General features: G+C 37.5%; 3 protein-coding genes across 3 annotated transcripts; all 3 read left to right on the plus strand.

Annotated features, from left to right (window-relative positions):
- The first annotated feature begins 4083 nt into the window (after window positions 1–4083).
- LOC142628929 (uncharacterized) lies at window positions 4084–5429 on the plus strand. The gene is made up of 3 exons (XM_075802954.1): window positions 4084–4609; window positions 4706–4833; window positions 4908–5429. The coding sequence occupies exons 1-3, from the start codon at window positions 4084–4086 to the stop codon at window positions 5427–5429; spliced, it is 1176 nt and encodes a 391-aa protein (XP_075659069.1).
- An 11314-nt stretch (window positions 5430–16743) lies between these two features.
- Window positions 16744–51578, plus strand: LOC142627130 (MADS-box protein FLOWERING LOCUS C-like). Its single transcript, XM_075800930.1, has 7 exons — window positions 16744–17326; window positions 46783–46861; window positions 48090–48166; window positions 48253–48352; window positions 49399–49440; window positions 51007–51048; window positions 51170–51578. Exons 1-7 carry the CDS (start codon window positions 17142–17144, stop codon window positions 51284–51286), a joined length of 642 nt encoding a protein of 213 aa, XP_075657045.1. The 5' UTR covers window positions 16744–17141; the 3' UTR covers window positions 51287–51578.
- A 10371-nt stretch (window positions 51579–61949) lies between these two features.
- LOC142628930 (uncharacterized) lies at window positions 61950–62915 on the plus strand. The gene is made up of 2 exons (XM_075802955.1): window positions 61950–62230; window positions 62282–62915. Exons 1-2 carry the CDS (start codon window positions 61950–61952, stop codon window positions 62913–62915), a joined length of 915 nt encoding a protein of 304 aa, XP_075659070.1.
- Window positions 62916–72089: the final 9174 nt, after the last annotated feature.

The raw sequence follows: 72089 nt of genomic DNA on the forward strand, positions 1-72089 counted from the left end.
CTAGCGTGGGAGGTTGCCATAGAGCAGACTCCTACCAATCCGGTTCCCATCGACAGCGAGAGTGTTCGCGGGAGTATGTAGACTGGGACTCAATTTCCCCAAAAGGTCAATGGCCCCAGAATGCCGCTATGGACGCTATGAGCCGAGCATTACACAGAGCTGCTCGTTCGCCGTTCTTAGGGGACATTGAACGGGCACCCATGCCGGGTACATTTGCGCGGCCTCTATTCAATTCTTATGACGGGAAAACAGACCCAGTAAAACATGTAAGTCATTATATCCAGATGATGTCTTTGCATACTCATAACAATGCATTAATGTGCAAGGTATTTCCTTTGAGTCCTGGACCCACCGCCTTGAGATGGTTCAACGGATTAAGGAAAGGCTCAATTCACAGTTTTGCCGAGCTGATTCAAGAGTTTGGTGTCCGGTTCATGACATGCAACCAAGTTCTGCAACCCGTGGATGCATTACTATTGATGAAAATGAGGGCAGGGGAAACCCTCCACAGCTATGCTAACCAATATTGGGAGCTGTATAACAAAATTGGAGGGGGCAATGAAAAAATTGCAGCGAGTACCTTTCGGTTGGGATTTCCCAAGAATTCTGAACTACGAGACTCATTGACAAGGAGGCCACCCAAGGATATGAGGCAGTTGATAAGGCGCATTGAAGAATACAAGAGGTTAAAGGATGACCACCAGCAGAACAAGGGCAAAGCTTCGATCGTAAGTCAGCCTCGGCAGAGGGGCTTTCAATCAAGGCTCCGAAGGGATTTGAGGATTCGGGAGTCGGGCACACAGGTTAGGGAGGTAAACGTGACGTTCAAAGAGCCGGTGCACAAAATTGTAGATTGAATAAAAAGTGAGTCATACTTTTGATGGCCGAATAAGATGGGAGGTGACCCATCGAGGAGAAACTGAAACCTATACTGTACTTACCATAAAGACAGGGGGCATACCACCGAACAATGCAGAGCGCTGAAAGACCATCTTGAGCAGCTAGTGATAGGGTACTTGATAGAGTTTGTGGTAGACCCAAGGAATCAAGACGTTGAATAGGGGGCTCGGCCTCAAGGAAACCCTTTCCCACCCTCATTGGGAGTGATAGAGGTCATCCATGCCGCTTCAAGGGGTATCGTGGTGTCCAGAAGGAAAGGGGTATTAACTGTGGTGTTAGCAAAAGGTTGCCCGGAAAAAAACCCTCTGAGAAGAAGTTAAAGCTCACTCGGGAGCCTATTGCCTTCAATGATGATGATCTCAAAGGAACGATCCAGCCACACGACAATGCTTTAGTGGTCACCACCCGGATAAATGGCTTCATAGTGATGAGGGTATTAATAGACCAAGGGAGTGGTGCTGAAGTGATGTATCTCGACCTATTCAGGGGGCTTGGGTTGAAAAACAAGGATCTCACTAAATACGACACACCCTTAGTGGGGTTCGATGGCTAGATGGTGATCCTAGAGGGGCAGATTTCACTTCCTGTGAATATGGAGGGCAAGTAGGTAACGGTGACATTCATAATGGTCGCCTCATTTTCGCCATATATGGCAATTCTTTAAAGGCCATGGATTCATGCAATGGGGGCAATTCCATCCACCCTGCATGTGAAAGTCAAATTCTGCACCAAGCAGGGTATTACCATAATAAAGGGAAGTTAGCAAATGGCCAAGCAGTGCTTGGTGGCCGCTGTTAACCGAGAAATCAAATAGAAGGAGCTAGCCGAAGAAGTTCCATAATAGCAATTACAGGGGCCCGAGGAGGACATGGGAGCTTGTGGTGCCAAGGAACTAATAAAGGTAAGGATACTGCCAGACAATGATAAAAGATTCCAAAAAGGAGCAAGTATGAAGGATGAGGATAGGGCGGGGATGCTACTATTCTTTGTACAGAATGTAGATGTGTTTGCTTAGAGCCCGTACGAAGTACTCGGGGTAGACTTTGAATTCATAATTTACAAGCTCAATTTGGACCAATTATTCCCCCCAAAGAAGCAGAAGCCGAGGAGATCGGCTAGGGAGCACGTCGAAGCCGTTAAGCAAGAGGTTAAGAGGTTAAAGGAGGCAGGGGCAATAAAGGAGGTTTTCTTTCGGAGTGGCTAGCGAATACTGTAGTGGTGAAGAAGAAGAACGCCAAATGGAGGGTTTGTGTCGATTTTACTGACTTAAACCGAGCATGCTCTAAAGACCCATTCCCCATGTCGAAGATCAATCAGTTAGTGGATTCCATATACGGCCACTCGAGAATGAGCTTTTTGGATGCTTTTCAGGGTTACCATCAAATTGTCCTAGCAGCTGAGGACCAGGAGAAGGCGACATTCATTTCCCCTTATGCTAATTACCATTATACCATAATGCCATTTGGGCTAAAGAATGCTGGAGCCACTTATCAACGGATGATGACGAGAATGTTCAGAGATAAGATTGGGCATACAGTTGAGGTGTACATTGACGATATGGTGGTAAAAAGCAAACGGAAGACACAGCATATTGATGATCTCAAAGAGGTGTTCGAAGTACTCCGAAAACACAAGTTGCGCCTCAATGCTGACAAGTGTGCTTTCGAAGTGGGGGCTGGCAAGTTCCTTGGGTATTTGATCAGTAACCGAGGGATAGAAGTCAACCCTGATCTGATTAAAGCCGTGAAGCACCTCAAGTCATCAAGCAACCCAAAGAAAGTCCAGGTATTGACCAGCATGTTAGCTGCACTTAACCAATTCTTTTCCAAGTTTGCCGATCAGTGTCGTCCATTTTACCAACTTTTGAAGAAGTAGAAGGGATTCTAGTGGAACGAGGATTGTGAAAAAGCTTTCTAGGACCTGAAGGAATATCTAGTATGAGCTCCCATGCTAACAACACCGAAACATGGCGAAGAATTATTCATGTACCTCTCGGTATACGAACACATCGTGAGTGCTGTGCTTTTAAAGGATCGGGGAGTACAACAGCCAATACATTATGTCAGCAAGACCTTGGTGGATATCGAGACGAGGTACTTTCCTCTGGAGAAGTTAGTCTTAATACTAGTGCATGCCACGAGGAAGTTACCCCATTACTTTTAGGCCCACACCATCTATGTACTAATCGAATATCCACTTCAGTCGTTGCTGAAGAGATCAAATTTTACGAGCAGAGTAGCTAAGTAGGGGACCCTGCTAGGCTCCTTTGGTATTAGATATAGACTAAGAAGTTTGATGAAAGGTCAGGTTCTAGCCGATTTTGTGGCGGAGTTATCCTCGAGGAAGGAAGCGGAAGTGGTTTGTCATGTGGAGGTTCACCCGTGGAAGGTCTTTGTGGACGGTTCATGATGCGAACCTCAATCGACACGCTTTGAGACCCAACAAAAATATTGGAATATTTAACCCAGGAAAGCTAAAAACCAGATTTATGATAGAAACCCTGACCCAACATTTATAATCGAAACGTGAACCAAAGGTATAAGTTGACCTTGACCCAATGATTATAAAGAATCACGAACCAAAGGTATAAAGTTTGAATGCCACAAGGAAGAATCCTTGATAAGTTCACAATTCTTGAAGAACCAAAAGAGAGCAAAGCCTCACCTTTTCTGATTTCTATTCAATAATATTCTATGAAAAACGTTTACAGACTTAAGGGCCTATTTAAGGGCTCCATAAAACTTGACAGACAAGAAAATATATTCTAAAATAACTCCAAATTGATACCTTACCATATCTAGAATCAAATTTGACCTAAAAAACATTAAATGCACCTAAAAACAGGGAAATAAATCACCTAAACCTAAAATAACGTTTTTTACATAAAAATACCAAAATTAATAAATTACAATAATTAAACAATAAATTGTGTCCTACATCAGTGCATCTAACGCCATGGGAGCTGGAGCTAGAATTGTCATCATTACCCCAGAAGGCATAAGACTGGAGCATTCTTTCAAGTTGGGCTTTAGGGCTTCTAACAACAAGGTCGAGTATGAAGCTCTGCTTGCCGGGTTAAGAGCCGTATTAGATTTGGGTGCTCAGGAGGTGAAGATCTACTCGGATTCCCGATTAGTAGTTAATTAGGTACAAGGTAGTTTTGAGACCAAGGATCCTCAGATGATGGAGTACTTGCAGCTGGTGAAACAGATTATGAATCAGTTTCTGAAAGTAAAGGTGTTTCAAGTGGCTAGGGGGGAGAATCAGCATGCTGACTCTTTAGCCACTTTGGCATCATCATTAACCGAAGAGGTACCTCGATTAATCAAAGTGGAGCTAGTAGTTGAACTGAGTATTAATGTAAGGGTAGGCATCTCGTTGATAACGGGGACCGAACCGTGTTGGATGGATCCGATCATCGACTTCCTAGCTGAGGATCGAGTGCCGGCTAATGAAAAGGAAGCAGAAAGAATACGCCAGCCAGCTGCTTGGTACTGGTTATCAGCCAATCATAAGTTGTACCGAAGGTCTTTTGAGGGGCTTTACCTACAATGTTTGCACCCTAGCAAGATTGAAGAACTCCTGACCGAGCTACATGAGGGAGTGTGCGGCAATCACGTGGGGGGACGTTCGTTAGCCCATCGAGCAATGACTCAGGGATTTTGGTGGTCGGGAATGCAAAAGGATGCTGCCGAATATGCACGAAAGTGTGAGTAGTGTTAGAAGCACGCCCCGATGATCCACTAGCCAGCGGGGAGCCTAAATCCTGTCAGTAGTCCGTGGTCATTTGCACAGTGGGGGCTAGGTATTGTCGGTCCATTCTCTCGAGCTACGGGAAACCGAAGGTTTGTTTTAGTGACCGTGGATTATTTCACCAAGTGGGTAGAGGCAGAGGCGTTGGCTAACATCTGGGATGTGGATGTTAAGAAATCTGTATGGAGAAACATAGTAACAAGGTTCGGGGTGCCAGAATCTCTCATATCAAATAATGGGCTACATTTTGACAGCAAGGCTTTCTGCGAGTTTGTAGCAACCTCGGCATCAGGAACAGGTACTCTACTCTGGCATACCCGCAGAGTAATGGCCAAGCGGAGGCCACCATCAAAGCCATTGTGAACGGATCAAAGAAGAGATTAGATAGTGTTAAGGGCAAGTGGATCGAAGAACTGCCCAATGTTCTGTGGGCATACCGAATAACACCGAGAAGGTCCATGGGAGAGACTCCATTTTCTCTAACATATGGAGCAGAGGTAGTCATACTGGCCGAGGTAAATTTGTACAGTGCCCAGGTTTCGAGGTTCTCTCCAGCCGAGAATGTGGAATTGATGGTAAGACAGTTGAACATGTTGGAAGAGCACCGGGAGTCGGCAACCATACGGTTGGCAGAATACCAGCAAAAGCTTGCTCGAAGATACAATAGAAACGTTAGGAGAAGGGAGTTTAGCGTTGGGGATACTTCAGAAGGCAGTAGAGAACACCCGAGATGTCAGTGCAGGAAAGCTAGCACCGACCTGGGAGGGACTATATAGAGTAAATACCATAGTTGGCGCGGGGGCATACTATTTGGAAGACTTGGACGAAAGACCACTCCCTCGGCCATGGAAGGCTCACAATTTGAAGAAGTTTTACCACTAACTATCAGTGTGTAGAAATATGGGTCAAGTATAAAATTTTATATGTAAAATATTAATTAATACTAGGATGATGCTTACACATGTAGGTATTTGTACCCATAACTCCATTGTTATTAACTTATTAGCCCCGGTCAACAAACCTTAAGAGAACTAAAGACTAATTATTCTAAGGACAAAAACTTGCTTCTCGGTTCGATCCTAATCACCAAGTAGGTGGAAACCTTATATCACACCATCCTAAGGACAGAAACCTGCTTCTCGGTTCGATCCTAATCACCGAGCAGGTGGAAACCTTATATCAAGTTGTTCTAAGGACGGAAACCTGCTTCTCGATTCGATCCTAATCACCGAGCAGGTGGAAACCTTAAATCAAAATGTTTAAGGACAGAAAGTAAACTTTAATTTGAATAACCAGTCATTAAAAAATGAGAAAGTAAGGTATGGTGAGTAAGTTGACAACCACAATCATTTATAAATTCAGCAATTATTTATAAACATGGATGAAAAAGGATTCCAGACACCATTTTGGAATGACTAAGTAAACTAAAAATTAAACCATTGTTATGTCACCACAACCTGGTAACCATAGGTAAACCATTTAGAAACAAAAATAAAAATAACATGTAAATGATTAAAAAGCTTTCACGATTGCACGATAGGGTTAGTGACTGATGAGCCCTGTGCGATGACGGATGGCTGAGCGACAAAGGCAGGCAGAGTTGCAGTGTCCCCGGCAGTCTGAACTCCAGGAGTACTGGTAACTTCCAGGTCGATGGCCTCTACGTGGGAATCAATTTCCTGCACCAACTCCCTCATGCTAGGGGTGTCCTCGTCACTAGCATCAGTAAGGTTATAAACGGGCGAAGGCTCGAGGATTGGTATCTGCTCAGCGTTCCTTAATGGAGGATCGTCCAACACCCCCAAGGCTTGGAGAGTAGCCATCCAGCCCTCTTGGAAGCCGAGCTTCTGCACATCGTGGACAACCGGCTCGGCAGAATTCTCAACGTCCGTGAAGCCGTCATTGTACCATTTATCTTCTTATGATCCCAAGGCCGCCTTCAGGTCTGCTATCTCGTCCACCTGTGAAAGGTTGAGACTCACCGATTCCACCAGCCTGAGCTCTGTGCTACCCAGCTTTATGTCTAGCGCAGCTAGCCTCTGCTCTGCCAAGTCCCGGGACTTCTCGGAATCGGCAGCCCTCTTCTTTGTGGCCGCAGTAGCCTCACCCTTATCCTTCGTTGTAGCCACAACAACATCTTTCAACGCCTTTTCCTGGTCAACATCCTTCGCCACCTCCTTTAGCCGTTCATCCATTATATGGGTCAATTGCACAACCTGAGATCACAGAAGCACCCCGGGAACTTAAGCTAAGTAAAAATGTAAGTTAGCTCAAAAAAAGACGGATGAGGAATGTTACCACTATAACGTGCCATTGCAACCAAGTAGTCAAAGACTCGTTAGCGGCCTCCGCATAGAAACGTACGTCTTTGAGCAAAATGAGACTATGGGTCAGACTCTGGGCAACCCGGCCTCCCTTTCCTTGGGCCCAAGTCCTGATGCTGGCTGTGGTGGGAAAAGGCTCACTCCCCAGCTTGAAGACGGGCTGATAGCTTACTGCCAGGCAGGAGGAAGATGCCACATTTGACCCTAACTGAGTGACTGGCAGGGTGGCACCACTAGGCTCCCGTATATTCCACCCGTTGGCCTAGTTGGAGGAGTTTTAGGCGGAGCATCTCCTAAGCCCCTAGATGGTTGGTCGGTTGTTCGCTGCCTTTTTCGGGAGCGGGCAAGAGCGCGGGCAAGAGTCTGACTTCTTACTAGAGATGGTCGTTGTTGCCCCAGCGGATAGGCGTCAGGCACAAACTGAGGCAGGCCCATCTTCTGCTTGACCACCATTTCGTTATCCTCTTGATCGGCTTCTGCTTTCGAGGAATTCACAAACTCAGCTGCTGCTGGTTCGACTACTCTTCAACGGGAACATGAACTCTACGGTTTTGAGACACAAGTTTAGTCGAGGCGTCCCTCACCGTTGCTAGATCTTCTGCTGTGGTATACTTGGGGCCGAGGTCCCAAGCTTCACCAACTGTCAAGGAGGGCGGAAGAAAATTGGCATGCCAAACGTCGATATATGACAACAATGGGCTATCCACCAACAAAGCTAGCTCGAAGGGCTGCCAGGTAGTATAAACAAGATTGCAGCCGAGAATAAGGTGCGATACCCAGAGCTGCCCGTTGAAGTGCACAAATATTTCAGACCTGAGTATGAAATTCAGGTCTCTCACATGCATTACTCTAGGGTCAGGCTTAAACCTTTTGCTTTCTGCATCAAAATAATGCAAAAGCTGGTTAGTGCCTATTTGAGCAAAACAATCACGGGTAAAACATGATTAACAAGTTAAAGATACTCGGTACCGACCAACATCACGCGGCGAAAGTGGGCAGGGGAGCTCATTGGCAAGCCAATTATTGCTCACCCAGACGAATTCTCCCGCCGAGTTTCTATTGGAGTCAGGAAGGCATGATATAAGTCGTACATGCATGTCCCTAGTCTTTAAATAATAATCGGACCCAATATTACCGCATAAACTATACATAAAGTTGATGTCGTGATGGTTCAGTTGCAACCCATATATTTGGTTTAGTCTAATGACACAACTCACAACTCGGTAAAAATTGGGGGGGAGTTGGTCGGGGCTTAGGCCATAGAATCTAAGGGTACCTATAATGAGAGGGTCCACGAGAAACCTAACCCCACCCTCTAGTATAGCCATTAAGGGAAAAAATACTACGTTTGTGCCAGAGCCCCTCTCGAGAGCAATATTGCCCTCGTGACAATAGGCAATATCGACATCCCCAAGGACACCATAGGCTTCTCTAAAGTTGGCCAAGGCAGCCCCAGGTGCAAGAAGATGAGGGTATCCCATTCCTAAACTCTAGAGTGAAGAAAAATTGAAAGGAAGAAAGAGTATAGAAAACTTACTTTGGGCACTAGAAAACGATGGTCTGAAGTGGAGTGTTTACGCACAGGAGGAGGATGCTCGGCAGGGAAGAAGATGAAGGAAAAAGGATGTAAAGAGTGATGTGGAAAATCAGAGGGAACTATTTATAGGGTCCAAATGGAGTTAAAAGCATTTAATGAAAAAGGGAAGGGGGGAAGAAACTTTCCGAATTCTTTTTGTAACGGCCATGCGTGCCGCCTCGATTCACAAACCATTAGACTATGATGACGGTTACACCTGACAGTCTGGCGTGACGCACCTTTCAAGAGCACATAAATGAACATCCTATCCGTTTAGTCACTAACGCATGAGCTTCCCAAAGAGCCTATGGCGCATGTCTTCCTTGATTCATGCCCGGGATCCGGGGGGGGGGGGGGGGCTATCATACAAGGCTAGACCCCATGCCCCGCGAGCCTTGGGCCCAAGCCTCACAATACATTATATGACCCTGTCCTCATTCTGAATATTTAGCCTCGGTCCAGACGCCTCAGGGCCCAACCTAGGCCCAAGAGCTAAAATGAGACTACGCCGTCCTAGATACCCAAAACAGGCCCCTCCCAATCATCTCTAACCTGGTCAAAGGGGCTCGGCCGCCCGGTAGTGCCTTCGAGATTATCGCTGTCGAGCGGGCTTTTGGAGGTGGGAATTAGTTCCAATGCCATTACCACCTCTCCTGACGGAACATCCACTTAGAGATGATAGAATTAGACCCCCATTCGCACTAGTAAGGGGGAGTAATCATAACATCTCCACTTATCCTAGCCTAAAAATAGGAGAAAAGAAGGAGGAAGAAGGGTTGGCAATTCTAGGGAGAACACATAGAGAAAAGAGTGACTATTTCAAGAAAAGTAGGAGTGACTTTGTGCAAGAGAGAAAGGCTTGCAAAATCTAAAGTGAGTGGCTAGGTCCCCAAGCGAAGGACCACCCATAGTAGGAAACCCAAAGCCCACAATACAAATAAATTGTGAACCTAAAAATAGGTCGAGCTCGTTAACTGTATTTTTGGCACGCACAGAAATCTACATGAAAAACTGGGTAACGAGTACCTGAGCTACAAAAAGTCAACTCTGGAAAAAGTCAACAATCAACCGTCAAAGTCAATGGTCAATGGTCAAAGTCAACGTTGACTAATGCTGACATAAGTAGCTGAATGGGATGCTGGCGTGGCAGTGATGACGTTAGCTAGGGTTGACGTGGCGTAGATGACGTAATCAATGACGTTAGGAGATCAATTTTGGCGCATGTAGGCTCGTGGAAGTGCCTAAAGGAGAGGGGTGGCGCGTGCAGGCGCGAGATATTGCCTCCGAGACTTCTAGTGGTGCGTGATTGGTCCAATGAAGACGATTCTCACAAGTGAGCAGATCGAAAAGAGCCCTTTTTTTATGGTGCAACCTATGGTCTAATCAGAGAAGCAAAAGCAGTGGTGGTAGCAAAGCAGTGGTCTTTGATGTACTGTAGTTGTGGTGGAGGCAGTTGTGATGCTAACAACGACAGCTGCAGTGGATGACACCCAAGAAGACAAGACTACTTAAGAGCGGTATACCAAAGGATTAGAGCGTGGCTCTAATACCATGTTAGAAATACTAAATGAATATTATTGTATTTCTCAAATAATAAAATATACATGAGTGTATTTATATAGGAGACAGAGTGTGTAGTATAAGTATGTGTGTTATACAAGTAAATAAGGTGGGCCTAAAGCCCACAACCTATTACACATTAACATAGATGATTTCCAAGATTTCATCTTAACAATAATAATTAGTATGTTTATTGTATTATGAAACTATATGTCAAATGAACTAATAGTTTATATTTTACTTTCTTACTAATACAATGGACAAATTTGTAATAAAGAAACATTGTAGACCACAAGATTCATTTCCTATATAAGATTTATCTTTTTATTGACCCACTAGAAAAAAAAAATCTTGGAGCCGACACTGGTTGTTAGTCGGCTGTGGCAGTGGATGTGGCTAATCTGAGGTTAGAAAGAGGGAGACATAAAGGAATGAGTGAAGAGAGAAAAGAGAAGAGAGAAGAGAGAATAGGAATGTGAGAGGAGAGAGTCACATAGAAAAGATGGTCAAACTAATTAATGACAAGTTAAATGGTGTTTAGGGACCAAGTTGTTTTTAGGGACCAAATTGGTCAATTTTAAAATATCTTGAATCTAGCTAGCATTAATCCAAACCTCAAGTTATATTAATGGAATTTACTCTTCTTCTTCTTCTTCTTCTTCTTCTTTTTTATTATTATTATTATTATTATTATTTGATAATAGAAACAATGAAATTAGGAAAGGGATTTGAACTTAGATGGCAAAATGTTTACATTTAACACATTATATAGTTGTTGTGTACTAACCAGCAATAGACAGTGCCCTTTCATTTCACAATTATCTTATTCCAAAAAGCAACGAAAGAATTTCTAACTCATAAAAATCCTACATTTATAGTGGGTCAAACTCCAGACTTTGGGCCTATTTAATTAGAGATTTTTAGCATCATTGTTTAAGTGTTATGGAAATATGTGTGAGTTAAAAAGTGTTGTAAAAATACATGTTTCAATTAGGGGTGTCCACGGGTCGGGTTTGTGCCCGACCTGGGCTCAACTCGAATTGTTTGGGTGGGTGAAAATCAAAACCAAAACCGACCCGTATTAATGGTCGGGTTGTCCGGTTTGGGTCTATCAGTTTTTAGGTTTGTGTTGGTTGGTTTCAGGTTTCGCTGCCGGTGCCGAAATTTCACCAAATCTGGCGAGATCTGGTCAATATTTGGCCGGATCCGTCGAATCTGGACTAGATCTCGACGAAATCTTCTCGGACCTCGTCGGATCTGATGGATTTCAAGTTGATTTTCGTCGGAAAAGGAAAAATATCGCTGGTATTTATAAATTTTTGTCAGAAAACCTTTGAATATCGCCGGATTTTGTTGATTTGATGGTTGGGTCAGGTGGCTCGGGTTTTTGGGGAGGAAACCTACCAACTGACCCAAAGGTATCAGGTTCTGTAGGTGGCGACCCGCCGCCGATCGTTGGATTGGTCGGTTCGGGTTTTTTTCAGTCGGCTTCGGGAGGGTCCAGCGGGTTGGTTGGGTGATGAGAACCAGTGGACACCCCTAGTTTCAATATCTAAATACTAAAAATTGTTGAATTAAGTTTACTACGTACGAAGGCCACATCGCATGGATACATTATAATCCAATTTTTTACAACTTTTATAGATAATATATTCCTCCTAAGAAACTATATGTACCAGATGTTAGTGCCTATATGTGCCGTACGTACATGCATGCTTACACATTTGAGCAAAGGTACCACAGGGTTGTATGTTATTCGCGATCGTGGTACCACGAGGTTGTATTTATTCGTGATTGTGATTTAAGACAAAATATACTTCTCATAAAAGAAAAGGTAAGGACCCAATAGACTTACAAATAGCCTGGATCAGACTTCTTATCCATGACAAGGCTTCTTCCAGACCTAGCAGCTAATTTTCTGAGCTGAATTCTGAATATATACTAAAAAAAAAAGCACCAAAATGAGTTTTTTAATATCAAAAGGAGAATGTCAAGCTGATACTACTCCTTTAATGGTATGGATGATGTCAATGATTTTCTCTACATGGGAAAGGAGGGCTATCTCTGGTATAGCTATGTCAAAAGCATGATTTTGGAATCTGGCTTCAAGGGTCAAGGTCTTTATTTAGTCTTTTATTTCTGGAGGAAGGGTTTCTATCATATTAAGGATATCATTAGGGGCTGCAGTAGAAGGGCCAGATGATGAGGATGGATCTATTATTGGATATACACATAAAGGTGGAGGAATTATTGTGGTATGAAGAACTGGAGGCTTTCTAGAAAAGTAATCAATGATAAGATTATCTTTACCTTTGATGTGTTTGACTTGAAAAGACCATTGTGAGTATTATTTGTATAAAAGCAAGAGTCTATTTGAGAATAGTTTTTTTAGTCCAAATTAAAAAGATTTTGTTAAAAATGTTGTAGATAAAGTTAAAAAGTAGCTGAAATATTATAGCAAAACTCATAAATAGTACTAAAAAGTGCAATGTGACCTATAAATACTAAAAATAAGCTAAATAATAAAAAAGCTAGTTTTTTAAGCTAACACCAAACTCAACTTAAGAGTATATACAACAAGCTTATTAGAGCACTTACATCAGTGCTTATATAACAGAACAAATGGTATGATTAGGTTTTTAATCTTTGATGTGTAATCCATTCAACCCTGTTGTCATGAAAATTGTTGATTGTTTTGATTTGTATGATCTTGTATTGAATGATGATAATAATATTCACGATGCCTATTGTAAGTTTTATAAATTTTGTAAGAAATCTCTTAAAAATTCTACAAAATTAAAAGCTAAATTTGAGAAGGTCAAATTTGAAAAAGATGAATCAATTGCAAAACCAAATGGAGCCAATAAATTGAATGAGAATTTAAAAAATTAATTCTCATCTCACTACTAAATGTCATCAATTATAAACACCTATGTGCAATTCATAAAAGTTGTGTTCAGTAAGATGTAGCACTTACACAACAAGAAAAATGGTGTTTGTTTAAAAAAAATTCAAAGGGTATTTCTTTTCTTTCTCTTATATACTCATGCATGATATGCTTCATTGTGCTTAAAAGAAGAAGAAAAAGCAAAAAGAATCAAAATGCTTTTAAATACGATTGCAAGCGTGTTTCTAAGAGATGTGGGAGTTATAGGATGCACCTCAAAAGTCATAGTCCCCATCAACCGGTTATGATTGTGCGTGAGTTTTTATGATTCTCTTGTATGATTTTTTTTTGCATGATGAGACACTTATGCTTACTTGCAAAAGTTTCACATACAACAATTAATTCTTTGCTACTCTTGATACAATGTGATTTGGCCATTTAAAGTTACTCTTGTACTAGTGTGAGTTTTTTTTATACAAAAATTTGTGTTTTTGCTTTAAATTATTTTCAGGCTTGATACATCAAGCTCAATCTATCAAAGTCTTCTCGACATGTCTCTCGATACATCAAGCTCCTCTTGCATGCTTTTCATGTATGATTCATGTTTTGCATTTTTGTTGTCCCTTTTGTGTCCATAGCATCTTGTTTTCATGTTTTTCATATTGGTCAATTTGCATCCTCCCGCCACTTGTGGATGTCAATCGCTCCGTAGACTTCTTGAAGTATTTGGAGGGAATGATTCCTTCTTGAATGCAATTAAGATCAGCACCTAAATCAATTAAGGCTATGACCTCGAATTCAAAATCTTTGCTAATGACAATCCTGACTTTGGAATGTCATTTATGGAAGTTAATCCTACTGATGGTATCTAAGAACAATTCTTTGGAGGGTTCTTGGATAAGGTCAGCTGTAGGGTTAACTGTTTGATCAACTTCATCATTAGAGGGGTTCTGGAATGAGGGACCTTCCTCATTGCTTTGATGAGAAGTTTTCTCCAATAGTTGGACTCTTCGATTAAGAAGATCATAATCAACCCTTAGAATGGTTAATTCTTATATATATATATATATATATATATATATATATATTTTGTAACTAACTTAGGGGGAGGGTTAATTTGATACACTTTGATATTAATACGTTTTGAGATGTGTATCTTTATGCTTTGGTTCACATGCTACCATTGAGATATTCTTGTTGTTTATTCTGCTAGCATTGTGAATAAAAGTTTTCTTGAGCTTATTTATTTAACTTGTCAATGTTTTCCACATGGTACCTTGATGCGTCTTATTTAGTGCCTTTCAGGAAAGAAAGGTTAAAGCAAAGTCAAGATTCTAAGCCTTCTTCTTGCAACAACTTCCAAGGTTCAAATCTTTTAGACTAGGCTTATGTTTTTTCTGTGTAAATTAATTGGGGAGATTGTCAAGTTAATGTTCTCTCATAATTTGTTTTGCGGTTTTGTCATAGATTGCCAAAGAGGGAGATTGTTAAGGTCATATTTTTTTATGTATTGGCATATCTTTTGACAAAATGCACTTTACATGTAATTGAGTAGATCTAATATGTGTATAGGATATTAAGAAGTGTGTTGATAAGACAAAACAAGTAGTTTCATTAAAGACATGAAGATTACTCTAGAATTGCTCAAAAAAAGTTGAATCTGCAAGTCCTAATACATCTTCAATACCTATCGATCTATCAAGATTTAATGAAGCTCGATACCTCTTGATCTATCGAGCTATAGGATTTTAGAATATGGCCTTCAATGTTTTAATCCTATTGGCTATTTATTTTAGGGTTTGTGTAAATCTAAAAAGAATAGGAAAGCCCATTTAAAAGGCCCATAAAGCTCCTATTTAAATAAGGAGGTGGAGAAAGAATACCCAAACCCAGAAAGCTTCATAAGGTTTTCTTTTAATTTGAAACCCTAGCCTCCTCATACAGAAGAAAGAAATGTTGCTGCATTTCTTATACGCTTTTGGATTCTGTAACCAAGCAAAGTTTCTAGCACTAATCATTGAAGATCTTATTAGTGTTTTTATGTGAAGCTATTTTTAAATCAACTACAACAATCAAATGGTTGCTGTTGAGTTAGTCACGTACAGAAATTTGTGCAAAATAGTTAATCACATATTTGGATCTGTGCAAAGGAAGAAGTTTTGTACAAGATTAAGTCCATTTGGGGATTGGAGTAAAGGTTGAACTGTAGATTTGTATTTTGGGATAGGTTTGGTAGTGGTAAGATTTCTTATACATGTAATTGCATGTTCTTGATTAGTGGATTCTTGGGAGTGATAACCTGAAAATCACCCGGTGGGGTTTTTGGCTTATGAGAGGTTTTCCCCATTCATAAAAAAATCACATTGTCAATTTAATTTCTGCTGCACATTAGTTTATTTGGTAATTTTTTCGTGCCTCTATGATTTGCATGTAATTTGACCTAATTAATTAACTTGGGTAATTGAATTAATTAACTAAGGTCAATATATAACCCAACATAACTAATGGGAATGGAAACTTTTGATCGTTTTAGGTGAAAAAAAAAGTTATTCATAATTATGGTTTTGAATGCTAATATAACATTTTGGGAGTTCTCCAAACTTGGATGCTAATGCTCTTAGAGCATTAGTATTAGGGGTGCCAAAACTTCTAAAATGCTATATTACCCCCAAAACCAAAATACTAACTACATTTGAGTTTCAATAGTTAAAAAAATTAAATAGAACTTTGCTACAGTATCAGAACTCACATTTAGGTTTATAAAAAAATTTAACTTTTAGCATCTCCAAAAGCTACTTTATCTATTTTAACATATCATTTCAATTCAAAACTAACCCTATACCCCCTCTCTTATTTTTACATCACACCCAACACTATTTATTTGTTGTTTGTTTGTTTCCCTCCCTTCCTCTTGGTCTCTTTCTCTCCCTTCCTCTTTATATTTTTATGAAACCAGCAACCACTAAGAACCTAGCACCATCCCACAAGCCACCACTGCAAGTATAATAGCAAAACCAAGCTATCCATAGGAGATTTACCAACAAAAAGCCAAATAAATCAACAACCCACCAGCAAGTATATATCCAGCCAAAATCATCACCGTGCAAATCCATCACCACAACTTGACCGAAATCATGACCAAAACTCAATTGAAACCCAAAATCAACCCACATTGACCCACATAAATCAACCAAAGAGAGGCAATGAGAGAGTTGGAGAGAAATAGAGACTTGAGAGAGAGAGAAATTAAAAAATTGATAAATAAATAATATTTTTAATAAAATGTAGAATAAATTGGATAATTTGATATAGGTTATTTTGAAAAGTAATTGTAAAAAATAAAATAAGTATGCCCTTAGGTTAAAATAGACATTTTCTTTTCAAATTAATACAAATTCGGTTAAAGTAACCATTTTAAAAAAAATAAAAAAAATTAAAAAAATAAAAAAAACCCTATGCTAACGCTCTTGTAGACCTATTAATTATTGGGCACAAGAAATTATAAACTGTGTAAATGATTGTACCTAAGAAGTCTGTTTTTTTCCCCCCCAAGAGAGCGTATTGTACTCCAACCCACAAGCTATCATTTAAGGCCCGTACCATAACCCCGACCACAAAATCCCCTAAGATAAAGAAAGTTTGCACCCACTCAATGGAAAAAATATCTGGCTCCTCGAGTCACTTCAACTCCTCCACTCCACCAAGTTTCCTTTTTGGTTTTTGATTTTTTTCTTTTTATGTTAAGTTTATCAAGACCATCTTTATCTGCTGCTAGTACAGTACCAAACCAACCCAAAATAAGAAAAAGCAGGATTTACTACTCTAAGAAAAAAGATAAAGCTAGAATCCGTGGAAAAACAGCCGCAATGGACACGGGTCAGACAGAGAATCATTTCAACAACACCACAGATTGACCGACTTTTACTTCTTTTCTTTTTATTTCTCTCTTTCTTCTTTCTACGTGTATATCATATCTCTCTCTCTCTCTCTCTCTCTCTCTCTCTGTGATAATAGAGAAAAAAAATAAAAATAAAAATAAAAAAGAAAATAAAAGAAAAAAAAAACAAAGGGGATAAGTGGGTGAGTAGAGAGTTACTTAGGGCAGCTTGAAATTAATTAAGCAGGTAGAGAGAAATCGGGAATGGGGCGGAAGAAGGTGGTTCTGAAGCGAATCGAGGACAAGAGCAGTCGACAAGTGACTTTCTCGAAGAGGCGAAGTGGGTTAATCAAGAAGGCTCGAGAGCTCTCTGTTCTCTGCGACGTCGAGATTGCGCTCTTCGTCTTCTCCAGCCGCGGCAAGCTCTACGAATTCTCTAGTGGGAACAGGCAAGCGTTTTTCTTTACTTTTTTTTTCTTCTTCTTCTTCTTGTTCTCATTTCTCAAATCCATTTCCATGTACTATGATACTCTTTTTTAGGTTGAATTTGCGGTCCGTACTGTTTATGCTTTGTGTTTAAAATTGCACTCATGTTGAAGTAGACGAAATTCAAACCCTAATTCTTCTTCTTATTTTTTTTTTATTTTATAAATAAGTATTTCAAACCCTAATTTCGTATTTGTTGACACACAAAATAAAAATGAAATAAAAAAAATTATTTTTTATATATATAAGATGCCGGAAACTTAACTTCCGATCCTTGCTCTCCCCACACTCATAAGAACTTAATATATACTTAAAACTGTAGCAGTAAAAAAAAATGTAAAAAAAAAATACTGGTTAAACTAACTGAATTTTTTTTTTTTCAATTGGTTTGGGAGTTATTCTCTTATTATTTCCGAGTTTCTCATATATATATATATATATATACACATTTATTTATTTCTAAATTTCTCTAGATATATATTATTTTTTAGAAGAAAAATTTCTCTAGATTTAGTGCTAATGTTAGTATATGCAGTTTAGAGTTATGTACGATGTTGTGGTACTTCCAAAGCTGTAAACTGAGTTTCCTTTTTTAGTACTTTACTAGTATACTTCGGTTAATGTGTGCCTGTCCACGGTAAATTATTTATTTTTTAAAAATATTTTTTCAAAAATTAAAAAAATATATTAATACCTTTTCAATTCTAAAAAAATATTTTTAAAAATAATTAATTATTGTATACTCTAGAGTACATATTAGCAAAATCCTACTTTTATATAAAATTTTCAGTCCAGTTTATTTATTGCTGTATTATATAATATTTTTTTTTATGAATTTTATTAACAGGCATTAATAAACTATATTTAAAAAAATTTAATACTATTTTTATAAAAAATATAAAAAATTGTTAAAAAAATTAATTATTTTACCACTTATCTATAAAAATGTTTCTAAATCAATGCTTTTAGAATATTAGTTAATTTTTTTTTTAATTATTACAGAAAGTTAGAATTTTAGAATCCGTTTAACTGCATATATTATTATATTCATAACATCTTTCCAAAATTCCTCAAAGGAAACAAAAGATCTCTCCGAAACAGGCGCTACCATTAGTTTATTTATTATTATTATATTTGCTGAGTTGTTAGTTTTATTATCTATTTATTGCGCTTCTAAAACAATATCATCTTTCTCATTTCTTTATTGCCATTATTATTATTATTCTTTATTGTTTGCAGAATATTTTGTTTAATTATTTATTTATTGCTAAGTGCATTATTTTTAGTTTAAAAATATTATGAGGAATTTTATTCTTTATTTTTTGCTGAGTAGTTTGTTTAATTATTTATTTATTGCTAAGTGCATTATTTTTAGTTTAAAAATATTATAAGGTATCAATTAGGTGAACTACAACAATTTTTTACATAGTTTAAAGAATAATGTTAAGAACACATTTTTACCACTTACAACTCGTTACGGGATAAATTATAACATAAATGATGTCATTTTATATGTTACTAGCTTCACTCCAGTTTAAGTGCTCATTTGTTAATTAAGTACGATAGTAGTACCAGTTGTGGGTGGACATTCATCTCCATGTGATTAAGATCTGCCATTATTCGTCGTTTTCTTCTCAGTCTGTATCTGCAGACGGTTGTCCTGGGTTCTTGTTTAATACTATTTTTATAAAAAAATATAAAAAATTGTTTAAAAAATTAATTATTTTATCACTTATCTATAAAAATGTTTCTAAATCAATGCTTTTAGAATATTAGTTAACTTTTTTTTTATAATTATTACAGAAAGTTAGAATTTTAGAATCCGTTTAACTGCATATATTATTATATTCATAACATCTTTCCAAAATTCGTCAAAGGAAACAAAAGATCTCTCCGAAACAGGCGCTACCATTAGTTTATTTATTATTATTATATTTGCTGAATTGTTAGTTTTATTATCTATTTATTGCGCTTCTAAAACAATATCATATTTCTTTATTGCCATTATTATTATTATTCTTTATTGTTTGCAGAATATTTTGTTTAATTATTTATTTACTGCTAAGTGCATTATTTTTAGTTTAAAAATATTATGAGGAATTTTATTCTTTATTTTTTGCTGAGTAGTTTGTTTAATTATTTATTTATTGCTAAGTGCATTATTTTTAGTTTAAAAATATTATAAGGTATCAATTAGGTGAACTACAACAATTTTTTATATAGTTTAAAGAATAATGTTAAGAACACATTTTTACCACTTACAACTCGTTACGGGATAAATTATAACATAAATGATGTCATTTTATATGTTACTAGCTTCACTCCAGTTTAAGTGCTCATTTGTTAATTAAGGACGATAGTAGTACCAATTGTGGGTGGACGTCCATTTCCATGTGATTAAGATCTGCCATTATTCGTCGTTTTCTTCTCAGTCTGTATCTGCAGACGATTGTTCTGGGTTCTCGTTTGTTGTGTTTCGTGTTGTTGCATGTACCTATAGCGTGTCTCCGATCTTATTTGCCACGTAATTTCCCCTACTGGCCTACTCTACACTTGTCTTTTGTTACATTTATGAAACTAATCTAAACCCTCTCTCTCTCTCCCCCACCACCCCCCCCCCCCCCCCAAGTTTGTGACTTTCATAAACTCATAATAGTAAAAAACTGTTTTGTTGTAGACATTAGGGTTCAGCAGTTGTTTAGTACCTTAGAAACATGAGAGGGTGGTTTATATCAAAGGGCACAGAATAATAACTTATCAAAAAAGAAAAGTGGCATAGAATAATAATAAGGAAATCTAAAGAACACAGGTTGAGGTGGTGAAGCCAGATAGGATTGCCATTGTCGAAAATGTTTCATTAGATCAAGGTGCGTGGTAAAGAATATATTACTAGTTTGCATTTAAATTCTACTGGAAACCAATAGTTTAATTCTACATATATATATATATATATATATATATATATATATATTAAATCTAAAGAATAACACCCGTGCGCACACACTATATATCTTATACGTTAAGAACGTTTTTAATTTTGAATTAATATATGATATTTTCTTAAGTAAATATAAGTTTTTTTTTTTTTTTGAGAATCCAGACCTCAAGCCTGGGACTTTATTAGGAGAGCAATATCAAGTAAATCTCTATATTTTTACGAATAAAAAAAGGAATAAGTCTTGATATGTCTAAAAATATACAAGTTAATTTAATAAAATTAAAAAATTATTAAATTGCATATGGTATCCATTAAATATAATTGATTCAACGAACTATGTATGATATAAGAGTGATTAAAGGGAACAAAAATGCATTAATCAACTATATAAATACATTACACATGTTTAGTAAAGTAAAAAATCTACGGGGGCCTTAATTTAAATTTATATCCAAAATTATTTTTTTTAAACCAAAAATATAAGAGGGAGGATTTTTGAAAAGTCAAGGGGGGACATTCTTGTAACACTTCTTATTAATACTTCTTCCTTATTTATAGAGGAAGAATCATAGCACCTTATTCCATTAATTCAATGTGACTTGCGATACTTTTAAATACATATTTATTTTTTCAATGTGAGACTTACATATTATTTATTATTAATATTCTATTATTTATGACATTATTACGATTAAACCTTTGGTAGAATCATTTTTTGACCTTAAAATCTTGAGCCTTAAAATAAATATTGTCAGCCTTTCTCAACCTAATTTTGTAGGCTTGCAATAACCAAAAGTGATCAAACTCAGAATCAGGGTCACTCACCCACCACCAACCTAATTTAGCAACACTCACAACAACCAAATGTGATTTGACTCAAAATAAGGCCATTCATCCACCATTGACAAGAAGGAAAATCATCGGCCTTAATGTGATCACTGTTATAGCACTGCTATAAAAGAGGGCACACCAAAGCAAAGTGCTACAAACAAACTCTACGGTTACCCACCAAACTAGTCGATTGTAGCCACTACCACAAGTGATGCCATTGATGCATCTAACAATGAGACACATTAGCTCACAGTGGAACAATATCAATAACTTCTCTCTCTTCTCAACATGAACATCACCTAGTCCATTGCTAATCTCACAAGGAATTCCAATTTTTCACTTTAGGTTATAGATATTGACACTTTCATTATGTCTTCGTGTGTTAATTACTTGCCTCTTGTTCTTTTTGTTTCTAATGATAGACATGTACGTCTACATAATGGGGAATTTTCATCTATTTCTCTCTTTGGGATTGTCACTCTCTCAGATAAAATACAGCTTAACAATATCATGTGAGTCCCGGATTTTATGTTTTAAACTTTTATTTGTTAGCAAACGCTTATCAAAAAAAAATTTGTTAACAAACTCGCACATTGTGAACATTACATTATTTATCAACATCCTTGTGTTGAGATATCCAAACAAAATAGTCTTGCTAAACGTAAACATCGCCACTCAAATTTTGATGGGATTGTGTCTTATCACTGTTCACTTAATCAGTTGATTGCCCACTCCTCTTCTTTAAGGCAAATCTCCACATGAACTTCTTAAATCTAAATGGTCATATGCACGCCTTTATGTCTTACGATGTTTATGTAATGGTCAAAATTTGTCATCTCACAAACACAAATTCTCTCATATAACCATCAAAGGGGTTTTTCTTGGATATCCTTTTGCTCAATTTGGGTATAGAGTTTCGATCTCAATAAATGTATTGTCTTCATTAGTATTGATGTCACATTCCTTACGACTTTTTTTCCACCACGAGAGCTTGTTTCACTCCAAGATAGCTGATTTCAGTCTTCTTAAAACTTATATCAAGCAAGAACATCAACCCTAGAGAGAAACTGATCAGCTTCAAGTGGGAGTGGAAGATAAAAAATTAAAAAAAAAAAAAAATCATTCTAATGGAGCCATGATGCAGATTGGTTAAGGGAGAAGAAAATATTTTTATATTTTATGTTGTTTTCTCCTTCAGTGGAATGAGGATTTATTTGCTTTTACAAGTTCAATTAAAATAAGTTTCCTAGTTGAATTAGGATTTTAATTGTTTTTCTTTTCCTAGTTAAATTGTTTTTCCTTTCTCAAGTAGAAGTAGGTTTATTATTTCTTTTCTTAAAATGAGTAAGAGATTTTATTTCTATAAATACTCTTTATATAGAGGTGGATTATTGTTATGTGTTGATTAATAAAAGTTTGTTAGAGAGGCTTTCTCTACTATTTCGCCTACTAGCCTAGTGTTCTTGTAGAACTTAGGTTTTGTGGAAGAGTTGTAGTAATTGTGTGTTATAGATTTTGCTTCTACATGCCTACACTGCATCAATTGGTATCAGAGCAAGGCTAGGTTCCTATAATGGCACAGAGAGGATCATGTGGGGGAAGACTTGTTGCCATAAATGACGTGTATGAATGCGATGAGGTTGCACGTGACGCGCAATTAGAGGCGTTCTTTCAACGAACAGAGGAGTGGTTTAATGCACTTTCAAAGTAGCTCATCGCCTTAGCCATTGGAAATTAACCTCAAAACTACCATCCAAATCCATGTTATGTAGAGGAGGATGAGGATCTCGACATCGAGGAGGAGGACTGCAATATCAAAGAGGATCACGTGGGGGATGACGTGTGTGAACGCGATGAGGTTGCTGCGATGCGCAACTAGAGGCATTCTTTCAACGAACAGAGGAGTGGTTTAATATGCTTTCAAAGCAGCTCACCGCCTTAGCCATTGGAATTCAACCTCAAAACTGCCATCCAAATCCATGTTATGTAGAAGAGGAGAAGGAGGAGGATCTCGACATCGAGGAAGGGGGCTGTAATATCGAAGAAGATGATGAATACATTGACAGAGTTTGTGCAATAGATTGGGATTCACCACCAATTTATGATATTTATCTAGATGAAAATAAAGTCAAATACATACAAGGTGAGGCCATAACCCACATTGTTGATGAGACTTTCTATGTTCAAGCACAAGAGGTTACTAATTTTATTGATTACAATCATACGTTGGTACAATTGGTTTGTTCAGAAGTAGATGAGTTCCCTATGGATGAACGAAGTTTCAATCTACTAAAGCTTGAACTTGAAACATTAAATACTGTGATTTCATTGGGGTTGATGAGCTTCTCTCAAATTGGGGTTGATGAGATAGACTATAATATTGAGGATGAGATGAAAAATCTGTTTGTTGGACATAGGAGGAGGAGGGAGAAACCCTTGGTTTCATACAATACAAGCAGATGGGAATCTGGGTTCAAATTAGATATTCCAAAGCTCAAAGGTTGTCTACAACCCTAAGAATTTCTAGATTGGGTTGCTGCGATTGAAGAGATTTTGGAGTTTAAGGAAGTACTACAAGACAAGTGAGTTTCTTTGGTGGCTACCAAATTCAAAGGATGTGCTGGTGCATGGTGGCAACAATTAAAACATGGCTGCATTTGCCAAGGTAAATCTAAAATCAATAATTGGGAAAAATTGTTAAAACATATGCGTGCTACATTCTTGCCCCATAATTATTTGTGTACATTATATCAACAGCTACACAATCTTAGACAAGGTACACAATCTATAGTTGATTATACTCGTGAGTTTTATCAACTTGTAGCTAGAGTTGACCTTGCAAATTTGAAAGATCAATTAGTTTCACATTATATTAGGGGCATGAGGCATCAGAGAGCCTTGCATTTCTTTGATCCGATTTCTGTATCTGAAGCTCATCAGAGAGCCTTGTATTTAGAGAAGATGATGAATAGGAGGACTAATATGGTTTCAAATAGTGGTGGCATCTAACTACCCCCAGTAGCTCCTCCTTATGGTGCAATTGCACAATCTACACAAAGAAAAGGCCAAGTTAATCAAGCTAATCCACAACCCAACCGCACTACTAGTAGTTCTGCCCCTCGATGTTTCAAGTGTGGTGAAGTAGGGCATAGAATGGCTGATTGCAAGAAGGGTGGCCGGTATGGTAAGGGTTTATTTAGTGAGAATGAAGAATGTACTAATAATCATTTAAATACCTTTTTGAGTCAGAAGTTATTCATGATGCTGAAGAGGAAGAGGAAGAGGAGTATGTGCTAGGAGATGATGGCCCTTTGTTAGATACGAGAAGGGAATGTTTCACACCTTGCAAATTTGAAGGTAAGGATTGGCTCCAAAGATAATATCTTTCAAACTACATGTACTATTGGGGGGCAAGGTATATAAACTTGTCATTGATTCTAGAAGTTGTGAGAATGTGGTATCAGAAGAGGCTGTTCAAAAATTGGGATAAGCAATAGAGAAGCACCCTAATCCTTACAAGCTATCTTGGCTCAAAAAAGGTAATGAGGTAATTGTATCTAAATGTTGTTTGATATAATTTTCCATTGGGATGAAATATAAGGATAATGCATGATGCAATGTAGTAGTTATGAATGCATGTCATCTTCTCCTAGGTAGACCATGGCAATATGAAAGGGGGATTCAACGTGATGGTAAGAAGAATACATACAGTTTTATGTTTGGTATGTGATACCCACCTACTCATGGTGATATCTACTAGTATGTGACACAAATTAAGGTTATTTAATTATTAATTGGTAGTTTTTTAAAAAAGTAATTATTGATTGGTAGGTTATCCAAGCACTTAGTGTGTTTGAACCTATGACCTCACCCTTCATCAATTCATGAAATAAGGAAATGATTCTTGAGCTAGAGCTCATTCAAAGCATAGGGTTTTTGTTTTTATTTTTGTAAGGAGATTGAACCTAAGCCAACTTTTGGAGAGGGTAACAATCTCTTAAGCTAAAAGGGAATTTGTTAAAGAGATTTTAATTGAACTTGTAAAAGCAAATAAATCCTAATTCCACTAGGAAAGAGAAAATAACATAAAATATTAAAATATTTTCTTCTCCTTAAACCAATCTACATCAAGCCATCAAACGCCATAAGGTGCACCTAGTGGTAAAGCGTTTAACTCAAACTGAAGGGCTAAACTACCATGAAACCTTTGCTCCATTTTCCAATTTAGTCATTGTCAAGTGTGTTTTGGTTGTCACCATTAAAAATTGGACCTTGCATCAACTTGATGTCGACAATGCCTTCTTACATGGAAAACCTCTATAAAAATGTTTACATAAAACCCTTACTAGGTGTTTGCACTCCAGGGGATCACATGGTATGCCACCTTCAAAGTCCTTATATGGCCTCAAACAAGACTTATAGAATTGGTTTGAGAAATTATCTTCAATTCTTCACCTTGTAGGGTTCAACAGCCTCATTGCGACTATTCCTTGTTCACAACTATCAACTTGATGTCTACAATGCCTTTTTACATGGAAACCTCTATGAAAAAGTTTACATGAACCCTTACTGGGTGTTCGCACTCAAGGGGATCACATGTTATACCACCTTCAAAAGTCCTTATATGGTCTCAAACATGACTAATGGAATTGGTTTGAGAAATTTTCTTCCGTTCTTCGCCTTGTAGGGTTCAATAGCCTTATTACGACTATTCCTTGTTCATAACTCTCAAAAATTCTTTCATTATGGTTGTGTTAGTTTATGTTGTGGATATCATATCACCATTAATCACACTTGTGCCATTAGTTCTTGAAGGCTTTTCTACATAGTTTTTTTCACATTAAAGACATTGGCCCCTTAAAATAATTAATTGGCATTGAAGTTGCTTGCTCTAAACATGAATTTTTGCATATATGAACTTTGCTTTTGGCTAATGCATTCTATTGTCTTACATATCCTCCACCCATCTTGCAACCTATTATGATTCTAATTGTGGTGCTTATTGAATTATTCACTGATCTGTTACCAGCCATTGTGTTTTTCTTCCTAACAACCCCAATTCTTGGAAGAGCAAAAAGCAAACTAATGTCTTTAGCTATTGTCTTCCACATCTTTCACCCATCTTGGAACCTATTAGAGCATTAACATCAAGGATTCTAAAAAATATCTCATTTACCATCTCAAAAGCTACTTTATCTATTATACAATACCACTTTTCAATACACCCAACATCCCAAACTCTATTTTTATTCTTTATTTTTTTATTATTGCTCTCTCTCTCTCTCTCTCTCTCTCTCTCTCTTCCTCTTCCTCTTCCTCTTCCTCTCTTTCTCCCTTTTCCTTAAAGCAACCAACCAACCATAACAACACATTACCCATTGCCACTCACATCCTAGCAAACCCATCGGCCAGCAACTGCCACCACAACCACAATAACCACAACCACAATAGCCACCACCATGCCAACTACCAAAACCCATTGAAAAAAACCACCAAACAAACACAAATACACACTGCCACTACCACTCACGTCCCAGCAAACCCATTGACCTCCGGCCAGAAATCGGCACCACGAACCCACATCAACCACCACCACACCACCACCAAGAGAAAAAATGAAAAAAAAAAAAAGAACACATACACAACACCCAAACCCATAATCCTCCATAAGCACAACAATTAATCAACCACAACCATCAATCACCTACCCCCGCCACCACGGCAACCCTCCACCACCACCATGAACCTAACCCACAACAAAAATCCACTACCACAATAGCAAACCCACACTAAAACCCACCACGACAACCCCCCACCTCCACCACTATGAACCCATAGATGACCCATAACAAAAACCCACCCCCAGCACCACCACCGCTTCAACCCCTACCTTAAAAAAAACCATCCCAAAATCAAATCAAACCCTTAGCAAAATCCAAATCCAAAAGATGACCCACAAAAAAAAAAAAAAAAAAAGAGGTGCTATGTCCACAATATTTTCACAACAAATCATAGGTGGTTAGTTGTTATTAGTTCAAATTTGAACCTGACACTAAAATTACTTTTTTGCCCTGATAGTAACAACTTGCTACTTAGAATTTGTTGTAAAAATATTGTAAAATGTTATGAACATAGCATTTCTAAAATAAAAAAAAAATCCAAACAAAAGAAAACCACAAATTCCGAATCCAAAAGACAAAAACTCATCCCAACCTCAAAATCAAACCCATAGCAAATTCCAACCCAAACCTCATCAGAACCCACCCAAAATCAAAACCCACTCACCTTTGCCATGACCTACCCAATCTCACTTGTAGAAAAAACACTACCACCACCGTGACCTCTCCACCACAACTAGGCCACCACTGCACACTAATCTCAACACTACGACCCACATGCCCCACGATGATCTCCATGCAAAATGGCCCAATCTAGCTCTAATAGCAAGTTTTGAGAGAGAGAGAGAGAAAATTAGAGAAGTGAGACACGGAGAGAGATAAAGAGTGGGAGACAGAGAGAGAATAAAAGGAAAAGAGAGAATAAATTAATTAAAAATTATACAACTTGCTACAGTGACATTGTAGAAGTAGAACCTTATTGTAGTGTGATTTTAAAAATTATTAGTAGCACCACCATTTCGGATAATGCCCATTTTTTATGGGTTGATGCTATAAATTTGCAATTTGGGGGTTGTAATGTTGATGCTCTTATGATTCTAATTGTAGTGCTTGTTGAATTACTCACTGATCTGGTACTAGCTATTGTGTTTTCCTTCATAACAACCCCATCTAGTGAATGGTTCCCCTGAAGGTTTCTTTGGAAGCTCTCGAGGTTTGTGACAAGGTGATCCTTTATCCCCTCTCATCTTCCTTTTGATTATGGAGGCCTTAAGAAGGATTCTAAGAAAAATTGAGGAATGTGGTATGATTCATGGTTTTCGTGTGGGACCAGTGAACTCTGTTGGTGTATGCATTTCTCATTTGTTGTTTGCGAACGACACTATTTTGTTTTGTGATGCTTCTAGGGATTAGTTGCTGTCTATAAGGCTGGCCTTATTGTGTTTTCAAGCTTTTACAGGTTTGAAGGTTAAAACAGGGAAAAGTAAGATTGTCCCTATTAGGGAGGTGAATAATCTGGATGCTTTGGCCAATATCCTTAGTTGCAAGGTGGGCAGCTTGCCTATGAAATACTTGGGGATGCCACTTGGTACATCGTTCAAGACAGCTTCTATTTGGAATCCCATTTTGGAGAAGATGGAGAAGAAATTATCAGGATGGAAACGCCTTTATTTATCCAAGGGTGGTAGGCTCACTTTATTGAAGAACACTCTTTCTAGCCTTCCTACTTATTTTTTATTGTTATTTACTATTCCTATAGCTGTGGCTGCAAGACTGGAAAGAATCCAAAGAAACCTTTTATGGGGATCGTCTGAAGTGAGCTTCAAATACCCTTTGGTGGCGTGGGACCTATTGAAATGGGAAGTTTGGGGATGAGAAATTTGGTGTCCTTTAATCAAGCTCTATTAGGAAAGTGGTTGTGGAGATACGGGCATGAAGTTACTCATCTTTGGCTGAGGGTTATATCCACTAAATATGGGGAGGGTCAAGGGGGTTGGGGTACTAAAATTTGTAGGAGAACTCATGGGTGTGGTTAGTATTAATGAAGGGTGGGAAGACTTCTCTAAGAATTTTTCCTTTGTTGTGGGTGATGGTACCCGGATTCGTTTCTGGCATGATAGATGGGTTGGGGTTGATCCCTTAAGATCCTCTACCCTGAGTTATATGTGATTCAGCGGATACGAAAGTTTGTATTTCCGATGTTGTGAGTTATCAAGAGGGGGATGTTACATTTTGGAACTTGAGATTTTATAGGGATTTTGAAGACTGGGAGCTTGCTGCTTCTTTTTCTCTTCTTGATTTTATTCAAGTTCATCTTCCACATGGAGTAGGCAGCAATTCTTTGTGTTGGGGTCTTAATGGAAATGGTAAGTTTGATACCCGTTCCTTTTACTATGAGTTAAGGACGACTACCAACTCAATCTCCCCTTGGAAGGGCATTTGGAAAGCATAGGTTCCCAAAAGGGTGGCTTTTTTTTTATGGACGGCAACTTATGATCGCATTCTTACATTGGATAATCTCTTACTTAGAGGTCGCCCTTTGACAAATCGGTGTTGTATGTGCCGGTGTAGTGGGGAATCTGTGGATAATCTCTTTATTCACTGTCATGTGGTGAATTCTTTATGGGTTTTTATGCTTCAGGCTTTCGATATTCAGTGGGTCTTGCCTAGCTCTGTAGTGCAATTATTATTTTGTCAAAATCATTGGCTGGGGAAACATGATTCAAATATTTGGAATTTAATTCCAGGATGTTTGATGTGGACTGTATGGATGGAGCGTAATCGTCGGTCCTTTGAAGATTCTAAAAAGTCTTTGGTTGAGTTAATAGGCCTGTGCTAGAGAAGTCTTTTTGATTGGTCCCGGTGTTGGAGTTTTACAGAATGTTCTTCTATTGTTCAGTTTTTTTTCTTCTCTTAGTTTAGTCTCTTGATAGTTTTTCTGTGGTGTTCTGTTTTGTGCTTTGTTGTGTTCATTCTCATGAACACAGGTATGTTTCTTTTTCCATTTTCGTCAATAATAATTCTTAAATTACCTACAAAAAAAAAAAGTACTATATCTAGCTTCTCTGTTGAACCACGCCAGGACCTCCATCAAATATGAACTCGTTTGGCTTTTATGGCTTCTTAGGCACCTTAACATCATTCACAGTGACTCTATGAGACTTTACTATGACAATAAAGTAGCACTCAACATTACTTCTAATCTCATATTCCATGAGTGCACCAAACTCATTTAGTAAGATTGCCCCCTCATTCATGAAACGATTCAAGCTAGATTGATCCACACCTTTCATGTTACTTCTATGCATCAAATTGTTAATATATTTACTAAGCCTCACGGCAAAGATCAATTTCGTCCCTTAGTGGCAAGTTGGGTATCAATGACATTCATGCTCCAACTTGATGGGGATTACCCAATAAGCATTTGGCTCAGTATTCAGATATCACCAAACAATATATCAAACATTTCATTATTGTACTTTGGGTTAAGTAATGTGTTTGAGCTTGGTGAGAGAGTGTAATTAAAGCGTGTGTGTTTAGCTGTTAGTTTGTTTTTCAAAAAAAAAAAAAATCATTATTAATTTTGTTAACATGTTGAAATCCAAGCTCTTGATTTTATGTAGTCAAATCTCTAAAATTTCTCATTGATTTGATGAAATCAAATCCCTCAAATCTCTTGATTTGTATAAAATATATGAAAATCACTCTCATTTTCTCCGCTCCTCTTATATTACAAGGAGACCAAAGTGTTGCATTTGTGCTATGAAAAATATGGTGAAGTAAAAAATAAAAATAAAGATTTCTTTTTTCTCGTGATATTTTACTAAGAGGAGACCAAAGTGTTACATTTGTGCTATGAAAAATATGAAGTGAATAAAAAGAATTTCTTCCTTATCACAATATTTTACGGTAGTAGAAGGGGCTTTGTATCAACAACAATAACCAATTATAGGGTTCCTAAAGGCAAAGAGATGAATAAGGGTGATGTAATGGGTTGTCTTGAAACCTTACCTATCTAGTTTTATATTCATCCTTTGTTAGATATACACGTGTGAGTGAAGTCTCAATTTTTTTTTTTTTTTTTTGGGATAAGTAATGAAAATTTATTCAAAGTCATAAAAATGAGTCACCCATGTATATAGGAAGTATATATTTGTGGACCAACTGCTATGTTTCAGGAACACATGAGACTTATTGATGTTGGATTTAATTACGCAGCCAAAGATTATCTCCAACAAATTGACGATTTGTGATAATGCCTCATTAGTAGTAGTTATCATTAGTTGTTATTTGTTTAGATTTAGATTGTTATCTAGTTTGTTGGCAGTAGGTTAAGATTGATGTTATCTTTAGGAGTTATCATTTCGTATTTGAATTTATCATGGTTGTATTTAAGCTACGGCTTATTGATCAATAAGAGGCATCAGATATTATTCACTTAAACTATTCTCTTCTTTTCTATGAAATTCTTGGAGGGTTGTTGCCTCGAATACAACTAATTCTTCTCAAACTCACCGGTCATAGCATTTGGTATCAGAGCCAAATGATGAACAATCCACCATCCACCTGTTCCATAACCAATGACGGTCATATAGTGGCCTTAGAAGTGAGCACTCACTCAATTCACAGGTAGGTTAAAACCCAAGGGAAGAGTTCACTAAATTGTGATAATGCCTCATTAGTAGTAGTTATCATTAGTTGTTATTTGTTTAGATTTAGATTGTTATCTAGTTTGTTGGCAGTAGGTTAAGATTGATGTTATCTTTAGGAGTTATCATTTCGTATTTGAATTTATCATGGTTGTATTTAAGCTACGGCTTATTGATCAATAAGAGGCATCAGATATTATTCACTTAAACTATTCTCTTCTTTTCTATGAAATTCTTGGAGGGTTGTTGCCTCGAATACAACTAATTCTTCTCAAACTCACCGGTCATAGCATTTGGTATCAGAGCCAAATGATGAACAATCCACCATCCACCTGTTCCATAACCAATGACGGTCATATAGTGGCCTTAGAAGTGAGCACTCACTCAATTCACAGGTAGTTTAAAACCCAAGGAAAGAGTTCACTAAATAGTTAACCAGTGTAAAGTACAGTCTAGAGGCCCTCTCCACTACTATAGCTCAGATAGGGCAAAGAATGGATAACTAGAGTAACCCGATTAATAGCAACATCCACTGTGGAACTGGCTCTCCTAACAAGAATCGTAATTCCGAAGGGAGTGTTGACAACCCTAATTACGGATTGGAAGGACCCAATGACGGAGCTATTGGGGGGGGGGTACAAACTCGATTAGATTTTCCCAAATTCAGTGGTGATGATCCAACATGATTTACAAGGCAGAAAAAAAAAATTTGGTATCAATGGACAGCGAATAATGAGAAGGTAAAGCTTGCTTCATTCCACCTTCTAGACAACGCTCTCCAATGGTATCAATGGTTCGAAAAAAACACGAACAGATGTTTCATGGGAAGAATTTGCACATGCTCTGTGTGTCCATTTCGGACCTTCTGATTAGAGGACTTCGATGAAGCTCTATCCAAGCTGCGTCATACAGGAATAGTTAGAGTACTAGGCCCAATTCAAAAGGATAGCATCTAAGTTACAAGAATGGCCAGAGAAAGCTCTAGTAAGGAATTATATAGGCAGATTGAAGGATGAGATATGGGCGGAGGTGAAATTATTTTGCCCCACAACATTTGTCCATGCTACTAGCCTAGCACGATTTCAAGAGCATAAATTGCAGAAGCTTCAACATGTAATCATTCTAAATAGACCCCCACTGTCCACAACAACCACTTGAGGCCCTCTCTTACCTTTACCGTCATCGGCAAAAACTATCCCACCAACCTTTGCAACCACACGACCTCAAAATAACCCAGCCATAAAAAAAAAATCTTGGGCTGAGATGTAGGCATTGCGAGAAAAAGGATTGTGTAATAATTGTGATGAGAAGCTCGTGGCGCCCATTCCTGTTTGTCCTGTACTTGCATTAACTCATTAAAATCACCAAAACAACGGCAAGGCAATTTTAGTTTTGAACTTAACAACCGAAGCATATTCCATCCTTCACTTCTTCGGCTTGTTTTGGGTTCCCCATAAAACCTATCCATACATTCTCTGAACCACCATGATCAATAGCATCTATATGGTACTTCGAAAAACTATCCACCCAAACATTTTCAGTTGCTTTCCACAAAAGTGCCAGTCCACAACCCCTTCCATCATTTGGTGACAGTGAAGCACCTATCAAATTCTAACTTATAACATATGTGCTACATCTAATCCTTAGTCGACCAAGTTTCAGACAAGAACACAATCTCGGGATCCTGTGCTTGGATTATATCACCAAGCTCCTTGACTGCACGGCGATTCCCAAGCTCCTGGCAATTCCATGCTAAGGGATTCATTGATGCCGATGGGGCCGAGAACCAACCTCCACCATTAAATCCATATTTTCGGACCCCCTTCTCTTCTTTCCCCCAACTGTGTCCTCTATCTACCCAACAGTCTCCATGCATTCTCTAAACCACCATGATCAATAGCATCTATATGGTACTTCAAAAAACTATCCACTCAAACATTTTCAATTGCTTTCCACAAAAGTGCCAGTCCACAACCCCTTCCATCATTCGGTGACAATGAAGCACCTATCAAATTCTAACTCATCACATATGCGCTCCATTTGATCCTTAGTCGACCAAGTTTCAGACAAGAACACGATCTCGGGATCCTGTACTCGGATTATATCAGCAAGCTCCTCAATTGCACAGCAATTCCTAAGCTCCCGGCAATTCCATGCTAAGAGATTCATTGATGTTGGTGGGGCCGGGAACCAACCTCCACCATGAAATCCATATTTTCGAACCCCCTTCTCTTGTTTCCCCCAACTGTGTCCTTTATCTCCCCATCAAACTCTCTCTGGGTTCTTTTTGCCAACATGGTTACCTTCATTTCTTTGGGTAAGCAAACACTATTAATCTCACGTGCATCACTTAAAAATTCTAGTCGAGTCCTCATCGCCCTAACCTTCCCTGGCTTACTCGAGCACGACCCATTCTGCATATGAAGTTCCACTTGATTTAGTGTAGAGCCCAACCACAAAGAGCTCACCACTCCTAATTGTTGGGGAAAAATAATAGGAGAGATTTCAGGCCCAAGTCCGTCCTTCCTGCCATTCCTATTCTTAAATCTTGTAAAACCTTCATCAATGTCTGCCAATTGCTCCTCAAAGTTTGGGATATGATTTTCTGTAACCACCATCGTATCCCCCATAATAGGAGATTCAAATCCCTGAAAATCTAGCCTTCGATCCTCCAAAAGCAAAGCGACTAAACTCTCCATAACCTGGTTCCGCTGGTCAATTTCCACCTCTCTACCATCACCGGTAGCTTCCCGTCGCCCCTCACTGACAGAAGTAGCCTGAGCACATGTATTCGCCTCTAACTTTACCCCATTCTCACGGTTGGCTCACCCATTGTTTTGGCCATCAAATTCATCATTATTTCGAAATACATCCTCGCCGTCATTCTCATCAAAACCAATCACAGTTTTTCATGATGGATTTGGAGCAGAAGCTCACAGCCAAGACCCAAACTGTTTGTCACCATCTTTGAGAGACCCTTTACTTTTCAGCCAAGTAAGGCACTCCTTATAAGAATGTGTAAGTTTCCCACACCAGTAACAAATGTTTGGTAACCTCTCATACTTGAAACTAATCCAACATTCTTGTCCGCTGTGCATAGTTATTTTTCAACCATGACATATCGGTTTGGAAATATAAACAACCACCCTAAATCTCTGAAAATTACAACCTTTCAAATCAAATCTACTATCATCCATTGCACCAACCACTGATACAATTTCCTTCGCCACACTCGAGTTTAGTCCAATGGGTAAATTATGAACTTGGACCCTAAACCTAGCAGAAACAAATTCAAGACTCCTTACATCCGTATGTTTTCAACCCGCTACATGCATGCAAGATGTTTATCAAACGTCCATGGTTCCCCCATCAGGACCTTTTCCACATTTGAGGCATCCAAAAAGACAAACACCACCCTATGGTTTCCCATATCTCTGACTTCAAAACCCTTACAAGTTCTCCACAACAACTTAAAAAACCTTGCAATAGCCTCCATACTTAGAACTCTCCTTATAAAAAATCTAGCGGCTACAAAGAATTCCTCCTCGACCAAAGTATCTTGTGCGAGAAATTTGTCCTTCACAATCAGACAAAGAGAACTTTTTCCACAAGACAAACAGCATATAGCCTTTATCTAATAAGAAAAAGAAGAAAAAACACAGCATATAGCCTCACCCGAAGGGAGGCACAGGTTTTCTACTAGCAACTAGGGTTTTGAGAGAGCTGCCCTAGGTCACAATTTTTTTTTTTTTTTTAAATCATGAATTTAACTTAGGGTCATGTTAACCATTGCCCTAAAGACATTTGTTAACATTTCCTTTTAACTTAATATATTGAAGCATTAAGATTCTTTTGAACGAAATCAAATACATTTTTTTTTTATTGAGAATTAAGAACTACATAAAAATTTAGCAATTAAGAGATTGAAAAATCAGGTAAAAGAAAGAGAAACTGAAGAACAAACTTCCATATTTTTGTTATAGCCTTATATGAAAGTTGTATGATGGCATTAAAGATGTGAAAGTAGATTGTAAAGTGTTAAAGAAAAAAGAAACCATACTTTCATATGTAAACCTAAAGGTGGCGTTTGGTATGGGGTAATGTTTTAGGATTCCCAGGAATGTTTAAAGATTCCCATATTTGGTTGTAAATTACGCTAGGGAATTAGATGCCAGGGGAATCCTTAAACCCCTCTCAGTAGGAATGTGGATTCCCTTTAAAACAGGTGGGAATCCAGATTCCCAAACTTAAAAGAAATTGTATTTTTTATAAATTGACAATTTTAACCCTTTTTCCTTATCATTTAAGCAATTAAGATAAACTATAAAACAAATTATCAATATCTTCTCTCTTCTCTTTATCTTTTCCCGCCAAAACAACATAAACAGGATAAATAACTCTGCTAATAGTTATTTTTGTATTATTCTTGTCATTTTGAAATGTTAGATCACAGTTTTAATGAATGTGTTGCTAATTGATAGTTTATATAATGTTTTTTATCTATCTATTTAGAGTAAGATATTTTTTCAAAGGACTAATTAATAGTTTATATTTTTTTTTCATTATTTATTTAAAGGAAGATTTTTTTTTAATGGGCTTGGTACTTCACATTCAAATCTAAGGACAAAATGGGAAAAACAAATAATTCATTTAAGATTCCTAGGAATACACCAAACATTATCATCTCACATTCCTAGGAATCTCCCAATAAAACCAAACATAGGAATAGCTACATTCCTGGGAATCTAGATGCCAGGAGTAATGTAGATTCCCTGTACCAAACGCCACATAAAAGAAAATAATGAATTTCTTTTTTTCTTTCTCTTTTTATTTAAATAAGGTGCCATAAGAGAACCATGGCAGTTATTTTTATTCTATTTCAAGATAATTTTTTTTTTTTGAACGATTCTATTTCAAGATTTTGATTGGCTATAAAATTAGTACTTTGAATAAGATTTTGGACTATGGACCTAAAATTAGTACTTTGAATAAGATTTTGGACTATGGACCGTTATAGGAGAAGGTTTAATAATGATGGTTCCAAAAACCAAATGGTTGGTTATGAGGATATTTTTTACAAATCGTCATGACCCAAATTTGCCTAAAGAGAATCAACTAAATTAATCCCTATATAGAAAACTCAAGCAACGATCCTGCCCTTATTTTAGAATAAGTTATACAATTATTTAGGAATAGATAAACATCTTAGGCAATGAATTACGTCTTGATATTTTTTGCTATTAAAGAAATATTATTAATCTTTTCTCATATACAAATTGATGCCCTAATTCATTTTCTGAATGGTAATAACGAAGGGCATAATATGGTATACTAAAAAGTAAGGGCATAATAGCACTCAACCAAAAAAATAAAAAAAACCATAACAATTGCAACATAATGGCTAACTGCTGACGTAGCCACCTATTCTAACTTCTCAGATCTACCATGTGTTGTCATTATTTCTAGCATTAACTAGTGTATTTGACAACCAGCCTTTTGTAGCAATTAGTAAGTTTATTTCTTAGTGGTTAGAAATTATAGGTTTCTCATGTAAGAGAAGAAATCAAATTTTGATGTAATTTTATCTTAGTTTTAGATCTGGACAAAAGAGTCTCTGTTTCTCCGGTCTTCTTTGTAATTCAAGCTTGGATTCTTCATTCTAATGCTATTCTACTTCAGTTCTTAGTTAGTTGATCTTGATTTCCATTATTTAGTATCAAAGTAGAGATTTGGTCCTCTTGTCCCAACTGATTTGATTATTTGAGTCCTAGATTTCCTTGTGATTCTTTTTTTTTCTCTCCATTCAAGATCCTAGAATTCAGATTTAGGTTCCTTGTGCGGATTAGATCTGTATTGTGATGCTATTACTGCAGCAAATTATCACAGATTTTATCAATTTGTGTTGTTGCTACTGTTTACATTTTTTTCTTTTTGTGTGGAAAAATGTGAAGCTTCTAATGACCCAATGAAGGAGAGGAAGGAAACGGGGAGTAAGGGGAAATCAACTAACATTTCTTACATAACAAACCTATTTATAATATCTTACTACTAGGAAAAAAACTAACTAATAGTTATAGCTAGGCTAGCTGTCAACACCATAAGTCAATGTTGAAATTAAAGACAACACATGGCAGATTTGAGAAGTCAAAACAAGTGGCTGGTTGCCTGCCCTAAGAGGTCAAAAAGGGTGGTTGGCTATTTGGCTTAAGAGAAAGGGGTGGTTACATCATACTCTCCTCTATAAAGGAAACTTGCCCCGGCTTCAAATGCTTCACATTGAAGACATTAGACATTTTCAAACAAATGGGTAGTTGGATTGTGTAGGCATTGTCATTGATTTTAGTCAACACTTTGCATAGGCCCACTTTCCTTGCTCCTAACTTGTAATAAGAGCCGTGAGGACACCTTTTCTTAGTCAAAATCAACCATATGAGGTCCCCTTCCTTGAAAATTAGGAAATGTTCAATTCTCTCCTTGATTTGTGCATGGATAGATTGCATAAACTTTATCATTTTTGTTGCTCTTACACTCTCCTTAGAAAGTGGAAATGGAGCCAAATCTGACACCCGCAAAGGTTTATTCCCACACACAACTTGAAAATAAGATGTTTTAATAGTCCGATTAAGAGAAGAGTTGTATGAAAATTCAACCAAGGGAATGATACTTTCCCAATTCCTTGGATTTTCACCAATCAAGCATCTCAAGTGATTCCTAAGACTCTGGTTGACAATTCAATTTGTCCATCTGTTTGAGGGTGGAAAGAACTACTAAAGTTCAATTTGGTCCCTATCTTATGCCATAGAATTCGCAAAAAAATAAGTAAGAAATTTAGCATCCCTGTTAGAAAAAATAGAGGTTTACACCATGAAACTAGTAGACTTCTTTGAATAATAAAACAACCACATTGGAAGCATTTGAAGTTGTCTTGCATGGGATAAGGTTAGCCATCTTAGAGAAATGATCACTACCACCATGATTGGATCATTCTTTCATTGTGTAGGTGGAAGGCCAAGAACAAAATTTATACTTATACATTCCCATGGTTTGTTAGGCACTAGAAGAGGATAATACAGACATGCACTAGCGGTTGTACTCTTTCCCCTTTGACAAACTTGGCACCTTAGGACATGCAAGTCAGCATCTTTAGTCATTCCTGGCCAAAAGTAGTCCTATTGAAGGAATTCTAGGGTCTTTGACTTGCCAAAATGCCCCAAATTATATTGTTCAACAATCATCAACTCCCATAGAGAAGATTTAGGCACAGATAACTTCAGCACTTTGAAAAGAAATCCATCCTTTAACCAGAAATCAAACTTGGTAGGTTGTTGTCCATGTTGTAATTGCTAGTATAGATTACCAAAATGTGGGTCATCTTGGTAATTTTCCTTGGCAGCGACCTTAACTTACATTTCCACCAGGAAATTAGTCCTACTACTCAACCTATTAACCACTTTGTTGAGAATTCCCAATTGATGTTTCAAAGAGAAAGTGAATTGTTACAAAAAAAACTTACCAACTTAGCTTGTCTTTTGTTTACATTGGATTGACTATTGAGATATTTCAAACCCTCGTGGTCAATGTGTAACATAAACTCTTTGTAGTAACTCCAGTGCTTGATGGCTCAATAGTATGAAATTGCTTGTCAAGGTAGAATACCTAAGTTTTGCCTCATTCAATTTCTCACCAAAGGGCTGCCCTTTTTTGCTCAGGACACCACCAATTCTCACTCCAGATGCATCGCAATTAAGCTCAAATATCTTGTCAAACTTGGGCAAGGCAAAAATAGGAACTTCAGTTAACTTCCTCTTTAGAAGTTGAAAACTTTCTTGGGCTTTATCAATCCAAACAAAGGACTTTTGTTTTGAGACAATTGGTGGAATGTGCTGCAAGTGTGCTGAAATTGCTAATAAATCTTCTATAGAAGGTAGCAAGGCCATAGAAACTTCTCACCTCATGTACAATAGAAGGTGTAGACCAATTAACAATTGCCTTCACCTTATTTTCATCCATTAACACTCTTTTGAAAGACACGACATACCCAAAACATTACTTGATCCATCCCAAAGTTATATTTCTTTATGTTATCATTGAACTTTTCTCTCCTCAAGACGTCAAGCATGAGCTGTAAATGCACCAAGCAATCCTCCAAACAGAGATTATACACCAAAATATCATCAAAATAAACCACAACTCAAACCCCCAATAATGTTTGTAACATTTGTGTCATCACCCTCACTAAAGTGCTAGTTGCATTTGTCAAACTAAATGGCATAACAAGCCATTCAAATAAACAATAATGCATGCAGTCTTCCATTCATTTCCTTGGCGAATTATAATTTGATGATACCCACTTTACAAATCAATCTTGGAAAACACCTTTGAAGTCAAGCAATCTAGCATGTCATCCAATCTAGGAATTGTAAAGCAATACTTGATTGTGATCTTGTTGATAGCTCTACTATCCACAAACATCCTCCAAGAACAATCCTTCTTAAGAGTCAAGAGAGCAGATACCCACAACGGCTAATACTATCCCTAATGTAGCATTTATCAAGAAGCTCTTGAACTTGTTTTAGCAACTCTTCCTTTTCCTTTGGAGCCATACAATATGCTGTTTTGTTTGGAAGGGATGCTCTCAGTACAAAATCAATGGCATGTTGGATTTCTCGCATAGGAGGCAAGTTGAAAGGTAACTCAAGGGGGAAAAATCACCATATTTCTCTAATAACTCACTGACAACACTAGGAACAATAGTTCTAGCCGCTATGTTGACTGCTGCAATAAATGCCAAAATGTAGCCATTATCTTGAATTTCTTGAATAAAGTCATTAGAAACAAGTAAAGAAGTTGTAGAGGGTTAGCAAAGTAAATTGTTGATTATCTTTGCTTAAGGTATAGGTGTTTTTCATCTCATCATGCATCATTTGGCGATCATATTACAAACTCTTCCTCCAATGTTGCAAGTTGTATAAAAAAATATTGGTTCTCAACCAATCTTCTTCAGAATTGAGGTTGAGCCAGATGAGTCTTCCTCATCACAAGTGTCAAGTCCCTTCTTCTTCACAATCACCACAAACCTCCTTATTTGAAGATTGATAAAAAAAAAAGGGTTCTCCATTTAAATGTTCAAGCTATTTTACTTCTCTAACATAAGAGTCTTTTTCCTACAATTCAAATATTGATGCCTCAATTCTCCACACTTGAAACATATGAAAGTACCCACTACCCCCACCAACAGTGGCTGTTTGGGACTATTTAGGGACTGTAATAGCAGGCTTAGGGCCTATTGCTTGTAGTCCAACCTTATATTGGTCAGAAATACCCTGACCAAAGCTGGAACCCCACTGTCCAGACCTCAAAGCAGGCCTAGTTTTTTGTTTCTCCACCAATAAAGCCCGGTTGTACACTTCCAACACGTTCCACAATGATTGAAGGCTAAGGACATCTTGGATGGATGGCTTCAATCCACTCAAGAACCTTGCAACCATTTCTTCCATTTCTTCATCACTTTCATTTAATCTACCCTTACTACGACGCCTTCATATACTCCCTACACTACCTTCTTGCTTAAGGTTGTGTAGTTCTTTGTAGAGTGCTTACGCATAGTTGAAAGGAAGAAATTGCTCACGAGGCTTTTTCTTCATCTTTTCCTAACTCATCTTGTCTTTACCATTTTATAGGCAAGAAATTTGCAATTGTTTCTACCAAGTGAAAGATCTCCCCTAAAGGCGAATAGTGACTAGCTTCACTTTCTTTTCATCCATAACTTCATAATAATCAAACACCCTCTCAACGGTGTTAAGCCAATCTATGATGTCTTTCAGTTAGAGACTTCCTTGAAACTCTGGAATTTCAACTTTGAAGTTGCAGTCAATCCTTGACTCATTTCTTTCCATATAAGGCCTACCCCTTGGAGGACTCCAAAAGGGTTCACAAAATGAGAATGAGAGTATTCAGATTCATTAATAGCCTTATGAGGATGCTGCAAACACTACACCACATCCATAAGTGACGCAACTTGTATACTTAACTCTACAATCTCATCTCTTCTCTCCATATTTTTATTTCGTCCCCCATTCCTCCCCATCAGAGGGTTCGCTTCAACTCCTTCCCAAACATCCATTGGATGTCCCCTTACTTTAGGCCATTAAAAGCTTCACAATCTTCAAAAAATTGCAAATCGCAGTAGCGACAGCACCACAAGTTGATCAAATATGTGATAATTTGCAACAACAACAGCAGCAGCAGCACTATACGTATTTGATTTGCACAGGTTACCTAGATGTGAATAATAATATCTTGAATGGAGTTAAAAAAAAACCACAGGGAAATCTAGGGCTCAAATAATCAAATCAGTGAGGGAAAAGATAACCTGTCCTATGCTCTAAAACGTAATGATGGGAAATCAAGATCAAATAACTAAGAACTAAAATAAATTGCAATAGAATGAAGAATCCGAGCTGGAATTACAAAGAAAACTGGATAAACAAAGAGAAAGTCATCTGTCCAAATCTGAAACTACAATAAAATTACATCAAAAACTAATTCTTCTCTTACATATCAAGCCTATTTATAATCTAACTACTAGGAAATAAACTAAGTAGTTCTTATTAAACAAAAACTATTATTAATAAATTGCTATCAAGTTATTTTCTGTCATCTGCTGGATTTGAGAGCATTTACTTGTGGATTCAAAGATCGCCATATGACTTTTGAAGGTTTACATTTATCTAGAACTATATTTAGTCTTCTTAAGCTTTCCATTTCATGTCAATTGGTGTCAAAGTTTGTTGGCAACTTAGCATCCCGATATTGCATAAGGATATGGAGAAAGCAACCACCCTATTGACGAAAAGCATGGGGTACAAGTCCTCAAAAAGGCAAGCTAGCAGTGAGAGATTGACCCATGGGCTATACAAGATCTGTGACATGGTCGTTAATATGGGTTTGAATGCCAAATAAGATTGTGAAGATGATGGGCATATGATTATCAAGACTATACTTGTGACCAACCTATCATACAAAGAACATTTCATAGGTTGGATCCTTGCTCTTGAAGCTTATTCATTATGCAAAGATACCAAAAGACTTTAAGGTACAACTTGAATCAAGCAAGAGCTTGAGAGTGATACTACAAATTAGTGGAATGATATAGAGTATTTCAGAATGAGAAGAGGCAAGATTGGCATGGATAAGATCATAAGAATGAAAAGGATTATTGTAAATTTTTCTTTCCTCGAGATAACAATGAAATATTATTTTAAGCACCACTCATAAGCAACCAAATATTTTAAGCACCACACATTAAATTTTAAACATTGAGAAATTGGAAGATAAAAAACTTGAAGTAGAAGTTGCACAAGCCAAAGATGAAGTAGAATAATGAGTTAACAAGAAATTGAAGATAGTTTTTTGGGAAAAACTCTCGAGGCTAGAGAAGAAAATATGGAGTCTGATAAAGAAATGGTCATTTGGAAAAATTCTAATGGTCATTCATGAGCTGGTCAATGATAGTCAATGGTTGGTTTGTAAATAGAAATGAAGCAAAAAGAGAGAAATTACAAATATATGATTTTTGTAGCGTAGCTTTTATTTATAATTGTCTATGGAGTATGTAACATTGAAGAAAACCTTTTTCTATCCTTTTAAAGTGGAAAATGTTTTTCACTTTGGCTGTGTTTGGCAATATGTAAAATGTTTTTCAAGTGTAAAATATTTTCAGTTGAAAACATTTTACGTAAAGGAATATATTTTCTGGTATTTGACTGTGCTGTGGAAATTACACCGGATAATTATTTCTTGTGTTTGTTCTTGGATGTAAAAAATTTTTATTCTCTGGAAAATGTAAGCCCAAGCCAGCCACCACCACAAGGACAAGCACAACCGACCACCATCCACACTCCAAATCGGGAAGAGGGAAAAAACTGCCACCACTGCTCTATTGCAGTCACCACTCACAGTAAATCCACCACCACCCACACAAAACCCACCACCACCCACAGAAAATCCACCACTATCCACACAAAACCCACCACCACACAACACAAAAACCACCAAAACACCACCACCCACACTGCCACAACAACAACAAAAGGATTAGAGATCAGAGAAAACGAAAATTAGACACAAAAATAAGTAGGAGGCTTGGTTTGGGTCAGAGAGAAAAAGTGAGATGAGAGAGAGTGTCGTGAGTGAGAGTGGAAGAGAGGGTGTGGTTCTTGAGTGAAGGCACTAAATCGGTGACATGCAGTTCCCAATCCAACCTTGGTTGGTTGGAGGGAAAGAGAGAGAAAGCAGATCGGCGAGTGGCGAAGACAAGATCGAGAGGAGACAATCTGACCCAGAGGGCAACGGCGACGAGATCGAGAGGAGATGATCTGACCCAGAGGAGGTCGAGGTGATCTAGAGGATGGCGGCAACAAGCTCCAAGTGGCGGCAACAATCAGACCCGGTTCAATCTCTCTTTCTCGCTCGCTTTCTCTCTCTCTCTTCGAGTGTGTTAGCTCTCTCCCCTCCTTCCGTTGAGGCTTGGCGTGAGTGAGCTTAGAGAGTGATTAGGAATTTTCTAAGGAGAGTGGAAATGGTTTGAAGGTAAATTAAGTGTGTAAAATGATTTACGGGTGTAGGGTGGGTATTTTGCGATCAACTGAAATCTATTCAATTTGACCATAATTTCCAGTGTTGCCAAACACCAGCAATGGTGTAAAACAATTTCAAAAATTCAATTACACCCGAAACAAACGCAGCCTCTATTGGGCTTATTTTCTGTTAACCACAAAAAAATGTTTTTCATTGGCTTATGTTTTTTCGGAAAATGAAATGGTTTTTGGAAAACATTTTTCGCTAAAATAAGCAAAGTGTTTATCCTGAATATATTGAGAATCAAGAGACTTAATTTTAGGTGCCATTGCAAAAATTAAAGGTTGTAATCAAAGCTGAAATCTAGAATAGAGATGAAGTCCAAAAACCTAATAGATTCAATCCATATGTTTTATACCCTTTGTAACATGAGTTAGAAATTTAATTTTTCTTTGAGCTAAGTTTAGATGTTGAACTTAAGTTTTGGAGAGAAGCATGATTTTTCGTGGTCTCTAAAGGTATTAGCTTTTATTAGGTTATAGAATTTTCAAATTCCATGTGACAAACCATGCATCGAAGGTGATTGTAACATGGTCTCTCTTTACTCTATTTCTCGTGGAGTCAATTGAATCAATTCAAATCAAATAAACCCAAAGATTTATACCCAAATACCCATTGATGTTTTGTTGCTTACTTTGATTTGAAGTTTGTTGTTTGTTATTTGCTGTGTTATTGTCTCATTATTGATTGTAGCCCAAGCCCCGTCACTTGATGGTTTTGACCTACCCAACTGATGACCTGGAAAAACCCGATTTCGACTGACCACTCAATTGACAACAAATGATAGGGTTGAGTGACGATTCAACCCCAAACCCAACTAGACCCAACCCATGGACTACCCTAGAAAGGATAATGAGAAAGATTGTTGGTATTTTTTTTTTTTTTTTTGGAAATAGATTGATGCTACTTGGCACCTTGTGAAAGGTAAGGAAAGAAACAATAGGGAAGGCTTAATCCTACATGGTTCATTAGAACGTCCCCATGAAACTTCTTATAGGGCAACTGTGTATCTTGATTAATGCTTCTCGATTCCACGAGAAAGAATATAGGAACTTCTTATGCGTCAATGAGTGGATCTATAGGTTCATCAATAACTTTAATGGCTTTCCTATTCAATTAATGTGGAATATGTCTCAAGTAAGAGTTAGCTAGTAATCTTTTGGAGAAATATGTCTTAAAGTAACTTCAGAAAATTGTCAGATTTGTGGGACAGTTAACCAACCTAGTCATGATTTGCAAAGGTCCTTAAAAGTAGGGGAAAATGGGTTATGTTACTGGAGCAATTTCTAAGCCTAACACTAATGATCGCACTGGTGATAGATGAGATTTTGAAAACTCCCTGATAATGTCATGGCTATTGGACTCAATGGAACTTGAAATTAGTTGTGACCTACTTCGCAAATTCGCAAGGAGATTTGGGAAGCCATTACTAAAACTTATGCTCAATATGGAAATCTAGCGCATGTATGTGATTTGAAGTGCTGCTGTCACGAGGTCAAACAGGGTGATTGGCCTTTGACAAGGTATTTCAAGGCACTCTGTAACTTGCAGCAAGACTTGGACTATTATCTGAATCTTCAGTCTGGATGTGCTACTAACACTACAACGTTCAAGAAAATGATTGAACGATAATGTGTACTTGAGTTCTTAACCGAATTAAATCATGAATATGATCCTATTCGAATACAGTTGTTGGGAAAGGAGCCTCTTCCTCCTCTTCAGGTTCAGGAGGTCTTTGCCTATATTTACAGAGAAGAAAGCCCAAGGGTATTATGCTCCATAATAGTTTTCAGGAGCAATTTTTGTTGGTGACTTCCTTTTCTAGGGATATTAAAGGACTCCATGAAGATATTTCTATTACTAATGAAAAGGACATGCTATTTAATCACTACAACAGAGACACACAAGAGAGTGTGATTGGAAACTCAGAGGTCACCTTACCATAGTAGTAGCCTTGTAAGGGAAACCAAAGGCATACCCAGATGTATCATAGGCGAAGAACCCACCATTCAAGAAAACACCACAATTTGTTCTTCCACATCTCCAACCTCCCCCATTGAAACCATTGCACTCTTATTCAATTTTATCTTCAATCTTGAGACAGCTTTGGAAAGCAAGAGTATGGCTCATATATGTGGAAGGCACCAAAAAATAAAAATGTATCTTCTGCAAAAAGTAGGTGAGACATTAGCAACACTTCAGAGGAGTCTTCACGCACTCTAAATCTATTCAATAAACCTTACTCTATGGCTCTAGAAAGCATATGACTAAAAATCCAAAACCTTTCAAGCAACCAATTTCTGGTACCATGTCGAAGGATCATCAGTACTAAATTTTTAGAATTCTTCAAAAGTTGCTTGGCTATTAGAATCTTTATATGCAGGTTTGCATGGTCCTCAAACTTCTAATTATTGGCCTTCCCAATGTTTGACTGTTTAAACTATATTGGATGCTTTTCATTCTTTTGTGTAATTTTGACCGTCACATTACACCCTGTGTGAGTGTTCCAATTTATTGAAGTTAACCTACAACTGTTAACATTAAACACAGTCATCAAAAATCTGATTATAAATAAACGCTAGTATGGTTTAACACAGTTTAGATATTATGATCTCTGATACCTTTTGTGTCTCACTTATAGTTTGTCTTTATTGTTGAGTGTTATGATTAAACTAACTAGTTCTATACTAGTATGGGTGCACCACTTCTAGTGACAGGTTTATGTAACTTATTTTTATTTTCAGCTTGTCCAAGATCCTCGACCGTTATCAGAGTCGCTTTCACGTGGAAATGAACGAATCCAAAGGTCTTAATGACATAGAGGTAAGCAGTTTAACTTTTTCCATCTATCTCAAAGTCAAACATGCACTACCTTCCTTATCATTTTTCTTCATTAGGTAACTCAAAATGTCTACTAATAAGATCTGAAAACTTTATTTCCCTATTTAAACCATAAGACTAGGACCAATGGATTCAAAATTTGATAAGTAGAAAAGTAATTTATGCATTTAAGTGATAGAGCTGGGTATGTATATCTAGTAGAAATATCTAATTAGCATGTAGAAAAAGAAAAATAATAGTAGAAATTCGAAATTTGATTAATAGATTTTTTTTAGAGAGGTTTATCTCTTCTTTTTCTGATGGATTCCATATTTCTCCTTGCGGATTCGAGGAATCCCTTTTGGATTCAAGGATTATTATCGTGAGACAAACTTGTTCTATTTCTTATGGCTTTCAGCTTGTGTCGTTACTGCAAGTAGATGGATTTTTTTGTCCTATAGAAATGATCAATAACCATGTACTTTCTAAAAGCTACCTTATGATGGAATTAAAGATACAAAAGGGGCCCTTTTGTACTTTCTCCACTTTTGTTTTTCCAGATCCTTGTCCTTGTAAATGCTGGCTTGCCCTTGGTGCTAGGCTTATTTGACCCAATTCATATTTGGGTGATGTCCTTCTGCATTCGTAGTATTTCAACTTGTTTATCATCATGGTAAAGGGAGTATAGCACTAAAGGTCTCGTTTTATTTTAACTACTCATTTAGGGTGCCTGTAAGATCAAGCATGGACTAATAGTTTTAGACTAGAACACAAGAGATTGATGCCAATGACTAACATTTATCTGGTATTAGATTGATTCTACTAACTTGCATTCGGTGTTTGAACCTCCATTCAATGAAAAGCGGCTTACTAATATCTAGCTTTGGAAGTCCACAAATTTCTGTGACTTCATCAAGAACAGCTCTGGCACAAAAATGGTATCAGTGATCATGAGTTTTCTCAAGGGGAGAAATTAGAAGTAATTTCTGTGACTGCATACAGTAACTAGGTGTAAGTTCTTCTTTTACTGTATCTTCAGTCTGATACAGATGCATACAATAATTTCTCTCCCCAAAATGCCCCCTTTAACAAACACCAACTCCCCCACCCGTGCCACCCCTTTAAAAAAAAAAATTGATTGACCCAAGACCTCCTTATTATAGAGGACAGGTAGCGCTTCTCTGCAAGGATTCTGTATCTGATATATCATAGTTAACATTCTTGTCAACAGAAAAACCTCTTGGAGGATGCGAGTCTAGAGGATGTGAGTGTACCATCACATGCAGAGCTACTAGAAATAGTTCAAAGGTAATTACTAACTCTTCTTTCCTTGTTTTTGCACTTCCTAAAAGGCATTATAGTTGATTGATTGAAATAAAAATTTGCATCAATAGTCAGCTTGAAGGGCCAAATATTGAGCAGTTGAGTGTGACTGACCTTGTGAAACTAGAGAAACAATTCAATGCTGCACTGACACAAACCAGATCCAGAAAGGTCAGTTTTATGTCTTTTGTCAATGAGGTTATAAAGTATAAACTGATACTTTATGTAAGCCTTACATGGAACCCAACTTTGTTTTAAATGCTGAATGCTGCCACACCATAAAACTCATTAATGTCTAGGTTTATCACTCTTGTCATCTTGTTCCATCTTAAGAGTAGTCATACCATAAGATTTTCAACCGTCTAGATGACAAAATTTAGTTTTGAAGGGTGACTAATACCTCTAAAATCTTATCTTGCATCTGTCTCGCTTCAGCCTAGAACGTCAAATGCCAGATGCCATGTTTGTGTGCTCACATGTGTAATGGCTTTCTAACCATATGGTTCATGAAGAATATGCAAGGCACTATACAAAATTTACCAGCACATCCGGTTGTAGTCTTATATCCAAAAAACTTCCATCATCACGAACAAGTTCATAAATATACTCTCAAAGACAAGCGGGTATAGGAAGTTAAGTTTCCAAGATCTACGTATTTCTAAATATCATTGAACACATAATTTGCTGAAACAACTTCTGTGACTAGCCAAAAAATAGAAACAGCTTCCATGATTACGTGAAAACAGAGTATTTTATGGAATTCTCTATTACAATTTCCTCATTAACTTATTCTTTGTAGTCTAGCCAAGTCTTAGACTATAATGCTCTTGGTAACATTTGTTAGGCTTCTTCTACTATCTAATTAATATGGGACTTGTTGAAGTTCTTACTTAAGGGACATTTTTTGCTTCTTCTTCTTCCTCTTTTACCATTGATAAATTCAGTAGAAATCTAAATTTTCAAATAGAGCATCAGGGAATCTGCATTTAATGCTAACAAAGGGATTTTGATTTTACTTAACTTATAGACATAACTTACTAAACTATGTCCTCATGAACTATAGCTAAACATCTGTAGGGACAATTATACAGAACTTAGTATTGGCCTATTGGGTGCTCCATTCCGCCTGCATAAGAAATGCTATTCTGTTACAGTTGACTTAAAATTCCAGCTCTAAAAGTTATATTTCTATGCCTAATTACTTTTTTATTTTTCAGACACAGCTGATGCTGGAGTCCATAATGGGCCTTCATGAAAAGGTATGCAATTAATACTGTTCCTCTGGTATCTTACTTGGAAGACCTTGTTCCTTAATGTCAATTACTCAACTTGAAATTGGGATCTGTGCCTTGAAAGTTTAGTCTGATGTCCCCTCAGTTAAAATCCCTTTACTGGCTGACTTGTCATAAGACATTTATTGCAATAGCAGGAGTGAATTTCATCTTTTACATAAAACTTTCATCAGTGCATCATATCTATCTAAACCTGCATTTACTACCTCCTAAATCAGAAAGGTTTGAACAATGTCTCCTAGGGATTCGGGCATGTTGTGAAGATCTATAAAAGAAATTCTTACCACTTGATATACATTTGCTAACCATCCAATTGTTTCCCTTCATGCTATACTTTGAAATTTCCCTCTGCTCGTGCTTTAAAACCTTGAAGTCACCTGCACCATCTGTTGTCTCCTTTAAGAATTCATGATTCTTATAATAAATTAGAGTAAAATACCTAAATACTAGATAGAGCTCTTTATTGAATTGTCCCTCTCAATGCTCCTCAACTTTTTATTATTCTTGAACTCATAATGATCAAACAAAAATCTAGTTTTTCTAATGTATTCCAATAAGTCAAATATATGCAATTAACAATTGCTGTTGTAGATCATCCAGTTTACTTGCTCAGTCCACTTTGGTTCATGTTGTAGTTACTATTTTGAGAATCTAGTTCAAACTCATGCATACTCTCTGACCTGGTGGTTCAGCCCTAAGTCAGATCAAGGGATGAATATGAAAATTCTTAAGATTAGCACCTTGAGGGACCATAACTGGTTCAACTTTCTGCTGTGGGTTCAATCATGTTTGGGGACATGCTTAGCAATTGTAGCATGTCTAGATGTTCATCGCATTTAGTTGCAGTATGGAGACAATTTTTACAAAAGAAAACATATAGGAATCTATTTCCGGCTACCTTCCTCAAAGGCGTGTATGGACCTCTTCTGAACTCAGTATGATATTCTTTGTAAGTGTAACTTTTCACACAGACAGAGATTTGAATCCTTGTGTCTAAGACCTCAACAGAGTCAATTTACAACTTTGGATGGTAAGGTGATCTAGGTTGGGTACTGGAAGCTGAACTGTTTGTTAAAGGATCCAACCATGCCTAGTCCTTTGGATCACGCTTACCAACTTTCAGATAGGGATTTAAATATGCAACCTAAGCAATTGATAGAACATCTAGAAGAGGCAGCATTAAGTTATAAAATTTAATATGAAGAAAGAAATGAACTGCTATAAATATCTGTAAGGAATAGCAGATAAAGCCCTTGTATTTAGAAATGTAACCAACTACAGTAATGAGCTACTGCAAAAAGAGATGAAAAAGAGTAAGTGTAAGAACCTTGGCGTATTTGCTGAAACGCTAGAACTGATAACTAAAATCAAGGTAAAGAAATTTGAAAAAGTAAAAGTAAGGCGTAGTTCAGTTTCTAATGTCAATTATCTGTTTGTATCTCTGAATTTTTATGTATGAATTGCAGCATAAAAAGGTAGGATTAATTTTAAATGCATTTGCAATGGCCAATTCCTTTTTGCTATGATGAACAGGAAAGGATGCTGAGAGAAGAAAAGAAGCTATTACAGAGGAAGGTAGAAGCATAGATAAAAAAGAAAAGCCCACATTCTTGAACAATTTGTTTAAAGAGTTTATTAGTGGCAACATAATGAAGGGAACTAAATCATCGTTGGAATAATTGCTTGTTACTTACAGATCAGAGCAGTGCAGGATACTAAAGACAGAACTGAGGTGGTGCTGGGGTTAATTAAACATTCAAATAATCAGTTGGCCCATCCGCCGCAACTGGAAACACTTAGTTTGCTTCCATAGCAGGTTGGGAGATGGCACAGTCTGTATGCTTGAAAGGTGCTTCACATTAGCTGTGGTATATGCTGACACTTATCAGTCCCTTTTAAATATTTGAGTGAATGCATGTAATATATAGCCTACCATGTAACACGTATAAGATTACTTCTGAAGTGGTATCCTATGCTCTCTTCTTAATTCTACAGTGGTATCTATTAATTCTTAGCTGTGTTGTGTTATTGATTGAGTAATCCATACTCTGAATTCTGGTTATTCATTATGCCAATTAAATGATAGGTGGTGTTGGTGTGCAAAACAATGTTCAGTTTTGGAGGAAGACATCAGTAGCATATACTAATTGTTCTATCATCATGATTATCTGACTAACCAACCCTTCTAGTTTTATCTGGACTCTGAATATATCATGCATAAACCATTTTATTATATTTTTCATTTTTTCATATGTGAGGGATTCCATTAATTGCAAGTATTAAAGAATGATGGTTATATCTTTGTGTGATGACAAATTATTTCTGGAAGTTTTTCTCATTTGAAAACTATTGACTACATAAAGAAATCGGTTGAGATTTTTCCATTACATGAGTCAAAAAAGGGCTTTGATTGTTTTAATTCACATCCAATAGTGTTTACATTCTTTCACATCATGTACACACTCTTTCATATCATGTGTACAATATATGTGTGCATTTAGTGTGAAAGTGCCTAAGAATGTGAAACAATAATTAGCCTTCAAAAAATGCTTTGCTTCTAGATTTTGACATCATTAAAAAGACAAACCCAGTATAAGCTAGTATCTCAAAACTCCTACAAAAGGTTTGAAAGGTATGATGAATAGATATGATGGAGTTACTCGAAAGGAAAATGCAACATGACAAACCTTGAACTAAATAGAAAAATGAATACTGAAACCAAATGAAAGAGAGGTAGAGAGTGCAGGAACCTAACCGTTTTTGGCAGGAAAATGCATCATCAGATGGTTGCAACATCTCACGTGCCAAGTTTTGCATACCCAGTTCTCCGTTCAAAGCTGACGAGAAAAAAATAAAGCAAAATTCTTCTACAGGGGGAGAGAGGTGTGTTCTATATGCCATCTACAATGGAGTATCTAGAATGCAATTAACGGTGTATTTGGAGGGCTGAAAGGAGAGTAAAGAGGGTGAAGGGCGAAGCGTGAAAGGAGAGTAAAGAGGGTGAAGGGCGAGAAGCGTGAAAGGGAGAAGGAGAGGGAGAGGGAGAGGGAGAGGGAGATGGAAGGGTTTTGGCTGTTTTAAAAATGAGAATTGCTGTGTTCAAAAAAATAAATACCATGTGACTAGTAGGCTGGAAAATAATTTGAGTGATAGATTTAAATTGATTAGTGATTACTCTCTATTTTTGTGTAAGTATTTTAAAATTTAAAATGGAAAGAAAAATAATGGTAACTGAAATAAATATGAATTGGTGATTATAGTTTTACGGCTCTTTCAATTTAAAGAAACAATATATAAAAATAGGCACAGTTGAAAAGAAAGGGCTTGGTTGAAACATGGGGACAAGAAAACAAAAATTTTCCAATCAAAGGCTTTATAACGTAGAAGGAGAAATCTTATAAAGGGGATAAAGAACTCTAAGAATGCTTGGATGGAGGAGGAGGAAGAAATAGTTGTGGTGGTAGCTGATTATTTTGATAACTTGTTTACTGCAGGTACATGTTCTCAGATTGATGATTGTCTCAATATTGTGCCTCATAAGCTGGCCCTAGAAATGCAACAGGATCTAACCAGTGATTTTACTGGTGAAGAAATCAAGGTTGCATTGTTCCAAATGGGGCCAACCAATGCACCTGGGTCTGATGGTATGAACACACTTTTTTCCAAAAAATTTGGCATGTAGTGGGTGATAATGTTGTTAATGCTATCCTAGATTATTTTAATTCTGGTGTCATGGTTCCTGCTATAAATCATACCCATATTGTGTTGATCCCTAAAATAAAGTCACCCGAGAAAATGTCTGATTTCCGACCTATTAGTTTATGTAATGTTATTTACAAGATTACGTCCAAAGTTTTGACTAACAGGTTGAAATATATTCTCCCAAGTAACCCCTACCCAAAGTGCTTTTGTCCCAGGGAGACTCATCATAGACAATGTATTGGTGGCCTATGAAACCTTACATACCATGCACTCTCGGAAAAAAGGCAAAAAGGGATCTCTTGCATTGAAGCTTGACATTAGTAAGGCATATGACCGAGTTAAGTAGCACTTCCTGCGGGGTATTGTGGCAAAGTTGGGTTTTCCAGTCACTTGGATTAGTTGGGTGATGGGTTGTATCTCCACACCTTCTTTTTCCATTCTTATTAATGGGAAGCCATATGGCAACATCAAGCCATCTAGGGGGATCCGTCAGGGTGATTCTTTATCACCATACCTATTCCTATTGTGTGCTGAAGGTTTTACTTCAATGCTGCTAAGGCTGAGATGGATAGGCAAATTAAGGGTGTGTCTATTTGTAGAGGGGCGCCAACAATCTCAAATTTAATGTTTGCAGATGACTTTATTCTTTTTTGCCGAGCAACTACTGGAGAAGTGCAGGTGATCAATGAGATGCTACAGGTTTATGCTAATGCCTCAGGCCAGTGTATTAATATGGAGAAGTCATCGGTTTATTTTAGTAGCAATACCCATGGCAGCCATAGGGATGAGATTGTGTCACTGTTGGGAGTAAAGGAGGTGGAGCGATTTGACTCTTATTTTATTTGGGTCTACCAACACTAGTGGGTCGAGCAAAATACCAAACTTTTTCTTTCTTGAAAGATAGAGTTTGGTAAAAATTGCAGGGTTGGAAGGGGAAGATGTTATCCAAGGCGGGGAAAGAAGTGCTTATTAAGGCAATCGCTCAAGCTATTCCTACTTATACCATAGGGGTATTTCAATTACCGGCAAAATTGTGTGATGAACTAAACTCCTTGTGTGCTAAATTTTGGTGGGGGCAAATAGGCAATGAAAAGAAAATACATTGGAAGAGTTGGGATTGTTTAACTCAACCAAAAAAGGAAGGGGGCATGAGCTTTAGAGATTTGAGGTATTTTAATCTTGCTATGTTAGCCAAGCAAGGTTGGAGGTTGCTGAAAAATCATGAGTCTCTAATGTTTAAATGTTTCAAGGCCAGATATTTTCCTTAGTGTAATTTTCTTCATGTGAAAGACTCTCCAAACAACTCCTTTGTTTGGAAAAGTATGGTGGCTGCCTTACCAATTTTGAAGAGTGGGTGTTGTTGGAGAGTAGGGAATGGAGAGTCTATTGTGGTTACTAAGGATAAGTGGATTCCAACCTGCCCTTCAAATAAAATTCTACATCCGGTGCATGGAATGGAGGAGGGCTAGAGAGTATCAAATTTGATTGATTGGGACTTTTATGGGTGGGAAAAGCAAATCATAATGGCACATTTTAATCGGGAAAAGGCTGAAGCTATCTACAGAATCCCTTTGAGCCGAAGGGTTGTGCAAGATTCAGTGGTATGGCTGCATAATAAGAGGGGTAAGTATTCAGTTCAGTCTGGGTACCATCTTGCACGACAGGTTTTGAGGAAAGCTAGTTGGGCCGAATCATCAAATAGGAGTGGATGGTAGCAGATGTGGAGCACGTTATGGAAGCTAAAAATACCTGGGAAGATAAAAAAAATTTGGCTAGAGGGCATGCCATGATATTCTTCCCACATGGATGAGTCTAGCAAAACACAAAGTTGTTCTGGAAAATTTGTGTCACTGCTGCCAAAGGGAACTCGAGGATGTTGTTCATGCTATTTGGGGGTGTGGAGCAGCCCAAGATGTTTGGGCAGGAAGCCTCACCGTGTTGCAGAAAATTCAGACTAACCATTTTGATTTTATGCAGCTCTTTGAATCTTTGGCGGACAAGTTATCTAGAACAAAGATGGAGCTTTTCTTTGTTCAAGCTTGGCTCATATGGAATCAAAGGAATGTGGTTATACATGGAGGACATAAAGAACCCGCGGTGGTTGAATAACAGAGCAGCTGAAATGTTAAAAGAGTACAAGAAAGCTCAAGCAAGTACTGTCATCTCAAATGTAGCACCAAGAAGCAGCAGCTACTGGTAGCCCTCTGCGCAGGATGTCTACAAATTAAATTTTGATGCAATGGTCTTCTCAGACATTAATTGTTCTGGTGTTGGCGCAATAATTAGAAACCATGCAGGTGAGGTGATGGTTACTATGTCGGCAAAGGGAGAATATGTGCAGAACAGTGATGAAGCAGAAGTATTGGCATGTCGCAAAGCCTTGGAATTTGCTATGGAAGCTAGATTCTCAAACCTGATAATTGAGGGGGATAATTCAAATGTCATGAGAGCACTTTCGGCATCTGCAGTAAATAATTCATTGTATGGACATGTAGTTGATGACATTAGATCTTATTTTTTGGGCTGGTAATCTGTTGGTATTAGCTGTGTAAAAAGGGAAGGGAACATGGTGGCTCATTCCTTAGCTAGATTTGCTAGAAACATTGTGGATGCTTTGTATTGGATGGAGGATGAGCCCCCACTTGCTGTAGATGCTTTGCATTATGACTGTTTACATATTAATGAATGAGTGAATCGTTTGTTTTCAATAAAAAAAATTGATAATTTATATATTTTTTAAATAAAACTCTTTCAGGACAATTTTTTTTTTTTAATTTGAGGAATTAAAAGTAAAGGTTTTTTTTTAATAAAAAAAGGAAAAAACAAAGGCTTTTTAGTAAGTACTCCATTGTAACTCAGTTAGCATCCCTTGGCGGTTAGCATTCCTCGGTGTTTTTAAGGAAGAGGTTTTAAATCCCCATATCTCGTCATCCCATAATATCTATCAAATTTATCAACAAAAAATCAAATTTATGGAAAAAAATGGTGGATTTTAAGGAATATTTTATCCCCTCAAACCCTTTGTCCCCAATTTAGAAAAATATCCAAATAAGATAAGTTAAAAACCCCCCACATCCCTCATCATAAAAAATATTAAAAACTTTTTTTAAAAATAAAAAATAAAGAACCCCACAACCCTTCCCTCTATTCCCTTCTCTGGCTCTCCCCTTTCCATCCAAACAAAGAGAACATGGGAAGAGGAAAAGATATGCCTTCCATTTATTTGAATATTTTTTAAATTACACTCTGTTTGTTTCAGCAATGATATTTTCTAGAAAATGAGTCATTTTCTAATAAGTATTTTCTATAAAATTATCTCATTTTTCAATGTTTGGTAGTAACTTTAAATGAGTTGAAAAACAGCTTCCTAACTTCCCTTAATTAGCTTATTATGAGATATAGTTGTTTTCCAAAAAAAATTTAATGGAAAACAATCTCTAAAAATAAGTCATACTTTTTATGTTTACCAAAGATAGTTTTCCGCTAACTCATCTTTTTTTATGCTACCAAACACTGGAAAACATAGAAAACTATCTTTACGTAAGGTTTTCCATCGAAACAAACGGAGCGAAATAAGAAAGAAAGTAATTAAGTGAAAAGTAAGACATCACGTATATTGATAATTATAATTTTTTTCAAGTTAAAGAAATATATATATATATATATAATAAATTGATAATTTATAAAATCTTAATAAAAGTGGAACCCTAATTCTAAAAATCTTAGAGAATTAAAAATGAAGGATTCAAAAGGGTCTCTCTTAACCCTCCAAAATCCTAATTCCCTCATTTTTGTTACAGATTATATGGGCTCACTGGTTGCTTCCCATCTTTGTTACACTGATTCTTTTTTTGTTTTTTCAAACAATAATAGTTCCAACTTTACGTATAACAACATTTACTTATCTAAATCCAACAAATCAGATGCAACAGTGAAACATATTTGAATTATTTATGATTTATTTATACTCCTTGTGTTTTATATATATATATATCAAACATGCTAGCTCTTTCCAAGGGAGAAATTTAACATTGAAATTGCAAACTGCTAAGAAAGCATAGAAATCAAGTCGAATACAAGTGCTTATAGGGTGTGGGAGGTAAGAGCTGGAGTTCAAGTCTCCAAGAAGAAGCTTCACACACATATATACTTAGATTATGCTAGAGTAGAAATTCTATCTTGTATCAAAAAAAATAAAAAAAAATGTAGTGCATGTTTGTGGTGATATTGAATGAGGAAACTAAATTAGTTGATTGCATGGGACTTACAGCTTGAAGTAAAGAAAGCAAATGGAAACGATGCAATCAAACATATTCGTATATAATGGGAGTTCTTGGTCTTGGTCTTCTCTTATTCTTAATTTGCCAAAACATGGGGTTGACCTGGAGAGGAGTAAGAGGAAGCGACACCGCAGGCATGTTTAAAGGCTTGCTAGCTGTTGAGTGCTGACACTTCAACCGCTCATCTTTGAGACATCCGCCTATGCATGCAATAAACAATACTTACTTGCCATTTTAAATTCAACATTTACTTGCCATTTAAATTCAACATGTACTACTGGACTTCACCGAATCTAGATATGTACCAAGAAATATGGTTCTCTCTCTCTCTCTCTCTCTCTCTCTCTCTCTCTTGTATTTATGAGAAACTATAGTGCACTCCGATCTCATTACTTGCCACCACCATTCTACTAAAAAACTTTTATGTGGCATTTAGTATAGGGTAATGTTTTAGAATTTTCAGAAATGTTTAAAAATTCTTGAATCAAATGCCAAAAGAATCTAGATTCTCTCTTTATCCCCTTTCAATAGGAATGTGGATTCCTTTTAAAATAGGTGGTACCCAAATTCCCAAGTTTAAAAGCATTTTTTTTATTTTATAAATTGATGATTTTAACAATTTTTCCTTATCATTTAAGCAATTAAGATAAAATATAAAACAAATCATTAATATATTTTCCTTTATGTTTATCTCTTCCCACCAAAACAACATAAACAGGATAGACAATTCTGTTGATATATTCATTTTTTTTTCCTTTAGACTATAGTTTTAATGAATTTGTCATAATTTATAGTTTATATTTTGTTTTTCATAATTTATTTAGATGAAGATTATTTTTTTTTTTAAAAGACTTATATTGGATTTACAAATCTAAGAATAAAATGGAAAAAATAAATAATTTAGTTAAGATTCCTAGGAATAAACCAAACATTATAATTTCACATTTCTAAGAATCTTATCAGATTCCCAATTAAACTAAACATAAGAATAATTACATTCATAGGCATCCAGATTGTAAGGCATCACATTCTCAAGAATCTAGATGTCTAAAGTAATGTGGATTCCCTCATACCAAACGTCACATTATATGTTTAAAATTGTCAAGTCATAATTAAAAAAAATATTTAAATAAAAACTTACTTACCTTGTTAAACTACATATGAAAGTTTTTTTGTGAAATGGTGGATAAGTGAAGCGGTCCATTATAAGGATTGTATAATTTACCTATTTTTAGACTGGACAATGTGTTGTTATTTATTCCAAGTTCAAATATTTTCCTCTCGTGGTAAAGTCTTTTATAGTCGAATAAGAGTTTTTGGGGTTTAGACCCTACTTATACAGTTATACCAAAAATTAATCGATATCTTGATCTGATGATAAAGATGAATTATTATGCAACGGACACTATAAATTAAAAGTTTATCATATTTTAAAAAACTAATTAATTAAAATAAATATATAAAAACATTTTTCCTATCAATCCATTTCTCCCTTAATGCCTGATTTAGATTATAGGTGATAATAAAAATTTGATATGTACATGTTTCGATAATATGAAAATAAATCAATTAATTTTTCCAAGGCTAATGTCATGAATATCAACTGTTAATGAATTTGTGGGCCCATATCCCCTTCGGAGACTACATTTCCAAGGTAGTAGAACATTATTTAGAGCATCCACAGTAGTGGAGCTAAAAAATTAGCTTTTTAGCTTCACCAAAAGTTACTTTATCTATTTTACCTATACATATCTACACACATGCTGCAGCAGTAGATCTATTTTAGCTTTCAACACAATAAAATAATATAAACATCACAATAAAATAATATATCTTCTACAATAAAATAATATATCCCACAATAGATAGATGTGCATTGTTCATGAGAGCTAAAAAAAAATAGATTTAGCTCCACTGCTGGAGCATGCTTTTTGGTGTTTGAAGAGCTAAAAAATACCAAAATACCAATATACCACCACTGTTGTGAGTGCTCTTATGCATTGTTATTCGATTCTAAAACATTTTAGGTTTTATTATGAAGAAGAGTTTCTTTTCAAATTAGTTTGGATAGAAACTCTTCAAACTTATTATATTTTCTTTTTTAGGTGTGAATCTGAAAATCTAACCGTTGAATTTCATGTTACTTATATTCTTAACATATATATCAAATTTCCTTCAAATTGGATGTTATTTATTATTCGATCAATAAACTTGTTTTTTACATACAATTTTAGATTACAAAAACTTGAAATTTTAATATTTATTTGAAAACATAACAATTGATCTTTGATTTTCTTGAAATTTTGCAAGCAAGAAGGATATAATACAAATATGCAATCTAATGGTCATATTTTCAAAATTCACCCTCAAACTAAAGATATATGAGAAGTTTAAAATATTTTTCTCCAAAATAGTTTAGAGAGAATATATATATATATATATATGTGTGTGTGTGTGTGTGTGTGAGTTGGGCTCGAGGAACCAGGTGTGTGTGTGTGTGTGTGTGTGTGTGTGTGTGGGTATGGGTGAGCTGGGCTCAAGGAACCAGGTCAGCCCACCTAGACAAAGCCCAACGTGAAGCCCAAGGCCCATTAGACGATGTGAGCCGGATACACATTAGGGAGATAATCCTGGGCTTTATCACAATGAGCCCGATCTTTAACTATATACCAGTAATTGGGGCGACAATACTCGAGGAGTTCCTAAAAAGTTGGCGTGGCGGAAACCGACCACAAAGGAAATCTGTGCACAGCCCCAATAAGATTGGTCACCGAGAATTAGTGGTTCTAGAAGGGATCCACTTCCGAGCACTATCTGGCGTTTGGAATAAGTTCCAAGGGAATCCTTTGAATTCGTGAAGATTCTTTGGGATTTCAATGGGCATGGGAATGTGTGGGTAAGTGAAGAAGGTAATGATAACCACCCCACTAACAAAGGACTATAAGAACTAAGAAGATGTAGAAGCTAGAGTAAAAGGGGTTGGACATTTTGGAGAGGGAAAGAGAGAGAGAGAGAGAGAGAGAGAGAGAGAGAGATAGAGAGAGGACGTTGGGATATACAGGGGAACTTGGGAGAGGGACTAATACTTGTTTGGGGCCTAAATTGGTAGGATTGAGCAAAATCTCACATATAAGTCAATTGTGACCCCATTATTGTGGTGGAGACGATCTGGGGCACGCACAATATATATATATATATATATATATATATATATATATATATATATATATATATATCTTATCGCGAAACGTTTACTGTTTACTGTTTCCTGTTTCTCTTTTTCTGGCCTAAAAATTCTGTTATTGTTTATGTCGTAGTGCTATTTTTTTGTCAACTAGCAAGCTCACGTTGATTGAATTCTGCTATATAGGTTGCGTATCACCAGGTTTCAACCAGAACGATATCATTTGTCAACGAGTAGGTGGCAAATAATATGAGGAAATTAATTTTTGAAATATGATAGATGAAGTCCTTATTACAAGTTATTGTCGAATGGTTGAATGGTTATTATGACTATGACCTTTACCCAAATTAAAAAATTCTATGACGATGACACTTTTTTCTTATCAGCTATGAGTCTATGACGATGATACTTGAAGCTTAAAGGAACACAAACAAATTTACAAGTCTTTTTTCTTTTTCTTTTTTTGTGTGGGGGATAAAAAGGCATATATATATATATATATATATATATATATATATATATATATATATATATATATATATATATATTGACGGGACCAACGAACTCTCATTTCCTGGACGATCTCATCAAATACACTCGTCTTCCTTGGAGCAACACGGACGAAGGCAAGCAAATCATTAATAAGGGGAGTTAATACTTCGAACAGTTACCAATTAGCTGTCAGACCGTTGGAGGAACATCAAAACCCGCGTTAATGAACCCTCGGGCGTTACGTAAAGAGCACTAAAGCCACAATTAAGGCCCCAACGGCTTGAAACTATAAACCTATATATACACACCGATCAGAGGCAAATGAGGTACATAATATTGACCCTGAAAATACTCTTAGGCAAACATATATGATATTTAGAACTTTCTTATTTCTTTGAAAAAGTTTCTATATGCTAACTTTTGCATCGAAGACATTGTGGCAAGCACCACACCGGTGACCACCCTAGGAGAACCTTTGTTCTACATTCGCAGGGACAATGACTAGGATTCCACACTATCTATTTGGCGCCGTCTGTGGGAACGACATTTTCGCACTAAGGTTCGAAAGTATATTTCCAGTCATTTTCTAAGTTCAGATAGAGTCCAACCAAGATCCTGCAGCATTGGCTTTGCAAATCCAAGCACTTACAACTAGTGTGGAAGAACTTACCAGATAAAATCAAAAGATAAGGTAGCGACTCCAACAGGAAGACAAACGGTCTAAGATCAATCAAGAAGACAAGGGAGATAGTAAAAGACGGAATGACCGTCAAAGGCCAACTACTCCAGATGGACCAAGCTCAAAGCTTTTTCGGGAAATGAAGAAGGAGATGGACGAGCTAAGGAATGCCATTAAAGGGAAAGCGGATCGAAGTTTGGACAGGATGGTTAGGACGACGGATTCCCCCTTTACGGCAGCAGTTCTAGAATGCCCAATGCCGTCGAAGTTTTGTTTGCCTCAGCTTGAACTGTTTGACGGACTTAAGGATCTCTTGGACCACCTCAATACTTTTAATACGACACTAGATCTCCAACAGCCCCCTGAAGAAATACTGTGTCGCTCTTTCCCCACTACTTTCAAAGGGGCTGCAAGGGAATGGTTCACGAAGCTACCCACATTATCCATTGACAACTTCGAATAATTAAGCAGTTCCTTCCTACTCCACTTCGTCAGAGGACAGCACCTCAGGAGACCAGCAAACCACTTACTCACCATCAAAAAAGGGGAGAAGGAGACCCTGAGGTCGTACGTGAAGTGTTTCACCTGCGAAACTTTGGAGGTAGACGAAGCTGATGACAAGATGCAGTTAACAACTTTTAAAGCTGGATTGAAATCCAAGGAGTTTATGGTATCACTTGCGAAGAATCCCCCAAAAACGATGGCCGAGATGCTCTTGAAGGCCCAGAAGTACATGAATGCCGAAGACGCTTTAGCCGCGATAAAAGACATAGAGAAAACCAATGAAAAAGGTAGGAAAGAAGACGGCCGGAAAGGATTGAAAAGAGAATGCACAGATCGTCAAACTAATGACGAGGGTAAAAGGAAAGACGAAAAAGCTCCTCAAATGGTAAAATTCACTCCTTTAGTTATGCCTATTGACAAAATTTTGGCGCAGATTAAAGATGAACACTACCTCAAATGGCCTAGGACATTACATTCATCACCCAACGTACGTGATAAAAAGAAGTATTTCCGTTTCCACAACGATCATGGCCATTACACAGAGGATTATAGAGACCTAAAGGAGCAGATAGATGAGCTCATACAAAAAGTGAAATTGTAGAGGTTCGTGAAGAAGGGAGAACCTAGTAGGTCCACCAAAGGACGTGAAGCCTCACCAAAGGACGAGGACCATTCATCCCAAAGTCCACCAAGCGTGATCGGGGAGATAAAGATGATCACGGGCGGGCCATCCACAAGAGGGTCATTCAAATCTCTCAGGAAGTCATATCAGAGGCAGGTGAACAGCGTCCACAGATTACCTCTTTGAAACAGAGACGAACGAACAGAGATATGTTATTCTCTGAAGAAGACGCCAGAGGAATGAGGCAACCTCGTGATGACCCTTTGGTTATAATGCTCACGATAGAAGGGTTCAACACTAGGAGAATCCTTGTAGATAATGGTAGCTCCACAGACATCATCTACCTCTCCTCTTTTCAACGGTTGAAGCTAGATCCGAGAAGATTACGCCCTTTTGAGTCCCCTCTCATCAGCTTTAGTGGGGATAGGGTGTATCCTAAAAGCATAGTAACTTTGACAGTCACAGTAGGATCTTATCCACGACAGCTAACTCGTGAGTTGGATTTTCTAGTGGTAGATTGTCCCTCTTCGTACAACGTCATCATTGGGAGGCCCATACTCAACCGTTAGAAGGCAGCCACTTCCACCTATTGCTTGAAGATGAAATTCCTAACGAAAAATGATGTAGGCAAAGTAAAAGGAGATCAAGTACTGGCTAGGGAGTGCTACCAAGCAGTGCTAGCAGCTAAGGAAAACCATACGTGGATGATCGAGGAAAAAGAAGAGGAGAAGGTAGAGGCCCTAGAAACTGTGGAGCTAGTAGACGAGGAACCAATGAAGACCACCAGAGTAGGGACAACCATGAGTCCAAACACGAAGAAGAAGTTAGTCCATTTCCTCAAGGAGAACTTAAACATTTTCGCCTGGAGCCACAAGGACATGCCAGGCATATCCCCGGAGATTATCCAACACAAGTTAGATGTGGATCCTAAGAAAAATGCCGTCTAGCAGAGACGACGAGGGTTTACTCCAGAACGGAACCAAGCGATCATGGACGAGGTAAATAAGCTACTACAAGCAAGCTTTATCCGTGAGGTCTACTACCCAGACTGGCTGACCAACATCGTCCTCGTGAAGAAGGCAAATGGGAAGTGGAGGATGTGCGTAGACTTCACAGACTTAAACAAGGCCTGCCCGAAGGACAGCTTCCCCTTGCTAAGGATAGATCAAATGGTGGATTCCACAGTAGGGCAAAAGCTCCTAACTTTTATGGACACATACTCAGGGTACAACCAAAAATTGACAGAGGAAGACCAGGAAAAAACTGCATTCATCACAAGCCAAGGGCTCTACTATTACAAGGTGATGCCTTTCGGGCTGAAAAACGTAGGAACAACCTACCAAAGGTTAGTAAACAAGATGTTCAGTAAACAAATCGGGAGGAACATGGAAGTGACGACCTCCAAGAGACGTTCGAGACTCTCATACGATATCAAATGAAGTTAAAAACCAGAAAGTGCGCTTTTAGGGTGGCATCATGGAAGTTCTTGGGGTTCAAAGTGTCCTAAAGGGGAAGAGAGGCAAACTCAGAGAAGGTACGAGCTATACTAGAGATGGCGTCACCCAAGACCGTGAAGGAAGTCCAGAAGCTCACAAGAAGGATAGCAGCGCTCAACAGGTTCGTCTTAAAGGCGACGGATAAATACCTGCCCTTTTTCAAAACATTAAAGTAGGCCTTTCTCTGGACGGACTAGTGTGAAAAGGCCTTCTAGGAACTCAAGCAGTACCTGAGCAATCCACCCCTTTTGAGTCCGTCGAAGAAGGAAGAGAACCTATACTTATACCTGGCAATATCAACTACAGTCGTGAGTGCTGCCTTAATTCGAGAAGAGGACAGAAGACAGCTCCCGGTCTACTAAGTCATCCAGGCCTTCTAGGGTGCAGAAGCCAAATGCCTATGGATAGAAAAGATTGCATTCGCATTGATCGTGGCTTCACGCAAGCTGTGCCCTTATTTTCAGGTGAATCCTATTTTGGTGATGACGTACCAACCTATAAAGAAGGCAATGAACAAGCCCGAGGCTGTGGAAAGAATGATCCCGTGGGCTATAGAGCTCAGCCAATTTGACATAGAATACCACCCCAAGATAGATATTAAGGTACAGGAACTGGCTGACTTCATCGTTGAATTTATAGTCCTTAACGAGGAGGAGAATACGAAAGAGGTGGAAAGATGGACAATTCAGACTGACGGTTCGTCAGTCCAGAAGAGAGGCGGGGTAGGGGTCATTATCATCACCCCAAAGGAGAGATGCTCGAGTACGAAGTTCAGTTAGCACTCCTGAACACCAACAACGAAGCTGAATACGAGGGAGTACTGACGAGTTTAAGGGTCGGGACGGCGCTAGGAATCAAAAATTTACTCCACCAGAGTGATTCCAAGCTCGTCATGGGTCAGATAAAGGGGGAGTATGAAGTGAAAGAGGAAAGAATGCAAAAGTACCTGAAGATGGTGAAACTTCTAGCATAGGAGTTCGATTAAATAGAGTTCACACAGATCCCCATAAGTCAGAATATGGGGGCAGATGAGCTGGCAAAGTAGTCATCGTCAAAAGCAAGGCCAACAGATACAGAGTTGAAGATTGAAGTCCAAAAACGTCCCAGCATCGACCTACCTTCACAATACAGAGTGGGAACAGCTGGATAACCTCGATCTTGTCCTTCCTTCAGGACGGCGCCTTCCATAAGACGCTGAAGAAGTCAAGAAAGTAAGGAAGAGGGCAGCTCGGTTCACGATCTTGAATGGCTCCTTGTACAAAACGGGCTTCTTCATGTCCTACTAGAAGTGTGTCAACAAAGAGGAAGCAAAGTACATTCTAGAAGAGATCCACAAAGGAATCTGTGGAGACCATGTAGGCCTAAGACCCCTCGTCAGCAAAATTATCCAAACGGGTTACTTTTGGCCTACCTTGCAGTAGGACGCAAAAGCGTTTGTCAAGAAATGCGACAAATGCCAGAGGTTTGGAAACGTCCAGCGCATCCCATCTGAAGAACTAGCGACAATATCCTCCCCATGGCTTTTTGCTCAATGGGACTCGACATTATCGACTCATTACCCCAAAGTAAAAGACAGATAAAATTTTTACTGGTTGCCATTGATTATTTCATGAAATGGGTCGAAGCAGAGACACTATCAACCATAACGGAGGCGAAGATCCAGAACTTTGTAGGGAAGAACATAGTTTGTTGATTCGGGATCCCACGAATGATCATATCAGACAACGGGTGACAATTTGATAGTCAAAGTTTCAAAGAATTTTGCTAGGGCCTGGAAATCAAGAACTAGTTCTCATCCCTTGGTCACCCCTAAGCCAATGGCTAGACAGAAGTGACAAATAGGACCTTACTCAAGATCATCAAGACTTGGCTGAATGAAGCAAAGGGTGTTGGAAGAGCTCCCTAACGTTTTGTGGGCATACAAGACTACAACGAGGACCCCAACAGGAGAGACCCCTTTCAGTCTCACTTACGGCACCAAAGCAGTAATCCTAGTCGAGGTAGGAATCACCAGCTTGAGGCGAGAAGCTTTCCACGAAGGCAGCAATGACGATCAACTTAAAATCAACCTAGACTGCTTAGACGAGTTTAGAGACGGAGCATCTCGCAAGATGACGAAGTATCAGCAAAAGATGTTCGAATACTACAATAGAAGGGTGAAGCTCAGGCGACTAAACATAGGATACCTCATCCTGCGCAAGGTCACACCTGCGACCAAGGACCCCACCCAAGGGAAGCTTGGCCCAACTTGGGAAAGGCCTTACAGAGTCATTCATTACTCCAAGTAAGGCAGCTATCACCTAGAGAAGCTAGACGGGAGGAGATTACCACGACCATGGAATATTGAGCATTTAAAGCAATACCATCAGTAAATGTAATAAGACAATTGTATCCGTATGCAAACAATGAAAGAATTATTCAGCCAGTATAATGTGTGCAAAAAAAGAAAAAAAATCACCAAAGTAACAAGATTCTGCCTTGACAGATGTAAGTTATAGACGAATCTACAAGTGACAAGATCCCTTCAATCGGTGTAAGTCACCAAAAATTGTCTAAGTAACAAGATTCCGCCTTAACGGATGTAAGTTATAGACGAATCTACAAGTGACAAGATCCCTTTAATGGGTGTAAGTCACCAAAAATTGTCTAAGTAGCAAGATTCCGCCTTGATGGATGCAAGTTATAGATTAATCTACAAGTGACAAGATCCCTTCAATGGGTGTAAGTCACCAAAAATTTTCTACGCAACAAGATTCTGCCTTGACTGATGTAAGTTATAGACGAACATAGAAGTGACAAGATCCCTTCAATGGGTGTAGGTCACCAAAAATTGTCCAAGTAACAAGATTCTGCCTTGACGGATGTAAGTTACTGACGAAGCCAAAGAATGGCGAAACCCCTTTAATGGGTGTAAGTCGCAAAAAATGGCTAAGTGACAAGATTCCACCTCGACGGATGTAAGTTACTAACGAAGCCCAAGAATGGCGAAATCCCTTTAATGGGTGTAAGTCGCAAAAAATGGCTAAGTAACAAGATTCCGCCTCGACGGATGTAAGTTACAGACAAAATCCCCTCAATTGGTACCAGTCAAAAAAATTGGCTAATTAGCAAAAGCCCGCCTCGACGGATGTAAATTACGGATGGATTAAGACCCCATTAATGGGAATTTTAACTAAGTAACAACAATGTAAGTTACTGATGCAAAAAGATGAAGCAAACAAAGACCACATGTAGTCACTAAGTATCATGCAATAAAGGAACGAAAGCAAGTAAGAACAGAATTTCTAATGTAATTGAAGGCCTAAAAACAACAAGCAACTAGCATTGTTTTAAAATTATAAGGCCCAAAAACGCTAGGCAAAAACATTGTTCTCGAATTAAAATGAAAATATTGTTCTGAAATTAGAATCAAAAAGCCCAAAACACACTGGGCACCCAAAAAAAAAAAGAAAAAGAAAGGAGACAAACATAAGGCAGGTTCAAGCAGTGGCAATGACGAATTCAACAAATACTTACTCTTTTTCTCCTCAGTTTCAATAATTCGCAGGATGAAAGCGGAGGGCTCTGAACCAAGGCAATGGAAGGCTAAAGTCCAAGGGTCGATAAGATCGTCAAAGTCTTCAATCGTCCTCGCGTACTTGATGGCTGCTTCAACGTGCTACTTGTATCTGCTCTTAAGTTTTGGTTGCCTCTTAATTGTACACAAGACAACAAACAAGAAAGTTAATAATAATGAGATGCGCACCAGAAGAAAAAGAGAGAGGAAATAAATAATATTGACGAAGGACTAGCGGAGAGACAACGCACCTAGACTCGAGGTTCTCCACTGACGGAGCAGCCTAGGGACGTCACCCCAAACTTCACCAGAGGGGGTCTCCCACTCATCCCCGAAGACAAAAAAGAATCGGGACTTCCAGTAGTGGAATGACAAGGGCAAGCCCTTGACTATCCTAGCTTCCTTGACCCAAGGCACTAGCTCGTAGTACTCGTACTCCTTGGATTCTTTCAGACGATACAAGTAGGTGAGCTCGTCGACCCTGATCTTATCTCCCTCAGTGGCGGCCAGCCATATCTCCATACAGCTGACCACAATCCTCCAGGAGTTCGGCATAAGTTGCCCAAGAGTGATTTTGAAGTGGTTTAAAAGCTCCATGGTAAAGGGGTGGACAAGGAATCTAAGCCTGCTCAGGAAGGCAGCCTCGTAGAAGCACACCTCCCCAGGCAAAAAATGGCAAGCTCGTTCCTCTTTACGAAGAAGACAAACCCTAATCCTCTTAGGAAATTGGAAACTATTGTTGAACCTGGAGAGAGTTTCAACATCTAGGCTACACTCCTCTCCAAGGGCAGAAAAAGCCCTAACCACTCGAGGGACGGAGGCAGTGGTATCCCCCTCCATCTCCACAGGATCGTCGCTAGATGACAACCCTGTCTCGAGCTCTTTGGATCTCACCTCAAACATCACCCTTCGCTCCCTCGCTAAACCCTCGAACCAATCAATTGACTGACAGAGCAAGTGGAGCAAATCAGCCAATACAATGCTTAAACTACTACCCTCAAAGACAAATTTTTTAAGGTACGGGAAAACACCTAAGAATCCCCCCAAACGCGCAAAAATGAATGAAATTGAGGGGCAAGCTATCCAAACCTTAGAGTAACTAACCATGGAAACCCAAAAAAACAAAGAAAGGAAAGGGAGGATAATCCCAGAAGCAACAAAAAAAAAGGCGAAATCAGAAGCCAACACAATTTACCTACACCATAAAAAGCAAAAGAAAAAGGAAAAGAGAGACATACCTCAAAAGGAAACAACCATAGAATGCAAAAGCTCAAAGAAAATCGCAGAGTGGATTGGAGAATAAGCACAGAGCAATGATTAAGAAAGAGTTGGAAAAAGTGAAGGGGGAAGAAGAAAGAGAGGAAGTTTAAAAAAACTAGGCACAAAAAACTGAAATTCAGCGGGAAACCTAAGAGTCACACAAGTGGGGCATTAACTCCACTGGACAGAACACGCCACGTGGCCACGATGCGCATGGCGCCGCCACTACGCATTAAATATGGAGCGGTATCCCAAGAGACATGTCTAGGCAAAAAACCTTTCATCTTCTGGTGGTCGTCATGACACGCCACGACGATCACAGAACCTGGGGGTCAGCTGATGGGACCGACGAACTCTCCTTTCCTGGACGACCTCATCAAATACACTCGTCTACCTTGGAGCAACACGGACGAAGGCAAGCAAATCATTAGTAAGGGGAGTCAATGCTTCGGACAGTTACCAATTAGCTATCAGACCATTAAAAGAATATAAAAATCCGCGCTAATGAGCCCTAGGGCTTTACGTAAAGAGCACTAATACCACAATTAAGGCCCCAACGGTTAGAAACTATAAACATATATATTCACACCGATCAGAGGCAAACAAGGTACATAATATTGACCCTGAAAATACTTTTAGGCAAACATATCTGATATTTAGAACTTTCTTAGTTCTCTGAAAAGGCTTCTAAATACTAACTTTGGCATCGGAGACGTTGTGGCAAGCACCATACCGATGACCACCCTAAGAAAACTTTTGTTCTACGTTTGCAGGGATAGTGACGAGGATTCGACACCATCTGGACGAACCTACAGGACTAACGATTCATGCATCATCATATATAAAAACTAAAATAGAGTTCACACGTAGCTTGCGTAGAATTAGTATGATCCTCCACCTCTATGATTATATACATAACATTAATACACATACACAAAATTCTTGCAGTTATTATATTCCACGAATCTTTCTTGCAAAGGCAGAGCCACATAGAGACCAGGGCCCAAAGTAATATAAATATAATTTTTAAGAAAACTAATATTTGGCCCTTCGTAATGATTAAAATACTGGTATTCTTGTTAGTACGAGTGTATATATATATATATATATATATATATATAGAGGGTAAGACTTAAGTGTTATTTCTTAAATTTTTCTCTTAAGATTTTGTTATGAGGATTTTTATTTTATTTTATGGGATAGAAGTGTATTTTCTTAGTTAAGTAGCTACAAGACTGAATTTTAAAAGAGAAACCTAAGGTACAACACTTAAAGTATTGTACTTAGATTTTGTCCATATATATATATATATATATACCCAAACAAAATAAGTTATAATTTTTCTATAAAAAAAAGTCAGTTCTCTTAAAGTAAATATCAAGTGACGCTATATATATAAAAAATTTCTTTTGCACATGAAAAGATCTGTTCTTTAAATTATTTTAAATATAATGATGTAGTTCTAGCTCAACTATTACCTCCTCTCTTTGCAAGTTTTATGTAGAGGGCAGGGTTATAGATTTAAGATCTATATGCTTGTATATCTTGCTCTCTTTTTTTTTTTTAAATGATGTAATTTTCTTTTTCTTTTCCTACATTATAACATTTCAATGTTATACAAAAATAAAAAAGATGAGTTTCTATAAATTAGAACACACATTGTAAAAAATCATACCCAAGCAAAAATGTCATAGTTCAATGTCATGTCTTTTAAGATGAACTTTATTTTGAGAATAATGATCTAGTGGGTCTTTTTAAAAATATTTATTCAGTTAGATATAGAATAATTTAATTCAATTCATAATGGATATATATATATATATATATATATATATATATATATATATATATATAAAAAAGATTGAGATTAAACACAACCCTGGAAAATGTTCAAGCACCACCACTGCTTTTATGGTAATTATGCCCTTTATAGCTGACTTGTCCGCATAGCCATTAGCCTCTTAATACACGTGATGTGGATGTACAGTCCATTGTCGGCCTAATATATAGTAATGATATAATTAGAAGGAATAACTTGCTTAGTTAAAATTGAAATTTTTTTACTAGAAATATTGTAAATAAAATTAAAAGTTAGTTAAATAGTACAGTGAGACTCATGAATAGTAACAAAAAACACAATAAAACCACTGAATAATAACAAAAAGAAGCTAAAAACTGTAATAAGCTTCAGCTTTCTTCACTTCTCAAACTACTAAGAGTCCTTATCTAATTGCCCAAAATTTTGAAAAAGATATTACATGCACAACCTTTATGCAAGGAACCTTTTGATTAGGTTTCCATTCATATTCCTTGCTAACCCGCCTGCCCCTGCTCTTTATGGATTGTCTTCCACATTCCATTGGTGTTCAATTTTATGAAGGAAGCTATTGTTCCAGCAAATAAATTGATTTAGTCTTTGAGGTAAAAAATAAAAATTAATTTACACGGTTGATTATCCTATAGATGCAGTCTATTGGGGAGGTAACTTCATTTTGGAATACGAAAGCATTCCTAGGTTGCCATGTCTGCCAAAGAGTAAAGGTTATAAGGGTGTCCAAGTTGCCATGGCGCATGGTTGGAGATAGTTGAAAATTTGTTCTTAAATTAGCATAGATAATATGTTCAAAAACCCTCATATTCACAAATTAGCGTACCAGATTTTCTAGGTCTTCCAACTTCCAAGTCATTGCTTAACGCCAGGCCAGGGCGCATGGGAGGCATTCTTGTCTTCATGACCGAACTCACAATTAAGTTGGGTTACATTGTCAATCTAACGGGCACTTTGAGTATATTATAATAAACCAGTGTGTAACTCCGTGCATATGCACAGATACGTTTAAA

Source organism: Castanea sativa, chromosome 3 (genome assembly GCF_040712315.1).
Source record: "Castanea sativa cultivar Marrone di Chiusa Pesio chromosome 3, ASM4071231v1".
Classification (NCBI taxonomy): Eukaryota; Viridiplantae; Streptophyta; class Magnoliopsida; order Fagales; family Fagaceae; genus Castanea; species Castanea sativa.

Coding starts and splice junctions, on each gene's coding strand:
- LOC142628929 (XM_075802954.1), top strand. CDS start 4,084: ATGGAGTACTTGCAGCTGGTGAAACAGATTATGAATCAGTTTCTGAAA. Junction 4,610..4,705: donor TGCCGAATATGCACGAAAGT/GTGAGTAGTGTT, acceptor AGTGGGGGCTAG/GTATTGTCGGTCCATTCTCT. Junction 4,834..4,907: donor ATGTGGATGTTAAGAAATCT/GTATGGAGAAAC, acceptor ACATTTTGACAG/CAAGGCTTTCTGCGAGTTTG.
- LOC142627130 (XM_075800930.1), top strand. CDS start 17,142: ATGGGGCGGAAGAAGGTGGTTCTGAAGCGAATCGAGGACAAGAGCAGT. Junction 17,327..46,782: donor GAATTCTCTAGTGGGAACAG/GCAAGCGTTTTT, acceptor TTTTATTTTCAG/CTTGTCCAAGATCCTCGACC. Junction 48,353..49,398: donor CACAAACCAGATCCAGAAAG/GTCAGTTTTATG, acceptor TTTATTTTTCAG/ACACAGCTGATGCTGGAGTC.
- LOC142628930 (XM_075802955.1), top strand. CDS start 61,950: ATGAAGAAGGAGATGGACGAGCTAAGGAATGCCATTAAAGGGAAAGCG. Junction 62,231..62,281: donor AAAGGGGCTGCAAGGGAATG/GTTCACGAAGCT, acceptor ATAATTAAGCAG/TTCCTTCCTACTCCACTTCG.